Source organism: Salmo salar, chromosome 06, assembly GCF_965601325.2.
Source record: "Salmo salar chromosome 06, fSalSal1, whole genome shotgun sequence".
NCBI classification, from domain to species: Eukaryota; Metazoa; Chordata; class Actinopteri; order Salmoniformes; family Salmonidae; genus Salmo; species Salmo salar.
The window spans coordinates 54255369-54327457 of record NC_138296.1 but is presented as its reverse complement, the minus strand read 5'-3'; the positions used below and the strand labels follow the sequence as shown (position 1 = coordinate 54327457).

Below are 72089 nucleotides of genomic sequence, written 5' to 3'. Positions count from 1 at the left end.
CCTGGGATCATCTGGCAACACACTGATGGAGTCCTCTGCCTTCCCACACAGTCATCGTGTACTCCTGGAGTGGACAGAGGACCATGACGTTACCGTCAGGAGAGAAGTTACAAGGAATAGTCAATGCAGTTATGAGGTATTTACCATGGTAACACCCACCATGGACCAATATCATTATTTATAGTTGGGTCATTCCACCAATTTGGTGCCTTTGAGAAGTTTAACTTGGTTAAAAAAAAAAAAAAAGGACATTCACTTAATTTTAACATTCTTTCATAAAGACCACATGTTCAACTGAATAAAAAACACGTTTTCCCATCTCGATGTTACATTTTTAAAAACATACTATTGGGTAAATCTACTTGAATTCAATCACTTTTTGAAAGCACCCCTTTTCATTTGAACGAAACCTTCGATACATATTTGCCCTTTGTAGAAGTGCTCAGAAAGTGACTTTTTGGACCTGATTGCCAACACATTCAAGAGATAAAGAAAGGTGCTCAAAGTTGACCCATTTTGCATACCCCACCACAATTTTTTGATTTTTAATTAAATGTGCTTTTTTTTTTTACCTCAAACATCATTCTAAAAACGTTTTTTCATATTTGCATATGGTGACTCTGTTGTAGTCATGTTCAACCGGGTCATCAGGAGGGCCCAGCCAATCATGAAGAAGAAAATTGACTACTTAAATGGAGATTACATTTACATTTTAGTAATTTAGCAGACGCTCTTATCCAGAGCGACTTACAGTAGTGAATGCATACATTTCATACAATTTCATACATTTAAATTTTTTGTATTTTTTTTTTTCTGTGCTGGCCCCCCGTGGGAATCGAATCCACAACCCTGGCGTTGCAAACACCATGCTCTACCAACTGAGCTACAGGGAAGGCTATGATGTTTAACGCTCAACCTGCTCTGTTTTCCACCACAAAACACCAGAAAATGTCCAAAAAGAGTAGAACCAGCTCACCTGCGTTTACACTATGATGTTCAATGTTTCTTAGCCTTTTTATTTTTTTATTACAAGAATAAATAGTCACCATATTACAAAAGTTCAGTTCACGTAACAGGGTTGACCTTCAAATGAGGGACACAACTAAATGAATCACTAATCACATTAAATAAATAATCATCTTCAGAAATGACTCTGCCAAAGCAACAAAATAGCGAGGGCTTTACAATGATGGTGAAACTTGGAGAAATGTTTGGATTAAGTGGGCTAAAATCTTAGAACTGTCAGAGACGTGTCAGAGAGGTGACAGGGAAGGATATGTCAAAATGCTGAATTTTGGCACTTTAGCAAGCCTTTATTCATATTAAAAATCGGATTTATTGAATTCTCCATGTGGTCTATATAAAAGCGTACTTCATTTATTATATAACAGGCTTTTAAAATTCAATATTGGTGCACAATTTCTAGTTAAAATATTGTGGAATGAATGGTATGGAAGTCTTATACCCTTTTCACACCGTTGTGCCGACCCGAACCTTTCTGTGCTGGCAAGGATATATTCTCTATTCTTACATTGTTGTTTCCAGCACCGTTAGTTCTAGCAACTATGTTGGGTGCGTAACCAGGTCAGTGCAGTAGACCTACAGCTCAGCTTGGCTTGGCTCAGCTTTGCTCAGTGGTGTAAAGAGGATATTATTGTACTGTTATCTAGTGAGGATTTACCAACAAAAGACAAGGTCCATACCTGATAATTGTCCACCACAGAGAAGGTATACTTATGCCTGGCTACGACATGGTCCCAGTTTTTACACACATCTTCTAGGTAGTAAAGAAAGACCATTAGTAACATGAAAAACTGACTCCAGCACAGACACACCTTTTTCAGGGCCATGTTCATTAGACACAAAACAGAAGAACGTGGGGAAATACTCTCTGAAATTGTCTAATAAGAAATGCTTGTTTTTGTTTGCAGTTGGGTACAGTGTGCCCTATTGAACACGATTTAATTCATCAAAGGCGCGACATTGACTCACGATCATAGGTGACTATCTCCTCCTCATCCTCTGTGACCTTGTTGCTGATCAACACAAAGTCCCTCTGGTGACAGTTGGCACAGCCCAGGTAGTTCATTAGATAGGAGCCATTCTCCAAAAACAGTTGTTGCCCTGTCAATCAGATGTATTCATTATGTATTCGGATTCTGTAGCAAAACGTTTAGTCTGTTGCAAAACGCTTTGCAACGGACATTTTTTTACTCCAAATGGAAACCGTTTTGCAACTGAAACTATACTGCTCAAAAAAATAAAGTGAACACTAAAATAACACATCCTAGATCTGAATGAATGAAATAATCTTATTAAATACTTTTTCCTTTACATAGTTGAATGTGCTGACAACAAAATCACACAAAAATAATCAATGGAAATCCAATTTATCAACCCATGGAGGTCTGGATTTGGAGTCACACTCAAAATTAAAGTGGAAAACCACACTACAGGCTGATCCAACTTTGATGTAATGTCCTTAAAACAAGTCAAAATGAGGCTCAGTAGTGTGTGTGGCCTCCACGTGCCTGTATGATCTCCCTATAGCGCCTGGGCATGCTCCTGATGAGGTGGCGGATAGTCTCCTGAGGGATCTCCTCCCAGACCTGGACTAAAGCATCCGCCAACTCCTGGACAGTCTGTGGTGCAACGTGGCGTTGGTGGATGGAGTGAGACATGATGTCCCAGATGTGCTCAATTGGATTCAGGTCTGGGGAACGGCGGGCCAGTCCATAGCATCAATGCCTTCCTCTTGCAGGAACTGCTGACACACTCCAGCCACATGAGGTCTAGCATTGTCTTGCATTAGGAGGAACCCAGCATATGTTCTCACAAGGGGTCTGAGGATCTCATCTCGGTACCTAATGGCAGTCAGGCTACCTCTGGCGAGCACATGGAGGGCTGTGCGGCCCCCCAAAGAAATGCCACCCCACACCATGACTGACCCACCGCCAAACCGGTCATGCTGGAGGATGTTGCAGGCAGCAGAACGTTCTCCACGGCGTCTCCAGACTCTGTCACGTCTGTCACATGTGCTCAGTGTGAACCTGCTTCATCTGTGAAGAGCACAGGGTGCCAGTGGCGAATTTGCCAATCTTGGTGTTCTCTGGCAAATGCCAAACGTCCTGCACGGTGTTGGGCTGTAAGCACAACCCCCACCTGTGGACGTCGGGCCCTCATACCACCCTCATGGAGTCTGTTTCTGACCGTTTGAGCAGACACATGCACATTTGTGGCCTGCTGGAGGTCATTTTGCAGGGCTCTGGCAGTGCTCCTCCTGCTCCTCCTTGCACAAAGGCGGAGGTAGCGGTCCTGCTGCTGGCTTGTTGCCCTCCTACGGCCTCCTCCACATCTCCTGATGTACTGGCCTGTCTCCTGGTAGTGCCTCCATGCTCTGGACACTACGCTGACAGACACAGCAAAACTTCTTGCCACAGCTCGCATTGATGTGCCATCCTGGATGAGCTGCACTACCTGAGCCACTTGTGTGGGTTGTAGACTCCGTCCCATGCTACCACTAGAGTGAAAGCACCGCCAGGATTCAAAAGTGACCAAAACATCAGCCAGGAAGCATAAGAACTGAGAAGTGGTCTGTGGTCACCACCTGCCGAACCACTCCTTTATTGGGGGTGTCTTGCTAATTACCTATAATTTCCACCTGTTGTCTATTCCATTTGCACAACAGCATGTGAAATTTATTGTCAATCAGTGTTGCTTCCGAAGTGGACAGTTTGATTTCACAGAAGTGTGATTAACTTGGAGTTACATTGTGTTGTTTAAGTGTTCCCTTCATTTTTTTGAGCAGTGTAGTTTCTATTGGACAAATTCCGTTTGGTCACTATAGTAAACGGTTTCCGACAAATGAATCCAACGAATGAATACACCCCTGATAACCAGGGCCCAGTTTTTCAAAAGTTATTTGGCTTTCTCCAATCAAATAGGATAGAAATGGAATGAATAGAACGGACTTATCATAGACTTAAATGGGGACTCCAGTTTTATTCATTCCACTTCTTTGCATTTAATCCGATCCGATAGGCGAAAACCAGATAATTTTTGAACAACTGGGCCCTGGCCTGGGTATTTATTTACAGTTGAGATTCCATTTTGGGTTTGACAGAAAGAATATGCTATTTCTAGTAAAATGTATAAAAGCAATCATCAGAAAAGACATGTACCTGATTTATGTAATAGGTGATATGTATGCATGTAGCTACTACTGCAAATAAGTTTAGACTAGATTCTCAGTTTCTCAGATTTTCATAGCTGCTCACCCTGTCAGGTTACTCTTTCTGTACACAAGCAATACACATTTTGCTACTCTTGAAAAAGCCAGAAATAGACACAGTTAAAACTGTTAATATTTTTAACTCTACACTGTGATTCATTTGGTCAAATTACTTTCAATCCACAAAAGTTTTCTTCATTGAAGCTACTTCCACAATAGCGGACTCCTAAACTTCCGGGACTAGGACTGAAGCAGAGAAGCATGCATCCGATTGGCTCCTCTCATTAACTATGATGAAGTAGATCATTAGATGGAGGGCATTTTGTAAACCACTAACCTAATGTAGCAGTTTTTTATGTTTATGAAATGTTGCTAATTTAACAGGAACCTAACGTACTAGGTGTAAAAGAAACCACAAGCATGGCGACAAAATTGGCCATGTGAGATTTGCAGAATAAAATTAACAAAAATAACTCTAGTGGGTAAGTATGGTTTGTCCACTGCAATGGATGTACACAGGTCATAAGCTAACTATGTCTGTTGTCCTGCTAGCTTGAGAACGTTTAGAAAATGTGCTTGCCATAATTTGCTAATTTAGTTAACTAGCTACATCATAGTTGGCGAGAGGAGCCAAGGTGGTTGGCCAACAGCTAGCTAACCCTTGAGACAGTAGTGTGTGGTGGATGAATCAGAATTAGTTGGGTAACATAGATAATTAAGATGTTTTATTAGTATAATATGCTTATGTGAGATACTTGTCATTAGAAAGTGTCCTTTGGACTCTGGTGTCTTTCAGTTGCACGTTTCCCTTAGCTGGGGCTCAGTCACTTGGGGCCCAGAGAGGGGAGAAGTCAGAATGAAACATTGTCTTCATATGTGAATGTGTCTTTACCTATTCTTAAACCATGTGAAAGGATGGCGTGATTAATGGGGAACCAATTATTTGTCTCCACAATGTCTGTTCGCAAGTGACTCCCTTCAGTGAGCTTGTCCAGGAGTGGGAACAAGAGGTGTTTTACTGAGGATGGGCCTCTATGAGATAGCACTGACAGAGGAGATTTATGGTGTATTTTGATAAGAACGCCTAAAAAGCATTCCAGAGGACATGAGGTAATAGTTCTGTTCTATACCGTACCAAGGAGGGACGGTTCTAGGGAGACCAAATACCGGTTTATATAATGAACACTGTTGAGATAGCAGTTGCTGTCTGCTGTGTTTTATAGACATCTTTTCATACAAAACTTAACCTTTGTGAACTGTTCCTAAGATTTGTGGTTCGTCAATGTACGTTGAAGGGGTGGTTCTTGGGTATAAAATATCTCAGTAGCCATTGTGTTGGCACCCTTTTTCAATGGTTCATTCGAGAGAGTGCATGATTGAAGGTCAAAGTACTTTTGCAAAAGTATCTTAATTATTAAATATGTAGTTTAACTCAGACTGGTGTGTTTGTAACTCTCCTCATTTGGTAATGCAGAAATTAGGAACCACAAGTGACAACAACATTATGTATTTATCTGCCTGTTTGTTAATGAAAGAACAGTCTTGTGTGTATTGTATAGGTTAATTGTCATGACTCGCCATCACACAGACATTGTAAAATATTGTCTTAATGTGGTAAGCAATGGCAGGGTACAGTGTAGGTTCTTAATTTGAGCCAGTTTACTACAGCAGTAACATAATCCAGCAGGCTGCAGCAACAGGAAGTGTGAATTATGTGTATTATAATTAATGGACATTTTTGTAGGGGTTGATACATTTTTTGCAAGGGAAATTCAGTAGTAGCTAGTTTAGCTAGATTTCTCGACTCCACGATATGCTACCAGAACAGCTTCAATGCATCTTGGCATAGATTCTACAAGTGTCTGGAACTCTATTGGAGGGATACAACACCGGGATACGACACCATTCTTCCACTAGAAATTCCATAATTTGGTGTTTTGTTGATGGTCCTGGAAAACTGTCACAGGCGTCATCCCTGAATCTCCCATAAGTGTTCAATTGGGTTGAAATCTGGTAACTGAGACAGTCATATACACCCCCCTTTAAAACCCCTATGATCTCTTCTTATAGCCATGGTAGCCAAAGTAATGGGTATTGGGGCATTTTTATATCATATACCTTATATTGCACAGATGGCACAGCAGAGTTCTATGTTAAATGGGATGTTAATTGCTTAATTAACTCAGGAACCACATCTGTGTGGAAGCACCTGCTTTCGATATACTTTGTATCCCTCATTTACTCAGGTGTTTCCTTTATTTTGGCAGTTACCTGTACAATTTGAGTTGAGAAACTCTGGTATAGCTAGCTATGATTCATAATTAATGAATAATTCCAAAGATCAGGCTTTTTTACAAATTAGATTTTTTTTTATTCAAATTTGTAAAAAGCCTTGTTTTTAAGTTCTGAATCATAGCAAGGACCGGTAGCTAAGTAGCCTAGCTAATGGCAGTTGCAAACCTTGCCAGAAGACACTGACCGTACCGTTACGCTTGTTAACACTGAGTTGCACTGAGGTCGGAATGCAATCATGGTTGCATTTAGCCTCTACAAATCCGAGAGTGGAAGACTCCTCTCTCGTCACTAACACTTATCTCGTCTCTAACGCTCACTTTTTGTGAACAGTCCCATCACCAGTCAGACTGTTTAATAAACTTCATTTGAACATACTTTACCTGTTGTCTGCTAATTTTGTCAATATGTAGGAGGTAATCTGAGATGAAATATACTCAGAGTAGTGTTATTAACCCGACTTTCAGTATGCTGGTTTGTATTTCCAGGACGTGCACGAACACATGCAGATCATGCTACACCACCGAGAGCTTGAGAATGTCAAGGGCAGGTGAGGTACAATTCCTGGCCATACAGGTATTTTGTGAACTGAATACAGTAACTTTATTGCAGATATCTTCAATAATTTTTCTCCTATCCATTAAAGAGAGATTGTAAAGACTGACTCCCTACTACATGGTGGTGGTCAGTGCCACACACCATATAGGCTCCATCTCCAGACCTGATATATGCATTTTGAGTACAAACAAATATGCATTATCAGGACTAGAAGTAGAGCTTAGATAGTGTGTGGCACTGACCTTCTCTCCTCTTCCCCAGAGACTGTAGGCACTGTTGCAAAGTGGCCCCAATGGGTCTGACTGAATATGCCCAGCACATCTTCACCCAGTCGCACGGAGACAAGATCAAGAACACTCCACGGAAGACTAAGCCCATGTGTGGATAACAACGCCCTCGGTAAGGAGCTGCTGTCCGTGGTTAGGCAAAGGAACAAAGAACTGCAGAAGACGGAGTGAGTTCCATGTTTCCTGTAGCTTCATCAAGACCGAGTGTGGTTAATTGTGGTTATTTGTTCACGTCTTTTGTCCAGTCAAACAATTGTTGCTTTCATCGTGTTTTAGACAACAGGAGACGTGAAAGTACTTTTTAAAGCATTCATTGTTGTGCTAATTGAGAAAATGATTAGGTTGTTCTACATACAGCTTACTCGATATTAAGTAGATACATAAACTCATCTTGTGCTGGGTAGGACCCCCCTTTGCCTCCAGAACAGCCTGAATTCTTCAGGGCATGGATTCTACAAGGTGTGGCGTGCAAGCTTTGCTCAACAGGAAAATATTCCCCACACTCTTACACCACCACCAGCCTGCACAGTTGACACCAGGCAGGATGGGGCCATGGACTCATGCTGCTTACGCCAAATCCTGACTGCCATTTGTATTTGTATTTATTAGGGATCCCCATTAGCTGTTGCCAAGGCAGCAACCACTCTTCCTGGGTTCCAAACATATTAAAGCACTTACATAACTTATAAAACAAAAGAAAAAACAGTACATAATATAAGATTAGTGCACCACTACATATCTACAATACAAAATGTTTAATACAACAATATCACAATATATGCATGTGTCTGTACCGTTTGAGTGTGTCGTTTGAATGGGCAAAACGAGAAGCATGACGCAACAAGAACCGGGATTCGTTCGACCAGTCATTGTTTTTCTACTGTTCATGATCACGTGCCCATTGGAGCCGCTTCTTCTTGTTTTTAGCTGATGGGAGTGGGAACCTAGTGTGGTCGTCTGCTGCAATAGCCCATCCGTGATAAGGGCCGACGACTTGTGGGTTTCCAAGATGCCGTTCTACACAGCACTGTTATAATGCGCCGTTATTTGCCTGTTTGTGGCTCGCCTGTTAGCTTGCACGATTCTTGCCATTCTCCTTCGACCTTTCCACTGACTGGATGGTTTTTGTTTGTCGCACCATTCTCGGTAGACCCTACATACTGTCGTGCGTGAAAAGCACAGTAGGCCCGCCGTTTCTGAGATACTGGAACCTGCACGCCTGGCACTGTCGGTCATACCACGCTCAAAGTAGCTTAGTTCACTCGTTTTGCCCATTCAAACGTTCAATCGAACAGTAACCGAATGCTTGTCTGCCTACGTTATATAGCAAACCACGGCCACATGACTCACTGTCTGTAGGAACTAACCATTTTCATGAACTAGGTAAACTGGCCACTGAGTGTACACTATTGTCTTTGTCAAACAGGACAAATGCAACTAGAGTTTGCTTGGCAAAGAAGCTTGTCTTTATTTTCAATATCATTCTGTTTATCTTCCATCGTAGGAAAAAGAAAAAGATGAAGAAAAGGAAACAAAAGATAAAAACGGAAGCACAGCTAAACCTCGAAAGTGGAAAGTTCGCTAGCAGCCAAAGGAACAGGCACTGAATGTGATACCGCAAGTAGAAAAACTAAAAGCATGGAAACAAGCGAAACCGAAAACGCCAAAACAGGCCAAAGAGAAGTCACAGAAGCAACCCCAGCAGAAGACATTATCACAGCCACCAAGTGGTAAGATGGTAGAGAACAAGGCTTGCCAGGAGACAAGGATGGCTGCACCCCAGTCAGCAGAGTAGAACTCAGTCTCCCTGGTCAGAGTTTAGGCAAGCCCCAGGTAGAATGTGGATCTATAGTGAACAACACACATGGCCCCAGCAAGTTTGCAGTGACGACAATCCTCCAATGTCTGGCAATCCTAATTTCCAGAGCCTGGGCACTAGAGACAGAAGAAGGGGCTTCAAAGCTAGCAGGGTTAGTACATTGCATAAGAGGAGTTGGAGTAAAACCTGTGACACCACCACCAGGCCATCCGAGGTGGCCTAACACGAGTAATTTGGGTACAAGTTCTGTGGGCAGGGACCCAGTATGTCCACCTCCAAAGAGACCCAGGATATTTCACTAGTGATCACCTACCTCCTAAGGGAGCCATCATCTTCAGTCCATGGGAGGGTTATTCTGGTAATACTTATGCCCCAGTCTCTACCTTAAAGCTCAGGTCCCTTGGGTCACCGACACGGCCCGGATACGGGTCGTGGACGTCACGGTGACGCTGCGTCAGGTCCGTTGGGCCCTGGGGGTGCGGGAGCTCCCCAAAGCCACCTCCGGCATCCCGACTCTCACCCCAACTCAGGGCCACTGCAGGGGGTAGAGGCAGAGGCCAAGGAGGGCCTAACAGAGGACCGAGCGCGGAGAGGCGGCCACACTTCCACACTCCAGCTAGATCACCAGCCTCCCCTCCCTGCATTCCCCACAGGTTATCACTACCAGATTTGTAGCTTATGGTAAAACGTGACCTCTGCCTGGTAACTGAGCTTGGCAGGATCACAGAGGAAGGTGAACTGGAGGGATATGTACCAGGAGGCCAACTGGAAGAAGCAGGAGAAGGTCAAAGGCATGCCCAGGTGAGGGAGTTTCACTGTCGCTGAGAGAACCTTAGGACCTGTTTCCTATACTTAGGTTGAAGGGCAATTCCTTGTCTGCAACAAACCAGTGTCTGCATGTGAAAACAGCGCATTTTTATGATCTGTGGTTAAAAAGATAAGAAGAAAGATCCTAAAAAATGCTTCTGTGACATCACAGGGTAGGATTAAAAGTTTAAAAAAAAAACTGATTTTCAAAACCAGCAACGGGTTTCTAGCCAGAGGAAAGGGTAGTTTCTTACTTCCCACATCACCACAAATCTCAGTGTTTGAAAATCACTTAAAAAAAAAAAAAGATATTTAAACTTTTGATGATGTCATTGGGTAGAACTTTTGAACTTATTTTTGTAAAACTGTGCCGTTTTCTGATATGTAGACACTGGTCTTGTGCTAGAGATAATGAAAAGGAGGTTGAAAAGTGGTGGAATTGCCTGCCTGGCCTGGTGGAGCGAGCCTGATCACTGCATTCACCATTCTGTGTTACTTTACGTACGTGATCAGGCTGGTTACACCAGATTAAGTCTAGACCTCGACTAAAACACACTTTCAATGGAAATTCTTTATTGAGAATAGTTTTTAGTCCATGACTAGGGTTAATCTAGGTTCAGGAAACCAGCCCATATAGTCCTTCACATGCAATAATCAGATGAGTATTCTGGACCATTCTGTAACTATGCAGTTTAACAATAAAGATAAGATCTGAAAGAATGCATCCGATTTTTCCCGCTATGCTGTTATTGGAAGGTGATGGTTGAAGTTCTGCTATTGTTTTTCATGTTGCAGGTTTGGCATTGAGCTGGAAACCCCCTATCCAACCCCGAGGGCCTGGTCCTGGACGAAGATGAGGACCTTCCCCTAACAGAGGGCTTCCTATGGGAGTCTGCCTTCCCAGACAGTCCTGCAGCCATATCCACACTTGATGTCGTCAGAGAGCGACCACCAGCGGCTCGGACACGTGGCTCGGAGAAGCCTAGCATTGTATCGTGGGATAGCAGGTCCTCCTAGGCCCCTGTGTCTGTAATATATGAAGACTGAATCAGAGCACGAGCAGTACGGAAATGCAGGAGTGAACTGTGAACAGAGCGAGTTGAACACATAGAGGAAAAAGAATAAGCGAAAAGCAATAGGGGTATAGTAGTAGTAGAGTTATTGGACAATCAGGCTCCTGCTCCTCCGACTTTATATTAAAGTAGGAGCTGAAGACGAACACCCTAAAGTCTCTTTATTATTAACTGTGCCGGCTAGTGTTAACGTCACTGCACTCTTTTTCTCTTTTGATTTTCCTCTGTCAGGATAGTGAATTGCCTGATGCACTTAGTGTGGATCAGAGTTGGAAAAAGTCAAAAGGTCAAGTCAAACAAGTTTCCTCATCTAGTGGTGCCCTCCTTCCTGAAAAATGCCCAAATTGTTACTTCCCTGCTGTAACTCTTTGGTCTCTGTGGTTGCGTCTCAAAAGTCTCTAAATCGGCTTCCACCACTTTGTCTGTATGGTCAGTTGTATCCCGACCAATCCCATCCCCTGTTCTATAGAGAATGTCCAGGTTGACCAGTTGCTAGCCATTTCTCTGATGGAGGAGGAGCTGAGCAGCTCCCTACAGGCCCTGGACACCTCCCTCATTCCTTCCCCTCCCCCCCTCTACCCACTTCTGCGACGCTCTCTCTCCCCTTTCCTAACTGTCCCTGGCTTACCCCTCCACTTCCTCAGTCATGTCCATCCTAAACCCCACCCCCTCAGTGAACCTGCCCATCAAAGCCTCTCTCTCAACAGCCAATCTTGCCCTGCCCCTTCCCGCAGTCCTGTCATTCCCTACCCCCTTGTGAACCCTCCCTCCACTGTCCCTCTCCTCCTTCCCACACCTCTACCCATCCCCCTTTCACCAAAGTGAGCCTACCTGCACCTACCTGCACCTACCTCCCTACACCAACACCATTGCATTACAGTCCTTCTCTCTTGAATGCAATGTTTTTCCCCCTAATGCTACTGCGTGTGAAATACATGTGACTTGTTTTCCTAGCAAAAGCAAGTTACCCCCTGTTACTGTGAAAGAGCAGAATAGTCCTCCAAGTGAGTCACCTGCTTGATTTATTTTTTTTCACTTCCACCTCTTTTTCGCTGAAATGGAAGATGGGCAGTTATGCATAAACATGAATTTTCATGCCATACAGCATGATTGTTTTGTATGTCTGTTTGTTGTCAACACGGTGTACAGATTTCTGTCTGTTAGATAACCAGTGTTTGTGATATGTCTCCGCTTCCTGGTTTGACCCTCCATCTCTCCCCCCTCAGTCTACTGATGTGGCTGAGGAGCAGGAGCCGTCTCTACGGAGCTCTGAGGGCCTCACTGGCCCCGTCCATGACCTCCAGATCCACGGGGGAATCCTGTATACATATTCAGGGCACAACACGGCGCAAGCATATTGCCAGTGGTGCGTAATATAGCAGGTGTATACATGGAAGTATAGCACTGAAATGCTGTGTCGAGCGAGCCGCTCTCCTTCCCCAGGGTAAAACTAATGCTCTGATAGTATAACATTTAAATGCAATTGCGGGAAAAACACAGCTATCTTGCTGGCATAGTTGAAAAAAGGAGGTTCACATATTTCTGTTGGTATACTTATTATTTCTCAACTCACAATTTGAGCTCAATAGCAACTATTTTACAACTGAGATATTTGATATGACTTTGAGATACGGAGAGCACGAAATACTCATTGGCCATTGTGATTGTATAGGCTTCATTAGGCGGTAGGCTACAACTGCAACGTTTTTTGGGGACATTAAATATATTGGCAACTAGCAGTGGATATTGTATTTATAGTAAGCTAGCTAATGTGTTTTAAGTTTCCACTTACTCAGGTGGTGAATTAGCCCCAAATAAAAGTGCCTATAAGTGCACATGAAGATGCAGACATCTCTATTGAACAAAAAAAATTACCTTCAGAAAATTCTGGATCTGTATTTTATAACAATAGCCTAATTGTCAACCCCAAATGCATAAAAATCACTGGATTAGGTTGCACATAAAAATATTTTGAATCACAACATGAAAATATTATGAAACAACGTGTGAATACCATCTCAGTAGTCTAATAGACTTTTTAAGAAAGCACTGTGAATTACTTTTAAAGCTAATACAAATGTTTTTATATTGCTTGACCCTGCGGAAAAAAAGTGTGACTAAATGAATAACTGAAACATTTTGTCTGGAGCCCTGTGTGTAGGGAATGAAGTAAGAAGAGGGATGATTTAATGTGTGGAGACTGTTTTTGCCTTAATGCTGGGTCTCTTATAAATGTTGGGAGACAGTTGGGGTGTGTGAGCAGTATACAGACATGTCCCTTTTACACTGATAATGGCAGTGCCTACAGTATTTCACCCAAAAACATCTTACCGGGACACGTCACATCCTGACTATCACAGAAAAAGAAAAAGGAGCACTCGGATCTCTGCAGTAATCTTTCAGGTTTATGAGGGACAAACAGACGGTCTAACGTTTTCCCGGTGTGTGTTCAGAGCAAGGAGTGCCAGGCGGTGTTCGAAGGCCACACCAACAAGATCAACTGCCTGCTGGTGTCGTTTCTGTCTGGCCTGCCGGCGCCTCTACACCGTCTGCAGTGATCTCAGCATCCGCTGCTACATCATCAAGGTACCACACCCCCTCCATCACATATATGCCATGTAAATTGTCTCATCTTTTGATTAGCGAATTTTCATCTCATTAAATCCCTATTGTGCTCATCTTTCTCCTCTCCTTTCTCAGTCAAATAAGTGCCTTGAGGAGATCTTTGTCGGACCAGGTGCTGTGTCTGCACATTCACTGGAGCATTCTGTACGTAGGCCTGGCAAATGGATCCTTGGTCAGCTTTTAGCTCAAGGGATGAGTCTAGGTATTCATAAAGTGTCACAGCGCAAAAATATTGAACATGACAAAATGATCTACCGAGGTGCACTTTGAAGTTGATAGAACAGTCCACATATACTTTTCCTCTGCAAACAAAACAAGTGCTGAATATAAAATTCTGACAACCCCATAGATAGTTTATCTACTTCCCTAGGTGGCTTGTTGTTGTGTGTTCTTTGCGAGTAGAGTGCAGATCAGGTCCTCCCTATCCATATGATTGTATTCATTACGGTCGAAAAGGCACAACCAATCCAAGATCGGCAGTCCTTTTCTGAGACGCTTTGATGGGTCCAAGTCCTAACCTCTATTCAACATACAGTGAGGGAAAAAAGTATTTGATCCCCAGCTGATTTTGTATGTTTGCCCACTGACAAAGAAATGATCAGTCTATAATTTTAATGGTAGTTTTATTTGAACAGTGAGAGACAGAATAACAACAAAAAATTCCAGAAAAAACACATGTCAAAAATGTTATTAATTGATTTGCATTTTAATGGGGGAAATAAGTATTGCGTTCTGTGCAAGCAGAGTCAGGGTATGTGCAGCAGTTTGGGCCGCCTGGCTCGTTGCAAACTGTGTGAAGACCATTTCTTCCTAACAAAGACCGTAATTAATTTGCCAGAATTTTAAATAATTATGACATAACATTGAAGGTTGTGCAATGTAACAGCAGTATTTAGACTTATGGATGCCACCCGTTTGATAAAATACAGAACAGTTCCGTATTTCACTGAAAGAAGAAACGTTTTGTTTTCGAAATGATATTTTCCAGATTTCACCATATTAATGACCTAAGGCTCGTATTTCTGTGTGTTTATTATATTATATAATAAATTATAGTTATATTATCCATTTTATTTTCCAGTGATTGCATGTTAGCAAGTAGAATTTATGGCAATGGGGGTTTACTCGCTCACCTACGGATTCTCAAAAGGCAGCCTGATCTGCGTCCTCTTTTCCTTCGTCTTTTCTTTACGCAAATTACGTGGATCTGGGCCTGTTCCCGGGAAAGCAGTATATCTTTCTCGTCTGACTCATTAAAGGAAAAAGCTAGAGACAGACTGTCTCGCACACTAATTCATAGATATACTCCCTAACCCCACTCTCCCTCCCCTCACAGTTACTCTGAGGTGCTGTTCTTCTCCTTACTCGTGGGGGTCGAAGGTTGAAGGGATGATCACGTTCTCCTCGGGGGGCAGGCAGAAGCGCTCGCTCACCTCGTGCAGATTTTAATGTAGGATTTGCACTGGCCTTGGAGGTATTGTAGAGGAAGAAGTCTTTCTGCAGGTGCTGCCGGCTCCCAACCATCTAGGGAGAGGAGGATGGAGGGATCGAAATACAGGAGGGAGAGAGGGGTGATGCACAAAAAAGGAATAAAAAATCAAGGCAGACCTTCTGTTGAATATTTTCAAATACCAATGCTCTGCTTGATTTGTTTACCTGGTCCAATAGAACCTATGGATTAGTCTCAAAAATGCAAACAAAGCGCACCTCAAAATTGTCATGTATTGTACATACAGTTGAAGTCGGAAGTTTACATACACTTAAGTTGGAGTCATTAAAACTAGTTTTTCAACCACTCCACAAATGTCTTGTTAACAAACTATAGTTTTGGCAAGTCGGTTAGGACATCTACTTCGTGCATGACACAAGTAATTTTTCCAACAATTGTTTACAGACAGATTATTTCACTTATAACTCACTGTATCACAATTCCAGTGGGTCAGAAGTTTACATACACTAAGTTGACTGTGCCTTTAAACAGCTTGGAAAATACCAGAAAAGGATGTCATGGCTTTAGAAGCTTCTGATAGGCTAATTGACATAATTTGAGTCAATTGGATGTGTACCTGTGGTTGTATTTCAAGGCCTACCTTCAAACTCAGTGCCTCTTTCCTTGACATCATGACGCGCCAAGAGTGTGCAAAGCTGTCATCACGGCACAGGGTGGCTACTTTGAAGAATATCAAATATGTGTTTAACACTTTTTGGGTTACTACATGATTTCATATCTGTAGAAAATAGTAAAAAATAAAAACAATATAGAAAATAGTAAAAAGAAAGAAGAACCCTTGAATGAGTAGGTGTGTCCAAACTTTTGACTGGTACAGGGCCACAGTGTCTCCTGACCCCTCCTGTCTCAGCCTCCAGTATTTATGCTGCAGTAGTTTATGTGTCGGGGGGCTAGGGTCAGTCTGTCACATCTGGAGTATTTCTCTTGTCTTTTCCGGTGTCCTGTGTGAATTTAAGTATGCTCTCTCTAATTTTCTCTTTCTTTCTTTCTTTCTCTCTCTCGGAGGACCTGAGCCCTAGGACCATGCCTCAGGACTACCTGGCTTGATGACTCCTTGCTGTTCCCAGTTCACCTGGCCGTGCTGCTGCTCCAGTTCCAACTGTTCTGCCTGCAGCTATGGAACCCTGACCTGTTCACCGGACGTGCTACCTGTCCCAGACCTGCTGGAACCCTGACCTATTCACCGGACGTGCTACCTGTCCCAGACCTGCTGTTTTCAACTCTCTAGAGACAGCAGGAGCGGTAGAGATACTCTCAAAGATCGGCTATGAAAAAGCCAACTGACCCTTACTCTTGTGTTACTGACATGTTGCACCCTCGACAACTACTATGATTATTATTATTTGACCATGCTGGTCATTTATGAACATTTGAACATCTTGGCCATGTGCTGTTATAATCTCCACGCGGCACAGCCAGAAGAGGACTGGCCACCCCTCATAGCCTGGTTCCTCTCTAGGTTTCTTCCTAGGTTTTGGCCTTTCTAGGGAGTTTTTCCTAGCCACCGTGCTTCTACACCTGCATTGCTTGCTGTTTGGGGTTTTAGGCTGGGTTTCTGTACAGCACTTTGACATATCAGCTGATGTAAGAATATATATAAATAAATTTGATTTGAAAATTTGATTTGGTACTGTGTGTGTGTGTGTGTATATATATATATTATATATATGCCAAAATAACATGCAAAACAAGCAAAAAATTATAATATTCATATATATATATGTGAATATAATTATTTTTTTGCTTGTTATATATATATATATATATATATGTGAATATTATTATTTTTTGCTTGTTTTGCATGTTATTTTGGCATTAATACGTGTCACATAACAGTTTGCAAACCAATATAAAAAAATGTAAAAATCTTAAGAGTTAATAATGCCGCATACTGCACAAACATGGTCTCTTTTTTGATTTCTTGAGTAAGATGCTCCAAAATGCAGGCGTTTCAGCCTAGCTCTGTGCTTTCTGTGGTGGTGGGGCAGCCAGTGGAAAATACGGAGCGTAGGGGTTGGTAATGTTCTCTAGTTTCACCGTGATTGGCTCAGTGTTCTGTCACTTCGTCACCGCAAAATTTACGGGGAGAGCTCGACAATTCAAGCCCCTTGGGTGCTGCCATAGAGTCACATTAGAAGTCCCTATCCAAGAAGGCTCAGGGTCATTGGCCACAGATAAAATTACGTCAAATCACATTATATCTACCATATCTTGGATTGAACTGATTATGTCAACATCATACTTTAAAAATCTTAGCTAGCAAGCTAGCAGTCATCATCATGAATCAAGTCGACAATCTACTGGAAAATCCTTTTCAATCCTTGTCATATGAAGAGAAATTATAGATAAAACGTATCGGTGCTCATCGGCCATTGGACATACACATTACACAACAAGTTGGAAATCGCAAATTCAACAATGAGTAGTTTGGAAGGAATCAGTGGCTAACTGCAAACATTGCAAAGCAATCACTAGCCTGCTATTCAGTGGAGTGGGTGTGTGGTCCAAGTCTGGGTTTAATGATCTCTTTTCCAAGCTTCAAAGGATAAATATTCAACATTGGCCATGCTGTCAATCCAGCATGACTTCTGCAACTTTTAAAACAACTGGAAACTCGGAATTGGGAAATCTCAGACTTCAGTGAGTTCAAAACAACTGGGAACTTGGAAAAAAACGAGCTCCTACTGAATGGTCATCCAACTTGGAATTCCAAGTCGGGAACTCTGGTCTCTTTTTAGAGCTTCGACCTGAATATCACTGACGTCATGATTCGACCTTGTTTTTTCAGAGTTCTCAGTTATCTTGAAAGCACCACAAATCCAGAGAATGCCAGACTTTGATGACAAAATTTGCCCACGAAGGACTGCCACGCCACCTTCCTGTTCAAGTAAGCGCAGCACAACAAGGTGAGTCCAAACATTTATTTGCTGCTGCATAAATGATGTAATATGCCAGGGAGATATGTATACTGTAGCTAAGAAAGTAATATTAAGTGTATGTTGTGTAGTAAGCTGTTAGTAGCCCATGTGCCTCACCCTAATAATTTGTTGGGCAGACCGTACCACCCTCTAGAGAGCCCTGCGGTTGCGGGCGGTGCAGTTGCCGTACCAGGCGGTGATACAGCCCGACAAGATGCTCTCAATTGTGCATCTGTAAAAGTTTCTGGGGGTCTAAGGGGCCAAGCCAAATTTCTTCAGTCTCCTGACATTGAAAAGGCGCTGTTGCGCCTTCTTCACCCCAGTGTCTGTCTGGGTGGACCATTTCAGATTGTCAGTGATGTGTACGCCGAGGAACACCTTCTCTACTGCGGTCCCATCAATGTGGATCGGGGCTGTTTTCTGAAGTCCATGATCACCTCCTTTGTTTTGTTGATGTTAAGAGAGGTTATTTTTCCTGGCGCCACTCTGCCAGGGCTCTCACCTCCTCCCTGTTGGCTGTCTCGTCATTGTTGGTGATCAGGCCTTGTGTCGTCTGCAAACTTGATGATCGAGTTGGAGACGTGCGTGGCCACGCAGTCATGGGTGAACAGGGAGTACAGGAGGGGGCTGAGCACGCACCCTTGTGGGGCCCCTGTGTTGAGGATCAGCGAAGTGGAGGTGTTGTTTCCTACCTCCACCACCTGGGGTCGGCCCATCAGGAAGTCCAGAACTCATTTGCACAGGGCGGGGTTCAGACCCAGGGCCCCGACCTTAATGATGAGTTTGGAGGGTACTATGGTGTTGAAGGCTGAGCTATAGTCAATGAACAGCATTCTGACACAGGTATTCCTCTTGTCCAAATAGCATAGGGCAGTGTGCAGTGCAATGGCAATTGCATCGTTTGTGGATCTATTGGGGCGGTAAGCAAATTGAAGTGTGTCTAGGGTGTCAGGTAAGTTAGAGGTGATATGATCCTATACTAGCCTCTCAAAGCACTTCATGATGACAGAGGTGAGTGCTATGGGGCGATAGTCATTTAGTTCAGTTACCTTTGCTTTCTTGCGTACAGGAAAAATGGTGGACATCTTGAAGCAAGTGGAGACAGCAGACTGGGATAGGGAGATTGAATATGTCCGTAAACACTCCAGCGAGCTGGTCTGCGCATGCTCTGAGGACGCGGCTAGGGATGACGTATGGGCCAGAAGCTTTGCGAGCGTTAACACGCTTAAATATCTAACTCACGTCGGCCACGGCGAACGAGATCCCACAGTCCTTGGGAGCGGTTTGCGTCAGTGGCACTGTGTTATCCTCAAAGCGGGTGAAGAAGGTGTTTAGCTTGTCCTTGAGCAAGACGTTGGTGACTAATGTGTTCCATAAAAATGCAAACACACCCATGTATGAGGCTTCACAATGTCTTATTGTAAGGCTTATAACATGTTGTCTCTCTATGTAGGACATTTTTAACTGACTCAAAATGGCTGGTATGCATGCTTATGTGACAAGTCTTATGCATTATAACTGCCTTATAATGCATTTTACCCCTATCATTATTTTCATCTTGGAATGAGAACTGGCTGACAACAGCAATATAAGATTCCCATATGATTGGCTTACATGAATACAAAGACTGCAAAGTATACAATACACAGGTTTTGTAACAGCACACTACCTGACAAGGCTGATTATTGGTTGACAATAATACAATATACTTTATTGCCCATTTACATCGACAATTCATTTTGTGTCGTCAGAGGCAACGATAGACAGCTGCCTCCAATTGAAGGCCCCAATCCCCATTACCAAAACATAGAAATACAAACACCTAGACAGAACATAGAAATAAACTAACATAGAACGATAACCCAAAAACCCCGGAATACATAAATCAAATACCCCTCTACATAAACAACCACCCCGAACCATATAAACCAAATACCCCCTCTACATGAACACATACACAAACACACCCTGAACCACATAAAACAAATACCCCCTGCCACGTCCTGACCAAACTATAATAACAAATAACCCCTATTACTGGTCAGGACGTGACACTGCGGCCTACTGTCTGACCGTGTACTGGGCCTGCATCTTTTCTATGTTCCACTGTTCAGAAACCTGATGGCTGATGGAATGAAACTTGCCATGCTCCTATTCTTGCTGAACATTGGGAGCCTTTATCTCCTTCCGGAGGGCAGAAGCTCAAAACATTGAGCAATATTGTGTGTGGGGTCCTCGGGTCCTCTATGAAATGCTTGGCCTTGTCCCTTGCCTGTTTATCAGAGGCCCTGTAACCCCCTGCACTACAGCCTGCAGAGCTTGGACCCAAAGTTCACAGTCCACCTGAGGATACCCTTATTAGCCACTGACAGCCCACCGTACCAGGCCAGGAAGCAGAAAGTGAGTACACCCTCTATAGGGCAGTTGTAGTAGTTGGAGAGTATCCAGGTGTTGACATTCAGTAGTTTCAGTCTGCGCAGGCGGTACAGTCGTTGTTGGCATTTTTTATTGATCCTCTGAGTGTTAGCATTAAAAGAAAGTGTGCTGTCCATAATGGTTCGCAGATACTTAAAATTCCCCACTCTGTCTACCTCTTCACCACCTAGGACTAGGTGGCTCACTTGGTTTGTCTTCTTCCGGAAGTCAATGAGCAATTATTTTGTTTTGTTAAGTGTGAGGTAGTTGTTTGGGTAAAGTTGGAAAAACTTGTAATGCAGTTGCAAAAACAGCTGTACTGTAAGTTCCGTAGTGAATATTTTGTTTCCGCGAACAGGTATGAACAGCAGAGAAGTAGACGAATATCCCATACCCTTTTTTTTTACTTGTTGGGGTAGTGGTCAAAACGGCAGTTGTTTGCAAAAATGTTAGAGAAAATGTTGTTGTATCCGAATATAATTTTTGGTCCAAACGCCACATTTGAGTAGCAGAGAAGTAGACGAAGATGAGAACGCTTTAACTTTGTCTAAGTTGTTGCAAAGTGGAATATTTCGCTGATTTGGGTCAAAAGTTGCATGATTTCACTTACAGAGAATGACAGTTGGAAGTGATGATGTCACAATGGGGAGCCTTAGAATCTTGAGAAATCCCATGTTAGTGGATTTGGGATATAACAAATACGAAAAGTTTAACCCTTGTGTGGTGTTTTGGTCTGTGGGACCCATTTACAATGTTTACTAAAATAAAGATGATACAATTAATATTTTTTTTCAACCTGAGACTCATTGGCCTTGACTCATTTTCATTGAGTCTGTGCACTCTCCTACACATTTATATTACATATGTGGTGTTCGGGTCCATTGGATCCGAGGCTAATAAAAGTGTGGAAAAGTGTATGTGTGTAGGTGATGATGGGGGTCACCTTGGGGTCATGATGACCTTGGGGTCATGATGTATTATAATAATTGATTATGCTTATGTTGTATTAATGAAAGGGCTATAAGACCCTCCCCCACTACATGTATAGGGTCCTGGTCCACAGATTAGCAATATATTCATTATAAGGTTTAATACTGTTCCACAGTTCTTATCTAGTCTCTGCCTCTGATAAAAAAAATGGTCTGAGCAGATGTGTGAGCCATTGCAGTCAAAACAGGGTGTCTGTGAGAAAGCGCCTCTAGGCTAAAAAAGATACATAGACACAGACCCCATGCAGGGGAGTAAAATAGATAGAGACAAGTCAGACATACAACTGTAAGCCACACGTGAATGGAAAATTACTGCTGAGCCCTTAGAAAACACAGGACTATTGTTTTCTCCTGCAGTTTGTATAACTGTATATGCATGGGCTTGGTCTCATGAGTAGAAGGTGTTGACGTAGGCAGTTACATCACTAGGGGTTGACTGCAAGTATATTAAAGCAACTTTGACCTTTTTTATTTTGCAGAACTTACTCTGAAACATACGTGCTGTGTTTCCGTTGTCAACTTCTGTTTGCAATTGCATTAATAAAGGTTTGATTGATTTACTTAAAGAAGATATTGTCTGATTGCTGATTTCACCAATAAGCCAATGATTGACAAAAAAACAAGGAACCTACCCCAACTGTGAAAACAAGTAGATTTGCTGTGTGCTTTCTTTCTCCTCCCTGGGCCTGCTGTTTCAACATAGCACCAAGAACCTGTCTGTGTCCCTGCCTGTCTCCCGCTTTTCTTGCACCCTTTACCCTTTGTAGTGTGTGAAACTACACAATGTCTTGCGGGAACCTGCACAATGTTATTACAATACATTATTTTGATATTTTGTAAAAAAAAATCTGTATTTTCCCACACTATACCCCAGCCAGGTGCATATTGGGTGATGGACACAACAAATAAATTGCTTTGCATGTGTGGCTCCTTACCACAATCAATCCGTATGGCAAAAATAATCTCTGCTCAGAGGGCCTTAGAAGTACTTTTTGCAGAGAGAGAAACTAGTGTGGAAGGAGCCTCTTACACTTTGGAAGATAAAACATTTTCCCGAATATGAGGATCATGTCTCTGTCAATTCGGAGTCTGACAGTGAGTTTGAAGAGGAGGATGGGATTGACCCTCAGCCAGCCCCAGGACCAGCCCATCAGCAACCAGCTCATCAGCAGCCCTATAGGAGGAGAAATGTGGATGTCAAAAAATTGTGAAAGTGAATGGTCTTCTTGTCCAATGAATGAGCCACCCCGAATGGCTGCCAATATGATAAGGATGCAACCAAGGCCGACACGGATGGTGGTTACTCATGTGCAGGACATAAAGTCTTCCTTTGAACTGTTCATCCCAGACACCATCCAGAAAATCATTCTGGACTGCAGAGAGATGGAAGGAGATGGACCAAACTCATTTACATACTTTAGGGTTCTTATCCTTGCTGGTGTTTTCAGATCCAATGGGGAATCCACAGAAATATGCAGATAACTTTTCCATGCAACAATTATCCGCTTCGATAACCGAGACACCAGACCAGCTCGACAGCAGAGGGACAGTGTGGGACAAGTTGGTGGGCTGCCTTCCCATTTTACAACCTTGGGCCCAACTTTACTGTTGATGAGCAGCTTATGCCATTTAGGGGCTGCTGCCCCTTCAGGCAGTACATACCGTCTAAACCTGCAAAATATGGAATCAAGATCTGGGCTGCCTGTGATGTTGCTTCATCATATGCGTGGAACTTGCACGTGTAGATGGAGGAGCCCCTGAGAAGAACCAAGGGATGCGGGTTGTCCTGGATGCGACACAGACTCCGTGGCCACAACATCACATGCAATAACTTTTTTACTTCGCACAAGCTGGGACAGGAGCTCCTCAAGAGGAAGCTGACGATGGTAGGAATGCAATTTCAGAATGTTCCCAGGGAAAGTGGTGCTGCTGGTAGGACAATTAGGCATAGGCAACCAATCTTAATGATGAGGGTTATATTAAACAAGTGGTCATATAGGCTCACGTTCTGGGTTCCACTGTGCAAGAAGGGGCCTGTGGAGTTTTTTGAAAATCAAGGCAGACACACAGTGAATTTGGATCCTAGATCTCGTTGGTGTGATGATAAGGTTAATGCGGTGGATCAGTTTGTCTGCATACGCAATAGAGGTGGTGTGCGTTTTCTGTAAGCTAAGCACTCGGACAGTAGGGTGAGTTCAAGTGTGTCATACCTGAGCCCCAAGTCCATAACAAACTGGTTTGAGGACAGTGGCAGTTCTTATTGCGCCGGATTTGGCCTGCTCAAAGTGGTCAAGCCTCTGACCCTTGGGCCTCTGTACACACCTACAGTTAGTTGCTACCGCCAGAGAAAGCGAAGAGGGAAGGGTCTTCCCAGTGGCTCAGTTGGTAGAGCATGGTGTTTGCAACGCCAGCATGGTGTGTGCAACGCCAGGGTTGTGGGTTCGATTCCCACGGGGGTCCAGTACAAAAGAAGAAAAAATGTATGAAATGTATGCACTTCACTACTGTAAGTCGCTCTGGATAAGAGCGTCTGCTAAATGACTAAAATGTAAATGTAAAAATGGAAGGGAGGGAAGATGGTGCAGTACAGCTGCACCATCGAGAGCATCCTGACTGGTTGCATCACTGCCTGGTATGGCAACTGTTTGCAAGGCACTACAGAGGGTAGTGCGAATGGCCCAGTACAACACTGGGGCCAAGCTTCCTGCCATCCAGGACCTCTATACCAGACTGTGTCAGAGGAAGGCCCTAAAAATTGTCAAAGACTCCAGCCACCCTAGTCATAGACTGTTCTCTCTGCTACCGCATGGCAAGCAGTACCGGAGCGCCAAGTCAAGGTCCAAAAGACTTCTTAAAAGCTTCTACCCCCAAGCCATAAGACTCCTGAACAGCTAATCAAATGGCTACCAAGACTATATGCATTGCCCCCCCCCCCCCCCCCCCTTTTACACTGCTGCTACTCTCTGTTTATTATCTATGCGTAGTCACTTTAACTCTACCTATGTACATATTACCTCAATTACCTCCACTAACCAGTGCCCCCGGACATTGACTCTGTACCGGTATCCCCTGTATATAGCTATATCGCTATTGTTATTTTACTGCTACTCTTTAATTATTTGTTACTTTTATTTTTTTATTTAACACTTATTTTTCTTAAAACGGCATTGTTGGTTAAGGGCTTGTAAGTAAGCATTTCACTGTTAGGTCTACACCTGTTATATTCGGCGCATGTGACAAATACAATTTGATTTGATTTCAAACCACAATTTACCTACCTATAGGCTGTTATAGCCTACATATTTATTTAGTTTGTCATTCTATTGTTTTCATTGAATTATAGTGGTAATTAAATACAATTTATTTAGAATTTATCAATTTGAGAATACCAGCTCCATGTTTTTAGTTAAGACTAATTCTTATTTACAATGACCGCCAAACCCGGACTACGCTGGGCCAATTGTGTGCCGCCCTATTGGACTCCCAATCACAGCAAGATGTGATGCGGTCTGGATTCGAACCAGGTACTGCAGTGACGCCTCTTGCACTGAGATGCAGTGTCTTAAAGACCACTGTGCCACACGGGAGCCCAATGTATTCTGAAATGTAAAAAGAAATTAGGGAGTGCTACTCCCCTGAGCCACTGCAGGACATCATTGATTGGCCTTTTATCAATTAGATATTGCTCGCCTCCTTTTGAAAAAGGTCAAAGGTAATCGAGGAGGGTCGGCGATGAGAGTGAACCAAGGGACCAGGGTTCCGGTCGAGGAACACTGTTTTGACTGCTCCTACAGTTTTGAATTCAGAACTCTTCCACCGCAGGTTACACATGCGTGTCCTCGATGAAAGATGCCTGTCGAGGTGGGGAGGCCACTCTTCCGTTTGACTAATAACGTAATGTCACATACTTAAACCACTGGACCTCTTATCTGTTTCTGGCCTCACCCACAATGAGCACTACTCTGACCTCTCTTGGAGATGAAAAGGAATGCTTGTATGGCCAATATTTTGTTTCGTCTCCGAACGTAAGAGTGGTCTACTAGAACGACAACGTTATCTCTGGCCAATCAAGTAGCATATATTAATGATTGGTACCATGATTCGTCCTATGAAATGTCAACCTAGACTCTCATCGAATAAGACAACGTGCTAGGCAATACACGCCTACTGCCGTCTATTTTTGATTATTTTTGTAGTGGCTGCGTGTATGTTGTCATTATTTTATCAACCGTGTAGACGTCGGTTCATATTAACCTATTGCTGTATAATTGTGATGTAAAAAACGATTTCATGTGGATTATGTTTTTGTTCAATGTAGGACTTAATCCGTGTGATCCTGACAATAGCTAACCGGTGGCTACACAGCGGATATAACGTTAACTAAACGAGCCATCTAAACTAGCTGGGAGTGGGAGCCAGGGATGTGCGTCTGTTGAAGTGCAGTGCTTGCTAGCAACTCGTATTTCCACCAGGATTCAAAAGAAGTCTACTAAAACGGAGCTGGCAACATCACTCAAGTTAACTAGGTAGCGTTACCTAACTATAATAGCCATTTTAGATGGCAAACTAAACCAAAGATAGTGGATAAGTGATAATTAAATCAGGTATTTTACTATTGAAAAACAATGGTCAGTTCCGGTCTACTTAACAGGGCGTATAGACTAATGCAACAGCAGCGGGGTCTGGTCTACTTAGTTGACTTTCATTGAACCAGAAAAAAAACAGCGAGTGGGGTGTCTCGCTTCCTCTTCCTTCTTTGACTAAATTATAAACCAATGACTGGGCCTCGGTACACTAGCTCTGCCTGGAAAGGAGCACTAATTAGCTAGTTTATTCTGAATGAATGTCTAAAATAAGTGGTCATCTAGCAAGTCCTATCAAGTGTGTGAGCCATATCAGGTTCAGCCCTGTTGAAGCAACATAGCTAGCTAAATTCAACTTGATTTGAGAGAGAACCTCAGTCATTGAATGTATAAATATCCATGGTGGCAATGAAATACTGTGTTGTGTGTACAATACATTTTAGTCATCTGGCAATAATGCATGAAGCCTTTGAGTCTACAATTTGTCAGTCTTTGCAGCAGGCAGCCAAGTCTATGATGTCAGAGGAAGAGGGGAAGCAGGCATTGAACCCTGTCCAGGAGAGGAAACCAGAGTCTATGGTCTCTGCCTCCACTGAGCAGATTGTGTCCCCTCCAGTATCAACTGTGACACACCCCCCTGCCACAACGCCAACAGAGGATGAGGAAGAGGAGAGTGAAGATGAGTCTGAGATTCTGGAGGAGAGCACATGCGGACGCTGGCAGAAACGGAGAGAGGAGGTATGCAATGAACACGAGCTGGAGACAGGAAAATTGCTTACTGCCCCAAAAATATTTTACTTGTTGTTTTACATATCTAAGTATTTTGAATTCGATGGAGATTATTTGTTTAATTCAACGCTTTCTTTCTCGTTTTAGGTGAACCAGCGTAATGTCCCTGGAATTGACAACGCCTACTTGGCCATGGACACCGAGGAGGGCGTGGAGGTGGTGTGGAATGAGGTCATGTTCTCAGAGCGGAAGAACTTCAAACTGCAGGAGGTGGGTTGTGTTCTCAGCCAGGGCTGAGCTGCAACAGAACCTTAGATTTCATTAGTTAGACACCTTGACCCCTCACAATGGACACATTGACAGCTCACAATGGAAAGGATGCTGTTTGGGATTACATAATGATCGATCGTCACAGTTTAACAGCTCACAATGGAAATTATGGTCTTTGTGATGTCATAATGATCGGTCATCACAGTTTGACAGCTCACAATGGTAGGGCATTATTTGATGTATAATTGCAGGCCATTATGATAGTTTGCTATGTAAAAACTGACACACTGGCATTTTCCAGCCCTAACACCAGGTTTGGCAGTTTACCTTCCTATCATCAGCTCGCTTGCGCTAAGTTGAGAAGGGTGGCAATATTTGAGGCTTGTCCTTAAACACATGCGCAGAAGTGACTCATGCAGAGCTAATGGGATGTTTGGGACTCCCTGTGGCTCAGTTGGTAGAGCATGGTGTTCGCAACGCCAGCATGGTGTGTGCAACGCCAGGGTTGTGGGTTCAATTCCCACGGGGGGCCAGTACAAAATGCATGTATTCACTACTGTAAGTTGCTCTGGATAAGAGCGTCTGCAAAATGACTAAAATGTAGATGTAAATGTTAAGACTCACAAAAAGGTCTTAACGGTAACGCTGTTGATAATGGCATGGATTTTGAGTGCAGAAATGCAGCCTATCCAGCCATGACTAATAGTTCCCGTTGAATGAGAGATGTGCCTGTGAATCTTGTATTTAGATTCATAAAACAATATTGTGCTCCTGATTACCAGAGACCCGTTCTGCCAAACTATTAAATCATCCTATAATGCCATATCAACATATCAACAGCAGATTTATGGGAGAATTTGCCTCGCACCTAGGCAATGATACATTTAACGTATGTGAATGTTATGCGTAAACACAATTAAGCCTACGTATGTACACGGTGCCATGGAACGAGATAATCCATTTATAATACCGTGCTTCTGACTAGGGCTGTTACGGTGACTGTATTACAGTATTACTGGTCCCAAATAATCCATAGTTATATCCAAATAGCGGCGTTTTGTTCGTGCGTTCAAGACACTATCCGAAGGGTAAATAAGGGTCACGCGCCCGACGCGTTTCGTGACAAAAAAAATTGAAATATTCCAACGTACTTCGAAGCATGTCAACCGCTGTTTAAAATCAATTTTTATGCCATTTTTCTCGTAAAAAAGCGATAATATTCCGACCGGGAGTGGTGGTTTTCGTTCAAAGAGAGAGAAAGTAAACATGGAGTCGACTCGGGCACGCGCGCCCCGTCCGATTGTCCTCTGATCGACCACTATCAAAATGCGCTAATGTTTTTCAGCCATGGGCTGCAAAGCCACGATTCAGCTTTCTGGCGCCTTCTGAGAGCCTATGGGAGCGTTAGAAAATGTCACGTCATGCCAGAGATTCCCTGTTTTTGTTAGAGATGGTCAAGAAGGCCATGAAATGGTCAGAGAGAGCGCTTCCTGTTTGGAATCTTCTCAGGTTTTGGCCTGCCAAATGAGTTCTGTTATACTCACAGACACCATTCAAACAGTTTTAGAAACTTTAGGGTGTTTTCTATCCAAATCAAACAATTATATGCATATTCTAGTTACTGGGCAGGAGTAGTAACCAGATTAAATCGGGTACGTTTTTATCCGGCTGTGCAAATACTGCCCCCTATCCCCAACAGGTTTTAAGCCAACAGTCCAGGATAGGGACACATGTCTCTGCAAAACCCACGCCAACCTCCAGTTCATGGCGGACAAACTACAGTATCACAAAGTGATCAGCTGCAGCAACATTGTTTTTGAGTCTTTGTGCTGTGAGAACTTGAAGAAAGAGTGCATGTATAGAGAGTGCTCCCATTGCCAAGCAAAAGAGCTTAAAACATCTGACTTTGATGCTGGTGGGCAGACATGGTGGTTTGAGTGGAAAAACAAAGCTGAAGAGAGAGAGAAGAAAAACAGAGGGAAACATGGAGAAGTTCACTGTACATTTGATAGTAAAAGAAAAGGTATGTGGCACACTGCAGATTCTATTGGAGGACTTCTCCAAAGGATTGAAAGAGAAGTTGAGGAAACACGTGTTCAACATTCGACACCAATACTCCAAACTGAGAGAATTAAGAGATTCTGGGGAAAGAGGTCATTGTGCATATTGACTTTGCAGGGAACTACCTGTGTAAATATACCAGTGAAATCCATGCAGTTCACATTGGTGATTCTCACAAGCAGGTGACCCTCCACACATGTGTTGGATATACCACAAATGATACAGTTTCACTTTGCTCACTGAGCTCTTCTATGCGGCATGACCCCTCTGCTATCTGGGCCCATCTCTCAAAAACATTGGCCTACTTCCTTGAGCTCTGCCCATCGGCTACTGCTGTAACTGCTGTAATCTCACAAAAAGGTTGGGTGGAAATATCTTATTTTTCATGATAAATAAATGTTTTCAACTGTCACCAAGGCAAGTTTATACATTCAGGCATCGTGTTGAATTATTAATATTGGGAAAACCTTAAAGATAACTTTAATATTCAATACAAGTTCATGTACAAATGTATAAGAAATCCGTTATAAATCAATTGTATGATATTTCATTTTCAACTAAAATGGATGTTTAATGACATGATGGTAATGACATTTGTCTATGGCTGTCTGGGGAAAAATGACAAAAATATATAAATTCCTGAATAGTACGATCGCAGCCATTATCAGATATAGTTTCTAGACAAATCAAAGACAAGTACAATACTGGTAAAATGGTGTTTGAATACGTTTTAATTACTGAAAGTTTGCACGGCCAAAGTGCCCGACGTTGCATTATCACCCACTTAGTCATAGTCAATTACCAAGCACTCATTAGTGTCTAGGCTATCGTTCCTGCTGAGACAGTCTTCTGTCAACATTATTAGGCATACATTTTTTCTTTTTTTACTATTGCCTGTGATTTGAGCAGTGTGGGTGTCGCACGTGTGCTGTCATGGGGTCTGCGGGGACGGGGTACTGCCGCGCTGAAGTGGTACTCATAAAAAATTGGTCAAGGTTGGCAGGTCTGTAGTTGGAGCTTTGTGTTGTAGTGCTTTCCAACATAATATGTGAAAGAACATTCTTGGCATTCCTTAGAAAGTCAGGATTTTCATCAGTTGTCAGACACCTAGGCCCTAGTTATTAAACATCTCCTGAGCACCAGGTGATCACAAATATGGCCACAATCAAGTAAATCTATACCTGGTTAGCCAAAAACGTAACTAAAACCCATTGAAAAGAAACACTGAAGCAGATTACATTAACCTAGGCTAAGGGCTTTAGTTTGAAATAATGAGCTTAATTGGGGTTAATTGTTAAACTGCATCTGGTAATACCTCTCGATTACAAGAGGGAGAATGTCCAAATGTACAATGGTTGAACTCATTTACACACGTTATTAGTTGATGGTTGAGGTATGATTGATTGTAAAAATAAAATAGAAATACCGTATTTGCATTCTCACTCATGTCTGTCCATCAGGAGAAAGTCAAAGCGGTGTTTGACAACTTGATCCAGTTGGAGCACTTGAACATTGTCAAGTTTCAAGTACTGGGCTGACGTGAAGGAAAATAGGGCCAGAGTAAGAGATCTTCTCAATGCAGTAACATAACTACATATTAATAATAAGAAATAAACTGAATGTATTATTCAGGAAATGAATTATTTTTGTATTTTTTACCTTCGCAGGTCATTTTCATCACAGAATACATGTCTTCGGGAAACCTGAAGCAGTTTCTGAAAAAGACCAAAAAAAACCACAAGATGATGAACGAAAAAGTACGGGATGGATTGCTAGTCTGTTTTAGTATTGATATTAAAGGAGCAATCAGCGGTGCTACATACATTTTTAGACTAAAATTAATGATAAATACCCATTGATTCTTTAAGAATATAACGTATAAATGCCTAATGATCTTAGTTCAACTGTCATACCCCATCAGAACCCCAAATATAAGCTTGTTTTTACAACAGCCCCATCCCTCAGCTGTTTACCGAAACAGTGGCAGGATGTACGCTTTATTTGAACTGCAGATAGCCCCTTTTCAAGAACTGATTAAAAAAATGAAATTTACAATACAACCAGGACAGGCTGAAACTAGACCCACCCAAGTGAAGCTATAAGCAGAATGTCTGCCATCTGTATGTACTGCCTTGGTTTCCCATGGTTCAGTTAAAAAATACCCCTTTTCTGTTGGCTGAAGAGGGAGGAGGGGATTAATTGCAGCCTAATCTGGTCATTTAGAGCAGGGTTTCCCCAAACACGGTCCTGGGGCCTCCCTAGGTGCACCTTCTGTTTTCCCTAGAACTGCACAGCTGAGTCAAATAAATCCAAGCTTGATGATGAGTTGGATATTGGAATCAGCTGTGTAGTGCTAGGGCAAAAAAAACAAACCCAGGAGGGGCCCCAAGACCGGATTTGGGAAATGCTGATTTAGAGAATTAACACAGAACAGCATGCATACGATAATCACATTTCAAGTAGGTTTCAAAGTCAGACATTGTAGTCCGAAACTTTATTAATCTCTGTGCTGTCTGTTGTCCTTCACTTTTGTCAGGCCTGGAAGCGCTGGTGTACACAGATACTGTCTGCTCTCAGGTCAGTCACATGCACATATCCAGCAGGTTACTTTTATTGGATTTCTCTTTCCAGACTGAGGCCCCTGGAGTCAGTTCTGTGCTCTAAAAACTCACACACACTTCTCTTGAAGTGTCCTGTAACCTTTCTCTCCTCTACCCAATTACCTGCACTCCTGTGACCCTCCCATCATCCATGGCAACCTGACCTGTGACACAATCTTCATCCAGCACAATGGCCTCATCAAGATTGGCTCAGGTGGGCCTCCGATCCATCAATCACACTAAATGTCAACCTTCTCAGAAAAGGGACTTTATTGTATCTTCAAAACCAAGACCATGGTCTGTAGGGAAGAAACATTTAGAAACCGGGGGAAGTATTGGCTGAACACAGATTTGTGATTATCTGTTACAAAACGTTTTGTGACGATGGGCCCTACTGAATAGACCCCAGGCCTGTCCCACGCTGAAAGTTCCCCATTCCCTTTGGGCTAATTTGTCACTTGTCTATTTATGCTTGCAAAGCTACCAGTAAATTACTATAATTTGAGTAATTAACAGGTAATTTATAGCAGTCTATTGCAATTTTGGTAATTTATACTTGAACTTTAAAAAAAAGTTTTGGTATAGTATATATTTTTATATTGGTGTCCATGAGTTTCTAGTGGATAGACCATATGGATCAAGACAAAATAGCCTAATTAATGAAAAAAGCATCTAATCAACAATGGCTCTGCAACTCTTCCAACTATTTGCTTTTTTTTTAACAACTGCTACCAGTTTTGTGCCAAAGCATTTACAACAAAGACATATTGACATAGTAATAGGGCTGGCACATTTACGTATAACCGTGGAACTGACGGTTATGGATGGAGACATCATGAAAACAAAATAACCGTCATAACTGTAAAAAAAAACTAAGACGGGACGGCCAGGCATTTGTGTGGTTGAGTCCGTTTCTGCGGTAACGTGTACTCTTAACAACGTGATGAAAATGTTGCTCCTTGCTTAAACAAGCAAACTGTTGTAGCGAACGAACACTCATAAAGGCACAAGAAAGATGCAGCAGCACACCGAAATATAATCTTTGGCAGCACATGTAGTCAGAAGCAGAGGAGAGGAAAATGTTTTGTCTATTTGAACGGTTATTACAGAGACCGTGGTCATTTGGCTGGCCAATTAATGTCATCCAAAAGTCCATGACGATCACAGCCCTACATAGTAAAATAAATAAATGTGTAAAAACAATATAAATTATTTTTCATGCAGAACCCCTAAATTGATTTATATTTAGGGTCATGTTTTACAGCTTTGTCATTCTATTTCATATATTTAAATCCTCTTATTTGATTATTTTATATATTTTACACTTGATAATGCCACAGAGAGCCAGGGATAATGAGACACCTGTGATAATCTGAAGTACCCCAAAAAAAGCCACTAGAAACGTTTCCAGTAATATACCCTCCCTTTGCAAACCCTATGTCTATTACAGTGGCCCCAGACACTATCAACAACCACGTCAAAACCTGTCGGGAGGAGCAGAAGAGCCTGCACTTCTTTGCTCCCGAGTATGGAGGTAGGTAACCTTTTTGACCTTTTGAGAAACCATGTAATGGAGTTGTTTTTTTGTCTGTAGAAATGTCACTAACATTGATTGACATGGGTATTTTTCTTCTCACAGCTATTGCGGATGTCACCACTGCCGGGGATATTTATTCCTTTGGAATGTGCATCTTAGAGGTGAGTGAGGACCGTTTGAGGTTGACTAAATGATCATGTTCTGTAGTGGAAGTGGATGACTGTGGTCTTGCTCCATGGCAACTTGATGAAGTTTAGAGCCCAACACTGTTTTTTCTGGTCCTGTTTCTGATCTTCTATTCCCCACACATCCTCAGATGGCTGTCCTGGAGATACAGAGTAACAGTGAGTCATCGTATGTATCCCAAGAAGCCATCAACAGTGCCATTCAGTCCTTGGAGGACCCGCTGCAGAGGGTGAATCAGGGTCCTGGCCTAGCAGTACACATCCAACTGTTTTGTTTGTCTTGGTGATTCCTTAGACACTACATTATACACACTGCAACAAAGAGATGAGTTGCATGGAAATACAGAATTGTCCGGGGTTGTCCTGAAGGGCATAAACCAATCCCAGTCCAGCCTGAACATAACTATAGTCTATATCCCTCTAACTCAACTCTGGACCTCGAAACCAGTTCCACTGCATGTTTTCATTGTTCCCCGCTAATCAGGGACCGATTTAGATCTGGGACATCAGGTGTGTGCAATTAATTCAGGTAGAACAGAGAACCAGCAGGCTCTGGACCTCGTGGGGTAAGAGTTGAGTTTTATTTTTATTTAACTAGGTAAGTCAGTTAAGAACAAATTCTTATTTACAATGACGGCCTACCCCGGCCAAACCCTAACCCAGATGACGCTGGGTCAGTTGTGCGCCGCCCTATGTGACTCCCAATCACGGCCGGTTGTGATACAGCCTGGAATCGAACAAGGGTCTGTAGTGATGCACTGTGATGCTGTGCCTTAGACCGCAGCGCCACTCAGGAGTAACCCTGGACTATATAGTAACCCTGGACTATATAGTATCTTAAAGGGATAGTTCACTCAAATCCAACTCCCTCGAATGTTACTTGAAAATTTTAACTCTGAAAACATTTTGACAAACTTGGACTTAGGAGAGAACTATCCCTTTAAGAAAACTATAGTCCATAGTCCATAGTTTGACTCGACTACTGTTCAGAACAAAACACCAATTCATTTGTTTTGTGTAAACTACTTCTCTTAACAGCTGTATGTGTTTTTGCTTGTGGCATTAAATTGTATTTGTCACATACACCGAATATAACAGGTAGTGAAATGCTTACTTACAAGCCCTTAACCAACAATGCATTAAGAAGTTAAGAAAGAAAAAAAAGTGTTAAGTAAAAAATAGGTAATCGCAAATAAAAAGTAACAAATAATTAAACAGCAGCAGTAAAATAACAAGTGAGGCTACATGGGGTACCGGTACAGAGTCAATGTGCGGGAGAACCGGTTAGTTGAGGTAATGGAGATAATATGTACATGTAGGTAGAGTTAAAGTGACTATGCACTGATTATAACCAGAGAATAGCAGCAGTGTAGAAGACTGGGTCTGGGTGGCCCTTTCATTAGCTGTTCAGGAGTCTTATGGCTTGGGGGTAGAAGCTGTTAAGAAACCTTTTGGACCTCGATGTGGCGCTCCGGTACTGCTTGCCGTGCGGTAGCAGAGAGAACAGTCTATGACAAGGGTGGCTGGAGTCTTTGACAATTTTTAGGGCCTTCCTCTGACACCGCCTGTTACAGAGGTCCTGGATGGCAGGAAGCTTGGCCCCAGTGATGTACTTGGCCGTACACACTACCTTCTGTAGTGCCTTGCGGTCGGAGGCCGAGCAGTTGCCATACCAGGCAGTGATGCAACCAGTCAGGATGCTGTTGATGGTGCAGCTGTAAAACCTTTTGAGGATCTGAGGACCCATGCCAAAACTTTTCAGTCTCCTGAGTGGGGATAGGCTTTGTCATGCCCTCTTCACAACTGTCTTAGTGTGTTTGGACCATTCTAGTTTGTTGGTGATGTGGACACCAAGGAACTTGAAGCTCTCAACCTGTTCCACTAAAGCCCTGTCGATGAGAATGGGGGCGTGCTCGGTCCTCCTTTTCCTGTAGTCCACAATCATCTCCTTTCTCTTGATCACGTTGAGGGAGAGGTTGTCCTGGCACCACACAACCAGGTCTCTGACCTCCCTAGAGGCTGTCTCATCGTTGTTAGTGATCAGGCCTACCACTGTTGTCATTAGCAAACTTGATGATGGTGTTGGAGTCGTGCCTGGCCATGCAGTCATGAGTGAACAGGGAGTACAGGAGGGGACTGAGCACGCACCCCTGAGGGGCCCCTGTGTTGAGGATCAGTGTGGCGGATGTGTTGTTCCCTACCCTTACCACCTGGGGGCGGCCTGTCAGGAAGTCCAGGATCCAGTTGCAGAGGGAGGTGTTTAGTCCCAGGGTCCTTAGCTTAGTGATGAGCTTTGAGGGCACTATGGTGTTGAATGCTGAGCTGTAGTCAGTGAATAGCATTCTCACATAGGTGTTCCTTTTGTCCAGGTGGGAAAGGGCAGTGGAGTGCAATAGAGATTGCATCATCTGTTGCAAATTGGAGTGGGTCTAGGGTTTCTGGGATAATGGTGTTGATGTGAGCCATGGCCAGCCTTTCAAAGCACTTCATGGCTACAGACATGAGTGCTACGGATCGGTAGTCATTTAGGAAATGTACCTTAGTGTTTTTGGGCTCAGGGATTTTGATGGTCTGCTTGAAACATGTTTGTATTACACACTCAGTCACGGACAGGTTGAAAATGTCAGTGAAGACACTTGCCAGTTGGTCAGCGCATGTTCGGAGTACGCGTCCTACGTAATTCGTTTGACCCAGCGGCCTTGTGAATGTTGACCTGTTGATTTAAAGGTCTTTCTCATATCGGCTGTGGAATACCTGATCACGCAGTCATCCGGAACAGCTGGTTCTCTCATACATGTTTCAGTGTTACTTACTTCGAAACGCGCATAGACGTAATTTAGCTAGTCTGGTTGGTTTGTGTCACTAGGCAGCTCGTGACTGTGTTTCCCTTTGTAGTCTGTAATAGTTTGCAAGCCCTGCTTCATCCGATGCGCGTCGGAGCCGGTGTAATACGATTCAGTCTTAGTCCAGTATTGATGCTTTGCCTGTTTGATGGTTCGTCGTAGGGCATAGCAGGATTTCTTATAAGCTTCCGGGTTAGAGCCCCGCTCCTTGAAAGTGGAAGCTCTACCCTTAAGCTCTTTGCGGATGTTGCTTGTAATCCATGGCTTCTGGTTGGGGTATGTACGTACGGTTACTGTGGGGACGACGTCATCGATGCACTTATCGATGAAGTCAGTGACTGATGTGGTGTACTCAATGCCATCGGAAGAACCCCAGAACATATTCCGGTCTGTGCTAGCAAAACTTTTTAGCCAGAAGTTCTGAAAGTAGTGCTCACAAGCCAAAAGTGGGCCCCAAAAATAGCGTACTATGTCACGTGCACCATGTCATTACTCTCTCTCTCGCGCTGTGTGTGTACGTCTTGCTAGCTGTCACTCAAATGATGAGGCTGAAGTTCATTGGCTAGAGGTCGTATTGCTAGGGGGCTTAGCCCACGTGGGGGAAAATGGCGCAGCACATCTTCCAGAAAAACTTTCAAACTAGGGATTTCATGGCTAATTGAGGTAAGATTATGAACGTATGAACTACACATTGTTACATCCAGCCCAAAGTGGGAGGTTTTAAAAAATACTTAGTAGTTGCCAAAGTTCCCGGAGCATGTCTTTAATAGATGTTAACAGTCTCTTTTAATACCGGTGATGTTTGCCTGTGGCAGGAGTTCAACCAGAAGTGTTTAGAGCAGGACCCCAGTAAGCGCCCCACGGCCAAAGAGCTGCTGTTCCACCAGGCCCTGTTCGACGTGCCCTTACTGAAGTTGCTGTCAGCGCACAGCATCGTAAGCCACCAGCGTGAGTAACAAGACCCACACAAATTGACACTGACACAAAAAAACGAATGTGTGTGTGTGTGCTCTCATTGGGCTATCCCTGGGAAGGTCTCAATTACATACTCCTCGTGTCTTCTCGTCTCCTTCTCAAAATCCCTCCCCTCTAACCTTCTCCTCCAATGGGTTTTGAGAAGGAGAGAGGATGCGAGGGGTATGGAATTGAGATTCTCCCCGTCTGTCATGTAGACATGATTCCAGAAAATGCTCTCGAAGAGATGACGAAGAACATGGACCCAAACCCGGTGATTGTGGAGTTCAAGGATGGCGTTCAGATGAAGTGAGTCATAGATCTACCTCTCTATTTGATCTCTTGGAATCAAAAAAGGGTTGAAATTATCCTGTTAAAATCCTCTGATGTTAGCACATAACTGATGTTAGCACACTAGCACATAACTGAGAATGGAAGCAACTCATGCTCCCCAACTGCTGTTTAGTCTTTTGTTTAGACACTTGATGTTGAAGTGTTTTGACATTGTGTGAACAATCTGTTGATGTCCACAGGCTTTCCCAGTTCCCTGCTCTTGAGCTGGACAAGTTCCTGGAAGATGTGAGGTAAGGGAATGTGTATCTGGATGTGTGTAAGAGTGCCCACCAGCGTTTCCGTTAGCCCACGTGTCAATCTCATTCCACGGAGAGCCGAGTGTCTGCAGGTTTTTGCTCCTCCCTTGGACTTGATTGATTAAGTAAAGTCACTGATTAGTAAGGAACTCCCATCAACTGGTTGTCTAGGTCTTAATTCAACGTTTCCCATATTCAGTCCTCGGTACCCCAACGGGTGCACGTTTACGTTTTTCCCCCTAACACTACACAGCTGATTCAAATTATCAAAGCTTGGTGATTAGTTAATTATTTGAATCAGCTGTATATTACAAGGGCAAAAACCAAAACGTGCGCCCCTTGGGGTCCTGAGGACCGAGTTTGGAAAGCCCGGTCTTAATTGGAAGGAAAAACTATAAACCAGCAGACACTAGGCCCTCCGTGGAATGAGTTTGACAGCCAGCTTTTTTAAATTTAACCTCCCTGGGCGAGGTGGGACGTTTGCGTCCCACCTAGTCAACAGCCAGTGGAATCGCGTGACGCGAAATACAAATACCTCATAAATGCTATAACTTCAATTTCTCAAACATTTGACTATTTTACACCATTTTATAGATACACTTCTCCTGAATCGAACCACGTTGTCTGATTTCAAAAAGGCTTTACAGCGAAAGCAAAACATTAGATTATGTTAGAGTCCATCGACAAAAACAACCACACAGCCATTTTCCTAGCAACTAGCATGCATCACAAATACCCAAAACACAGCTAAATGCAGCACTAACCTTTGACGATCTTCATCAGATGACACTCCTAGGACATCATGTTACACAATACATGCATTTTTTGTTCGATAAAGTTCATATTTATATATAAAAACAGCATTTTACATCGGCGTGTGACGTTCAGAAAATATTTTCCCTCAAATACTGCCGGTGAATCAGCGCCACATTTTACAAAAATACTTGTCATAAACATTGATACAAAATTAAACTGTCATTCAAAGAATTATAGATGAACATCTCCTTTATGCAAATGCAATGAAAGATTTCAAAAAAGCTTCACGAGGAAAGCACTCTTTGCAATAATCTGAGTACTGAGCTCAGAAAAATACACTAGGCTATACAAATAGCCGCCATCTTGGGGACATCTAAAATCATACATTGCATTAGAAATATTCCCTTACCTTTTGATCATCTTCATCAGAAGGCACTTCCAGGGATCCCAGGTCCACAACAAATGTTGTTTTGTTAGATAAAGTCCATAATTTATGTCCAGATAACTCCTTGTTGTTCGTGCGTCCAGTAAGCTACTCCAAGTGTAGGAAGCGCGCGGACGATGTCGCGACGAAAAGTAAAAAACAGTTGTATTTACGTTCGTTCAAACATGTCAAACGTTGTAAAACATCAATATTTAGGGCCTTCAGAACGTGAGGATTCAATAATATTTCAACCGGACGGTTCCTGTGTCTTGATAAAGGTTTTGGAATGGGAGGATCCTCTCTCGTGAACGCGCCCCAAGAAGTGATGTCTCCTCCTGCCTCAACAACTTCCCCTCCTTGTCATTCAGGCTCTGTTCATCATAGAAGCTTCAAACAACTTTGTAAAGACTGTCGACATCTAGTGGAAGCCGTAGGAAGTGCACAATTATTACTACGTCACTGTGTATGCATCCAGATTTCCACTTCCTGGTAGGATTTCTCTCAGGTTTTTGCTTGCCATATGAGTTCTGTTATACTCACAGACACCATTCAAACGGTTTTAGAAACTTCAGAGTGTTTTCTATCCAAATCTACTAATAATATGCATATCCTAGCTTCTGAGTTTGAGTAGGAGGCAGTTTAATATGGGCACATATTTTTTCCGAAATTGTCAATACTGCCCCCTAGCCCCAACAAGTTTTAAACAGCTATAAAATTGGCGCCGGCCAATTGTCCAGTAGAAGAAAAATCCCATTGTGGAATAATGCATTTTAGCCTATTAATTGATTGAAATACCAGTGGATGTAGCACGAACGCTGCTCATACAGCTTTAACATCTGTTTGTTGATGCTGGAGTGAAACATGCTTTAATAAGCCCACTCATTGCACAACAATTCTAAAGGCAATCGTGTATTTAAAAAAACTAACAATGGCCACGATTTTAAAGAGTTATTATTTTTATTAACTGATAATTGAAGCGTGCTTCCCATTCACCATTTAAATGCATACTAGGCAGGCTTCAGCGTGTCACATACCACTGCAATGAATTGGAGGCAATATGCATTTTGAAAATAAATACAAATATATATATATATCTCTTTCTCTAAATATAAATAATTGTTTGAAACCTTAACATTTGACTACATATTGAGGCATGTCTTACTTGCTTCAAAGTAGTATAGCCAATATCCAACCAAACGTGCAGGCAATTATTTTAGAAAGACTTCCATATGCTATTGAAACCAGTAGCCTTTTTCTCTCATGTTCTATTGGTTTTCAAATCAACTTTCATTGTCCAGTAGTCAAAGGCACAATAGTCATATTAGCAACCCATGCTAGTCTTTAGATTTTCCCTCTTTCAAAATTTCTCTCACATGAAACTGCTCACAATGGTGTTTTCCCGCTATTTGCCTTATGGAACAAATATTTGCACGTAGCCTACTGCCTTGTGTGCATTGCTGCGCTTATATGAAGAAATAATAGTTTATCAACATTTTATAAATTAGCTTTTTGCGCGTATGGAACATTTCTGGGATATTATTTCTGTTCATGAAACATGGGACAAACACTTTACATGTTTTTGTTTATTTTTGTTCATTGCAGATTTACATAGGCTAGTGATTTTTCTGTTTGTTATTCTTGGCTGAGAAAGTAAATGTGGGCAGTAATTCTAACATAGGCACCGAGTGGGTTTTTCCAGTTTGGGGAAGCTAATCTTCACCCTAAAAATGCACCTTTATAATAAAGCATTCCATGCATCCTCGCATTTGCAGACTTACGTAAGAGAGTCTTCTGTTTCTAATATGATGATTAGATTGGATAGTCATAATTTGGGCTAATAATATAACTCAATCACTGTTTGCAAAAAATACTGTTCAGTGCAGCACGTAGTTGCTTACACCGTACTCAAACTCGTTGTGCGTGCGCCATCATGCACAAATTGATTTTGTCCCCCCACACCAAACGCGATAATGACACACAGGTTGAAATATAAAAACAAACTCTGAACCAATTATATTCATTTTGGGACAGGTCGAAAAGCATTAAACATTTATGGAAATTTAGCTAGCTAGCTTGTAGTTGATAGCTAATTTGTCCTGGGATATAAACGTTTAGTTATTTTACCTGAAATGCACAAGGTCCTCTACTCTGACAATTAATCCACACACAAAACGGTCAACCGAATCGTTTCTAGTCATCAAATTTTTTTCTTCTTAGAATTTATATGGTGATTGTCATCTAAACTTTCATAGTGTTACCACGATGACCAACAACACAGTTCGTATTTCAATCACCCACATAGGTATAACCAATGAGGAGATGACACGTGGGTACCTGCTTCTATAAACCAATGAGGAGATGGGAGAGGTAGGACTTGCAGCGCGATCTGTGTCACAAATAGAGCTGACCTCTGTTTTAGCCCTTGGTAACGTTGACGCAATAATTGATCAACATGTATGTTTAAATTTAATTGAATACTATAGATACTATCTTTTTAATACGCCAAAAATTACAGGGTAGTTTGCTTATTCTGCCGACACTGACATACAGATCAATAAAAATGAAAACGTCTGATCCATATATTAGGCCTACGAAAAAGGGAGACGTAAATACAATATGACGTCCATCTAACCTGGAGGAGGAAATTATTGTCCAAAAACAAACAAAAATGGCACTGACCCAGTGATAAAGACAGTGAATATGCACACTCACCGGGGATAAGGCCAACGTTCTCCGCTGGTGCCAATAAGAGAGGCTACTTTTCGCTCTTAAATTGAGAATTTGGATAACTAAAAGAGAGATTGGAGTCTTTTCATTGTCTTCTCTTTACAGAAATAGCCATTTGCTTTCCCAAACTGTTTTTGTGCAATTTGTATTTTTAAATATTGCCTTATCCATAGCTGGGTCTCTGCTTTTTACTAGCAGTAGCAACTCAACAATCATCTATTTGGAATTTGCCATGTGCTCTGCCAAAATTGCGGCCCATTCTGACTATAGGCTATGCTATTTTTAAAACAATCCACAGCTTTATAATTTTTAGAAGCTAATGATCCTCTGTGGCCAAATCATGCTTTCTGTTTTATTATAATTGTATTTCTGTCTAGACAGTACTAAGTGAATTAGGCTATTTAATATAATTTAGGGAATGTTTTCCCTAACCTTATGGAGGTGGCGCCTATGTATTCTATTCAAATTGCTCATTGGAATTTGGTAAGAATGATGCACACCATTGCATCCGAGTTGCATGTTCAATTAAGATGAATGACAAACTAAATGTGCTTTCTGTCTTTCTGAAAACTGTGTGTGGACGCCCTAATCAGGTTACGCAACCGGTGCATAAGTCTTAAGTCCTGTAAATTTAAAATGCTGCCGGTCAAATGTCCGGTGTCACATTTTCCTAAAGGAAACCCTGGTGCTCACGTAAGCAGTCAGTGCTCATTTGTGTGGGTGTATCTGTAGAGGTGTGTGTGTGTGTGTGTGTGTGTGTGAGAGAGAGAAGTCTAACTCAGCCCCCCTCTCTGATGTGTCAGGAATGGGATCTACCCTCTGACAGCATTTGGGGTGCCTGGCCCCAAGCAGCCCGAGCAGGAAGCAGTGAAGTCCCCCATTGTACCCCCCTCAGTCAAAACCCCCACCCCTGAGCCTGTGGAGCTGGAGATCAGGAAGGTAAGACCTAAAGGAGGAGGGCAGGAGATGGGTGGTAGGCGTAAAGGGATGGATTTTAAGGCACACTGGACAAGGAAAAAGAGGGAATAGATGGAGGAATTGAGGACAGGACTTGACATTAAAAAAAATTAGCCACTTATAGGACTATTTCATTATTATAATTTTTTATACATGTCCGAAAGCTCAAGTCACTTGTCCCCCCCCCAAAAAAATGGTCTGCAACACCATAGGCCTAAAAGGTGACTGAAAATTATGTTGTACGATACAAGGAACCACTACTGATCTTTGATCCCATGTACAGTCTCCTGCCGTTGTGCCCTTGAGCAAGGCACTTAACCCCCCCCCCCCCCACAAAGTAAAATGGTTGCACTGGTAGGCTACCTACTATATAAAACGCATGTGGTCAACACTCCATCTGGTGAGCTACTGCACACCCAATAGCTCCCCTGGAGGATGTAAAATATTGCAAGATTACAATGACCAGCCAAATACTCTGTCTTTACAAAATATATCCCTCATTCAATGTCTCAAGGATCAAATAGCTAAGGTAGTATACTTCAAAGCAAGGTAGCTACCTAAGACCTGTTCATCTTTGATCCTTGTATGGCTAAAATATTCAGGTTTCAGGTGAGACCTATTGACAGCAGAGCATTCAGGTACATTTTCCAGTGGCGCACCAGGATAGTACCATGTCAAAACTACTTGGCCGGGGCCAGTCATTTTCTCATTCGGGCCAGATTACAGGACAGCAAATTATGCACGCAGAATTTCAATCGTGGGTGATTTCACATTTCATTTGTACTCTGGGCAAGTACAATTTTTATGTTATAGCCAACCATAACCAGATTTTATTTGGAAAACCGTCCCCCCTCTCAATGATGTGTAGCCTAATTAACATATGAAAGTTTAAAATGTTATATACTCCTCCATAAATTAGCCCAATAACATTGATACATGGTCCATATTATCAGGCAGGTGTGCTATTTTAGCAATCAGTATTATCGCCTGATGCAGCATAGTGGCTACATGGCTGAAGCATGGGGTTGCGCATCTCTATTGTTTACCCCAATGGGCTAATCATTAGCTAGATCAGACTCTAAATATGAGCTTGTTTAATATTCTAAAAACTCCCACTGGCACTAATAAAATCATGTGGTTGTGTGTATTTATAAATAGTGTAATTTTTTACTTTTTTTAGTGAATATAGGTCTACTGTTTATGCACTGGAATGAATGACAAGTCTCACAAAGTCACAGCGGTTGGAACCAAATATCGCAAATTTGGACTCATCAGACCAAAGGACAGAGTTCCACCAGTCTAATGTCCATTGCTCGTGTTTCTTGGCCCAAGCAAGTCTCTTATTATTATTGGTGTCCTTTAGTAGTGGTTTCTTTGCAGAAATTCACAGTCTCCTCTGAACCGTTGACGTCTGTTACTTGAACTCTGTGAAGCATTTATTTAGGCTACAATCTAGGTGCAGTTAACTCTAATGAACGCATCCTCTGCAGCAGAGGTAACTCGGTCTTCCTTTCCTGTGGCGGTCCTCATGAGAGCCAGTTTCATCATAGCACTTGATTGTTTTTGCGACTGCACTTGAAGAAAGTTTCAAAGTTCTTGAAATTATGCAGATTAACTGACCTTCATGTCTTAAAGTAATGATGGACTGTCGTTTTTCTTTGCTTATTTGAGCTGTTCTTGCCATATGACTTGGTATTTTACCAAATAGGGCCATCTTCTGTATACCATCCCTACCTTGTCACAACACAACTGATTGGCTCAAATGCATTAAGAAGAAAAGAAATTCCACAAATTAACTTTTAACAAGGCATACCTGTTAATTGAAGACCCCTTTGAGATAAAATCCCGTTAACGGGATTGGTTGGACAACAACAGTGAGATAGCACGGCGCAAAATAAAAAAAATAATAATCTCAAAATTAAAATTCAAGTATTTTACGGCATTTTAAAGATACTCTACTCGTTAATCCAATCACATTGTCCGATTTCAAAAAGGCTTTACGGTGAAAGAAAACATTAGATTATTTTAGGATAGGACATTAGCAAAAAAAAAGCAATTTTCCAAGCACGGATAGCCGTCACAAAACCAGATATACAGCTAAAATTAAGCACTAACCTTTGACAATCTTCATCAGATGACACTCCTAGGACATCATGTTAGACAATACATGCATTTTTTGTTCGATCAAGTTCATATTTATATCCAAAAACCCAATTTTTACATTGGCGCGTGACTTTCAGAAAATGTTTTCTCTCCATAACTACTGGTGAATAGGCACATTCATTTACAGAAGAACTCATAAACGTTGACAAAATTTATAACAATTATTTAAAGAATTAGAAATAATCTACTCCTTTATGCAACCACTTTGTCAGATTTCAAAATAACTTTACGGAAAAAGCACATTGTTCAATATTCTGAGTACAGAACTTAGCCTTCAATGCTAAGCTATACAGTTAGCCTACAACCACGGCGTCGACAAATCTCTAAAAATATGGTAGAAATATTTTCTTACCTTTGCTGATCTTCGGCGGAATGCACTCGGAAGGGCACCCACTTCCACAAGAAATGTTCATTTGTTCTGCAAAGTCCATCATTTATGTCCAAATACGTCCGCTTTGTTGACCCATCCAGAACACTTTACAATGCCATGTGGCGTGGATGCAAATCCATAGACGAAATGTTCAAAAATTCCATTACCGTTTGTAGAAACACGTCAAACGATGTTTACAATCAATCCTTTAGGGTATTTTTTAACGTAAAATTGCGATAATTTTACAACCGGGCAATAGGTATTCATCCCAGAAGAAAAATAAAAAAACAACGAAGTCACGTGCGTGTGCGTCACGAGACACCTGTCCTCAGACTGGGCACTGATTGACTGAGCCACAATTTTCTGCCCGGTAACATGTGACGGATGAAACCAGTTCCTAAAGATTGTTGACAGCCAATGGAAGAGTTAGGATTTACGTTGCACCTCTTATGTCACTGTAGTTTTTCAAGGGATTCAAAAGAAAAACTACATTTCTAATTTCTCCCACTTCCTGATTCAATTTTTCTTAGGTGTTTGCCTGCCATATGAGTTCTGTTATACTCACAGACACCTCACAGAGTGTTTTCTATCCAAATAATATGTATATTCTATTTTCTGGGCCAGAGTAGTAACCTGTTTAAATTGGGTACGTTTTTCATCCGGCCGTGAAAATACTGCCCCCTAGCCCCAAGAGGATTTATTAATTGAAATGCATTCCATTCTCTCAAGAGAATTCCAGGAGTGCAAAGCTGTCATCAAGACAAAGGGTGGCTACTTTGAATAATCTGAAATATAAAATATATTTTGATTTGTTTAACACTTTTGGTTACTACATGATTCCATATGTTATTTAATGGTTTTATGTCTTCACTATTATTCTACAATGTAGAAAATAGTAACATGAAGAAGAACCCTGGAATGAGTGGGTGTCAACTTTTGACTGGTACTGTATGTAAATGTGATATTACAGTTTTTATAAATTAGCAAACATTTCTAAACCTGTTTTTGCTTCATCATTATGGGGTATTGTGTGTAGATTGAAGGGGGAAACTATTTAATACATTTTAGAATAAGTCTGTAACGTAACAAAATGTCAAAGAGTCTGAATACTTTACGAAGGCACTGTTCTTTCCACACAATTCAGCTGTATGAGTTGCAACCTCTTGCCACCCGACAGTTGATATTATGCTCAAAGTAGTGTGTGTGTGTGTGTGTGTGTGTGTGTGTGTGTGTGTGTGTGTGTGTGTGTGTGTGTGTTATGAATAAGGTAGCTTACATAGCTCAATAACAGCTTTGGGAATTAATCTGTTTTTTAAACAATTATATAGACTACATAATAACATTTCTTTCACTGACCAAAGCAGTGCCTGTCAATACAATACACATTTGTACTCCGATGCGCTGTGCAACGATTGTGCACAACACATCGCATGTAGGAGTCACTGATGCTTTGATACAACTTTGATCGGAGTAATTGTTTGAAATGGTTTTATCTATATTCTATTTGTCCTAAATAGTGTGTTTATTTTATTTATTTATTTTTACATGCGCTGGACAAGCGGACAAGGATTAATGTCAAGCCCTAGATGAGTTAAAGTATTATTGGTACCCACATAGCAGTCAATACAGGCTGAAATCCATAGTCATTACATGGGTATTTAATGAGAGAGATTTACAATATTCTATTTTTTATTGTAAGAGGTACAGTAAATACAACTTGGTACATTTTAAATAAATGGATCAATGGGTGAGGTGATAAAGGGCTAAATAAATATTTGTGTCCAAATACCGAGTATACCAAACATTAAGAACATGGTTCTAATATTGAGTTGCACCCCCACCACCACCTTTTTGGTCCTCAAAACAGCCTCAATTCGTCGTCGGGGCATGGTCTCTACAAGGTGTCGAAAGCGTTCCACAGGGATGCTGGCCCATGTTGACTCCTAATGCTGGGTGTCCTTTGGGTGGTGGACCATTTTTGATACACACAGGAAATTGTTGAGTGTGAAAAACCCATCGGCGTTGCAGTCCTTGACACAAACTGCTGCTACTATACTGTGTTAAAAGGCCCTTAAATATTTCCTTGCCCATTCAACCTCTGAATGGCACACATTACACAATCCATGTCTCAGTTGTCTCAAGGCGTAAAGGGATAGTGACCCCTGGATTCACCTGGTCAGTCTATGCCATGGAAAGAGCATGGAAATGTTTTGTGTACTCCGTGTATGTTGTCTACTGTTTTGAGTTTGCTAGCTTTGGACAATAAATCTCTCATTTCTGCTCAGGTCCTACAGATGCAGTGCAACATTGAGTCTGTTGATGAGGGGGCCAAACATCACGTAAGTCTCATGTTAAATGTGTTGCTGTCTGGGCAAGGACCTTATAGCCCACCATAAAATCTGATTGTTTTATACTGATTGTTTGGAAAACGTGACACTGCTCTCAATGGCCCTTATTCACAAAGCGTCTCAGAGTAGAAGGGTAATCTTATTCATTATAAGGCTAAACTGATTCTAGATCAGCCCTCCTCTTGAGATGCTTTGTGAATCCGACCAGGGGTAAGACATGAGGCCTGTCTTTGTTTGGTTAAGAGCGCTATTTTCTGACAAACATCCCAAACCTGTTTTAAAAATTCGTATTTTTCTCTTTCGTTTCTTTTTCCAGCTTACACTATTGCTGAAACTTGAGGACAAGTTGAATAGGCACTTAAGTTGTGATTTATTAGCAAGTAAGTATCCACACACTAAAGTTGATTTGGTGGTATACAGAGCTATATTTTGCATGCTGTGTTTATATAAATGTAGAGAGGGCTGTTGTATTTTTTTATTTTATTGAATGGGTAGAAGGAGAATGACAGTGGGGAAAGATGGAGGTTGTGTAGAAAGTAAGCTGGATTCAAACTTATGCCGACACTAGATGTGTGTGCCGGAGGCTGTGGCATTACCACTAGACCAGCCAGGTCACAGGGATGTTCTACTTTCTGTATGCTTTTTGACTGACCTGTGTGTTTTGTGTACAGATGAGAATGTGCAGGAGCTGGCTGTGGAGCTTGTTCAGCTGGGATTCATCAGCGAGGTAAGACAAGGGGTCACGACCCCTGTGACCTCATAGCACACCTGCAGCCCCAGGCTCAAAACACTCCAGCACCAGCAGGCTGAAGAGGGCAAAGCTACCATAAGTTTGACCAGTTCACATGCACAATGACTAGTTGGGATGTGCTATGTAGTGGATAGCAGTACATGAGGCATTCTGACGATTTGCTAATTGCTTGCCTTTCAAATGGGCTCCTGAATTCTTTTTTCTCGTCCAGGGTGACCAGCCACGACTCGCTTCGGTTCTGGAGGAGGCCTTCTCCAAGTTCTACAACTGGAATGGCTTCCTGAATCCAGTCACCGTCTCTTCATAACAGAGGAGCCTCACCCTCCCTCATCCTCTCCGACAGGACTTCACTGTCGCTCACCCCATAGTGTTATGGGAAAGCTTTGCAGGGACAGATAGGGGAAGCCTTTGCCTGCTCCCCCCCCAAAAAAAATTCTTCCCACAGCCTCTCTTCACACCTTATGGTGGAAATAGCTGCCACTAGGTGGTTTTGTCTTTTTGTACTTCTGTTCAATTTTGCTTATGTGTAGACATCTGCTTCTCTGTTTTAAAAGAAGAAAAAACGACTTGGTTCAGTGTATCACAAGCTGTATTTTGAAAGTTAACGCAAAGTCAGTCGGTATGCCATCAAAAATATCTTCTGGCTTACTCTGGTGTACATATACTGTACATGGTGCTGTATGTAGGGCGAATGTGGCGTCTTCCTCCGGATATCACTCTTTGATGCGTCAAAAGATGCAGTGTCAAGCGTTTTCTTCCCCCCTAGGCTTTCCTTTGTATCATCAGAATATGTAACTGTGGCTGTAGTTAAGACACCTTTACCCAATCCACTTGAGCTCAGATGGTGAGAGGGAGAGACGTTTGCGCTCCGAATGTTGTGACTATAATAAGTTTTATTTATTGGTACGGTCTATCATGAGTGTATATTTCACTTTCAGCACGAAACTGTTTGGTTCTTTTTAGTGAATATTTAGTTTATTAGAATGCTCATGAGCTGTTGCTTTACTCTTAACCTTTTAGGGACAGACGTTCCGCTAGCGGAACGCCTCACCAATATCCAATGGTAGAGCGTGGCGCGAAATACAAATACCTCAAAAATGCTATAACTTCAATTTCTCAAACATATGACTATTTTACACCATTTTAAAGACAAGACTCTCGTTAATCTAACCACATTGTCCGATTTCAAAAAGGCTTTACAGCGAAAGCAAAACATTAGATTATGTCAGGAGAGTACCTGCCAAAAATAATCACACAGCCATTTTCAAAGCAAGCATATATGTCACAAAAACCAAAACCACAGCTAAATGCAGCACTAACCTTTGATGATCTTCATCAGATGACACTCCTAGGACATTGTTATACAATACATGCATGTTTTGTTCAATCAAGTTCATATTTATATCAAAAACCAGCTTTTTACATTAGCATACCCACCGCAAACTTCTGGTGAATTTACTAAATTACTCATGATAAACATTCACAAAAAACATAACAATTTTTTAAAGAATTATAGATACAGAACTCCTTTATGCAATCGCGGTGTCAGATTTTAAAATAGCTTTTCGGCGAAAGCACATTTTGCAATATTCTGAGTAGATAGCTCGGCCGTCACAGGCTAGCTAATTTGACACCCACCAAGTTTGGTGCTCACTAAACTCAGAATTACTATTAGAAAAATTTGATTACCTTTGCTGTTCTTCGTCAGAATGCACTCCCAGGACTTCTACTTCAACAACAAATGTTGTTTTGGTTCCAAATAATCCATAGTTATATTCAAATAGTTCCGTTTTGTTTGTGCGTTCAGGTCACTATCCGAAGGGTGACGCGCGAGCGCATTTCGTGACAAAAAAATTCCAAATATTCCATTACCGTACTTCGAAGCATGTCAAACGCTGTTTAAAATACATTTTTATGCAATTTTTCTTGTAAAATAGCGATAATATTCCAACCGGGCGACGTTGTATTCATTCAAAGGCTGAAAGAAAAAAATTGAGAATTCTCGTGACCGCGCCTCTCAGTCTCACTGTTCCCAGGCTGACCACTAACAAATTCTCCTGCTGTTCTTCGCCCAGAGACAGCAGACACCCCATTACACTTTCTGGCGCCTTCTGAGAGCCAATGGAAGCCTTAGAAAATGTCACGTTACAGCACAGATGCTGTATTTTCGATAGAGATGCTACAGAAGGACAACAAATTGTCAGATAGGGCACTTCCTGTATGGAATATTCTCAGGTTTTGGCCTGCCATTTGAGTTCTGTTATACTCACAGACACCATTCAAACAGTTTTAGAAACTTTAGAGTGTTTTCTATCCAAATCTACGAATTATATGCATATTCTAGTTTCTGGGCAGGAGTAGTAACCAGATTAAATCGGGTACGTTTTTTATCCAGCCGTGTCAATACTGCCCCCTATCCCAAACAGGTTTTAACAGCTAGTCTTCGTGGGGTAAAACATTTGCAATTTTAGTTGCTTTATTACTTTCAATCATTCTAAGAAAATGAACTTTGTCACTTGACTGTGATCTGTTTCTTACTGTAATGTTTTATTTAGCAAATGTTGGGAAGTAGTGGTACATTTTGACCAATCATGTTTTGTTGCCATTTCACGTACAGTGGTTTACACTTTAAGACTGAGGTTTTTGTTTGATAAGCCTATAGTCTCTCTACATTCCTTAACAAATTTTATTGACTCATAACGTGAAGTGAAAACATGCATGCACTCTGTATACCTTAAACTAAACTGGCTGCAAAAGTTGAAAATTATATCACTCGCTAATTGACGATAGTGCATTCCTATCACATAAACCATCATACAGAAACTAAAACGACAGGTGGCGGAAGGCTAGTATGTTATCTTATTGTCATAACATATATCAGCGTTGGATTTACGGGACTTAGTCTCATTAATCCTCTGCTCTGCTGAAAGCACACATTCTGCTTGAAATCATAGGTGCCACCGAACAGGTTTAGAATACACCGAACGCGACCACTTTTTGTAGTATCTGTCCAGAAAGCCAACTTGCTGCTAGTTTACACTACTGTACTTTTTGTTGTTGTTTTAACTAAACTTTTAAATACTGTAGCTACCACGGCTTCTGTATGGTTTAGACCAGCAACGGACAGATTTGCGTGTGTTAGGGGAGGGGTGTGGTTCTGGTAAGCGGTCGTAGACTGTTCCAGTAAGTGGTGGGTTGTAGGAATCAGTCTATCTGTATTCCTTTACAGGAGTAAGGTTCTCTGATACGTGGGTTGGTATCCATCTTATATAGTGTATGTCATGCTGGACATAATGCTGTATCCACTTCTGCAAAACCTTTCTTGTTTTTTAATTCCCCTTCCTGAAATAAACACGACACCCAGCACTTCAATATTTCTGCTTTTTTGTCTCCCGTTTTGTTTCAGTAGACTTAGATTCTGTGTATTTCTGTAGTGTATGACTTGCGAACAGGCTTAGGGTCAATTCCAAATAAATCCAGTCAGTTTAGGAAGTAAACTGAAATTCCAAATTGTTCTCATAAAATTCGGTATTGAAATTGTAGGAGTACATCCTGAATTTAAATCGAATTGACCCCAACACTGCTCTCACAACTTTCCTATTAAAGTACATGAAACTAAACTGGTGATCATGATGGAATGCATCTTATAACTGTTTCAGTCTCAATAGGCCTTCATTCAGGTTTTTCTGCAAAGCTCAATTCATTCATGAGAACAACTTAAGTAAAAGCAAGTTCAGTGGTAACATTTTTTTTATTAGCCGTTTCATCAGAATTGTAAAACTAGTATTTATGTAATGTACATTGTGCCCAAATAAATAGTACTGTACTTTGACTTCCCAAATTAAAGCAGTCAACTTTCATGTAAAAAGTACGTCAAGCCTAAAAAATATTGTTTTGATAGAAAACACCATGTAAACACTAAATCGAACAAAAAGAGACCAAAAAACGGTAACATCTACTTCATTAGTGTTCATCATTTTGTGTTTTCAGTTCTTTACATTGTGTTGTAAAAAATACATAGCACTTAAATGTAAACACATTACCGTCTCACAAATAGTGTTTCCCCTATTTTGAACGCAATTCAATTTGTGGGTGTTTTTGCACATCCGCCCCACAATTTTTGGTCCACAAAATTCAATGTTATGCACAAGCTGCCCAACTTACAAGCTACAGTCATTTAATAGACAATATACATTTTCACTCTGAAAAACACTGAAAAATACCTCTTATAGATTACTCAACATGACTGGTAAATGGTTGTGGTTTCAACCAATATTTGACATTTTTGAAATTCTTCAGCGTTTCCTTTAGTCTGTCTGAAATGCTAGATGGTTCGGGTTTGAACTCTTGTGACTAGTATATTGGTTCCATTGTGCCAGGCAAGCTCAATCAAGCCCAGATAAAGTATTTGAAATTATTTCATAGTCTTTGATATATTGCCTGTCAACATAAGGAAAATGAATAGGGGAGAAACCGAAAACAACGACATAAGGAAAAGTGAGCTCAAACAGCCCCAGTCTCTTCCAACATAATCATGCTCGACCCAAGTCACGTTACATGGTCAAAAGTGTCCTAACAGTCAAGCACCTATGAAATGTCATATTTACTGTAGCAAAGGAAGCTCAATGTTACATCAACGGCGGCATCAGAAACCTCACAAGTCCTCTGAACTCAAATACTTCCAAGAGGAAAGAATAAGGAATATTTGCCTTGTGAATTTAGCACCTGCGAAGCATCCAAAGGCATTTTGTTTCTCATCTCGCCAATGATTTATGGAGGCTAAATGAGAGGGTAATTGTCAGACAGTTCATGTTTTTTGAGAACTACTGTATACAAAGCCTTGAGACTGAGAATGTCTTTGAACACTGACATCGCCACATCCAGGAAGCCTCTTGGCTGAACTCCGTCCCTCTTGGACACAAACGTATTTTACAAGTGTCCGCACAGACCGAGCACTGCTCAAGAGAAGGCCAAATATGGTCTACTGTATGTTTTTCGACAGGCTGTGATAAAGACTCATTTCTTAAGACACTGGTACATCGGCGCCCGTCGGTTGAGCACGTAGCGCTCCGAGTTGAGGAACTTGGTGAAGTAGTGGGCCGCAGCATCATGTAGGACATGCCGGGACTGACGGCCATGACCTCGGCAATCTTGTTTCATCTCGCTGATCTCCTTTTTCCTGCTTCATTTCTTTTCCTGCGGGACAGAGATAGATGCCGGGGTACGATAAGCAACAGATGAGTCATAGATATAAAAAAGAACCCAAATTATTTATGTAGTCACTGAATTATTGTGCCTGAACTCTCCCTACTGCACACAGTGCCGAATCCTCACATAAGAACCGGGCGCATAACTGGAACATTCACGCAAATCTCCCATTGATATTAATACACGATTTACGCGAAAGTTCAACTTACACGGACAGATCTCAAGTTGGCAAACGGCTAAATCAACGCTATATAGAGCTTTAACACAATGCTAGAGCTATAACACATTTCTATAGAGCTACAGTGAGCTCCAAAAGTATTGGGACAGTGACAGCACTTTGCACATAGTCACCCCATCTTAGTGGACCAAAAGTATTGGGACAAATTAACTTATGTGTATTAAAGTAGTCAAAAGTTTAGTAGTTGGTCCCATGTTCCTAGCACACAATGATTACATCAAGCTTGTGACGCTATAAACTTGTTGGATGCGTTTGTTTGTTTCAGATTATTTTGTGCCCAATAGAAATTAACGGTAAATAAACACAACACAAACAGCAAATGCACCCAACAAGTTTGTAGAATCACAAGCTTGATGTAATCCTTGTGTACTAGGAATATGGGACCAAATACTAAACTTTTGACCACTCTAATACACATATGGGGCAGCAGGTACCCTAGTGGTTAGAGCGTTGGGCCAGTAACCGAAAGGTTGCTACATCGAATCCCCGAGCTGACAAGGTAAAAATGTTGTTCTACCCCTGAACAAGACAGTTAACCCACTGTTCCTAGGCCGTCATAGTAAATAAGAATTTGTTCTTAACTGACTTACCTAGTTAAATAAAGGTTGAAAAAAAAAAAATCTAAGTGAATTTGTCCCAATAATTTTTGGTCCCCTACAATTGGGGGACTATGTACAAAAAGTGCTGTAATTTCTAAACAGTTCACCCGACATGATAGAAATACTATCAAATTAAAGCTGACAGTCTGCACTTTATCCTCATCATCATTGTGTCATATCATCCAAAGTGCAGGAGTACAGAGCCAAAACAACAACAAATTGTCACTGTCCCAGTAAACGGTGAGTGTCGGGAGGGGAAAGGGGACCTTGAGCTATCTCCAGCTGCCTGCGGGTGCCTCCCAGGGCTGAGAACAGGTCCAGTTTGATCCGCGTCTTGGCACTCAGGTTGTACTTCAGATACTGAGCCTTCTCCTGCAGGGTCGACAGGGCAGAGAGCAGCACGTCCTGCTCCTCATGCTCCACACATCGATACTTCCCCCAGGGACTGGGATGAGAGCAGGGAGAGAGACACTCGAAATAGACCCAGGGCCACACAGCCTGGCAGGCACCCAAATGGATTTTGCTACGTTTCACCGTTGTTTTGAAGTGGAATGATGGTGAAACGTAATGAATTCAGTGTGGATTCCAGGCTAATACAGGAGCATGGACTAGCTGTGTGGTGTTCAGTAGGCACTAAACAGGAGAAAAATGGTTTGGAACTGAGTGAAACAGTGGTTCTACCTGGAGTTTTCCAATAAAAATGTTTTTTTTTTTCTATTTTAAAACGTGTGCCCTACTGGTGGTGCAGTCATTCTGAGGTACTCCCCAAACATGCATTTTTTTGTTTTATAGTTATACTGCTTTTTGTGTGCTGAAGAATTGTAACGCCCTGATTAGAAACACAATTTCCCCAGTTAGAGAACCAATGCACCACAAAACAATGTTTTATGAAAGACTTGGCTTCTGCCTCTGCAATGTCTGCATGCTTCATGGAGTATGTCACCACAAGAAAACAATATCACAGATGACAAAGTATAAAATATATGTAAAATGAATACAATTAGCATACTATATCGATGAATGCAATGACAAAGTACCCACATTACAGTACGTTGAGTTCAGGCCAACACACAAAACAAACGAATGAGCCAAAAGTCCTCGAATCACTGGACCAAACAATTTCCTGCTATTTAAATCCACAAACACAATTAATTACACACATAATAGTCACACGCAACAAACCACACGTCTACAAAATGACATATCCAAAACAAGACAACGGAGTATCACTTCAACAAAGAGCACCGTACCCAAGTGCAAGAAGTGAAAACTTACAAACTCGACATGTACATTTGAATGGAACCCACTCATGTGAAAGATTAGTATTTCTTTCTTTTTTTACCTCCACTTGATTCTCTAGAGCTATTTCACACCCTTCTTTCCCTTGACTCTCCAGCTGCAGTTGTTTGTCTCTAGATCTTTTGCTTTTTTCCTTAACATTAGGGTTTCAGAGTGTTCCTGTCTAGTGTGTTGGGAGATACAGAGAATAGTACAGGCTTGTTTTGAGCAGGTGGTCAGAGAGGTGCCACTTATTTGGGGGGGTTGGGAGAGGTAGTCCACACAGTAAGAAACATGACACATCATCAACAGCAAGGGGGCATCTTGAAATCCATCTCTATTTTTGTTGGCTTGAACCAAATATTTTTGTTCACTAATTATTTTGTTTTTTTTACTTAAATAACTGTTGCTACAGGCTGCAATGAAAAGCAAGTTAATAGTACAGCAAATAAAGAAAACAAGTGTTGCTGAAATTAGGCATGATCTGGAGTATATACTCATATTTCGATGTATATATTGTGAAATACTTTTGACCAGAGTCCTATGAGCCCTGAGCAAGAGTAGTGAACTACATAGGGAATAGGGTGCCATTTCAGATGCAGCCTCAATAGACTCTGAGGGTAAAGGTTGTTATGTAACATACAAGTCATACATTTTAATACAAAATGGCTGAAGGTGAGAAAGTGAGTGCCATACCTGTTTGATAAACTACTACATGCTAAGATGTAGTAGTTCTCTAGTTTGTGAGCCTGGAGTTCGGCCAGCTTTATCTCTATAAAGAGCCTGGCCTCTGTCTCTGCTTTGGTCTTCTTCTCCAGCACAGCTCTAGTCTGCTTGTCTTTCTGCCTGGCACAAGATCCTGAAACAGAATCCAACCAAAATGTTCTAGACCAGTAGTTCCCAAACTTTTTATAGTCCCGTACCCCTTCAAACATTCAACCTCCAGCTGCGTACCCCCTCTAGCATCAGGGTCAGTGCACTCTCAAATGTTGTTTTTTTGCCATCATTAAACATAAGAATGAGTGTGAGTTTGTCACAACCCGGCTTGTGGGAAGTGACAAAGAGCTCCTATAGGACCAGAGCACACATAATAATATAATAATAATCAATCATTTTGCTCTTTATTTAGCCATCTTACATATAAAACTTTATTTGTTCATCGAAAATTGTGAATAACTCACCACAGGTTAATGAGAAGGGTGTGCTTGAAAGGATGAACATAACTCTGCAATGTTGGGTTGTATTGGAGAGAGTCTGTCTTAAATCATTTTCCACACACAGTCTGTGCCTGTATTTCGTTTTCATGCTAGTGAGGGCAGAGAATCTGCTCTCACATAGGTACGTGGTTGCAAAGTGTCTTAACAGCGCAATTTGCCAAGGCAGGATACTCTGAGCGCAGCCCAATCCAGAAATATTGCAGTGGCTTCTGATTAAATAACATTTTCACAGAACCGCTTGTTGCAATTTCGATGAGGCTCTCTTGTTCAGATATCGGTAAGTGGACTGGAGGCAGGGCATGAAAGGGATAACGAATCCAGTTGTTTGTGTCATCCGTTTCGGGAAAGTACCTGCGTAATTGTGCACCCAACTCACTCAGGTGCTTCACTATATCATATTTGACATTGTCCGTAAGCTGGAATTAATTTGCACACAAAAATTCATACAATGATGGAAAGACCTGTGTGTTGTCCTTGTTAATGCAGAGAAGAGCTCCAACTTCTTAATCATAGCCTCAATTTTGTCCTGCACATTGAATATAGTTGCAGAGAGTCCGTGTAATCCTAGATTCAGATCATTCAGGCGAGGAAAAAACATCACCCAAATAGGCCAGTCGTGTGAGAATCTCCTCATCATACAAGCGGTCAGACAAGTGAAAATGATGGTCAGTAAAGAAAACTTTAAGCTCGTCTCTCAATAAGAAAAACGTGTCAATACTTTGCCCCTTGATAACCAGCGCACTTCTGTATGTTGTAAAAGCGTTACATGGTCGCTGCCCATATCATTGCATAGTGCAGAAAATACAAGAGAGTTCAGGGGCCTTGCTTTAACAAAGTTAACAATTTGCACTGTAGTCTCCAAAACGTCTTTCAAGCTGTCAGGCATTCCTTTGGCAGCAAGAGCCTCTCGGTGGATGCTGCAGTGTACCCAAGTGGGTACATCTTGACCACCAAAGTCCATTTGATGTCACAAAGCTGTCCAGTACTTTAAAAATATCCTCTCCTGTTGTCCTGGTTTCCAGTGGTTTGCAGAAGAGGACATCTTCCTTAATTTACCCCCCATAAACGTAACGGACAGATGATAGCAGGAGCTGTGCAAGGCCCACCACATCTGTTCTCATCCAGCTGTAACGCATAGAATTCACTGGCTTGAATGCGAAGCAATAAGTGTTTCAAAACATCTCCTGCCATGTCACTGATGTGTCGTGAAACAGTGTTGTTTGATGAAGGCATTGTCTGTATCGTTTTTTGGGCCTTTTCCCCCAGCCATATACGCAGTAGCAGAAAGAATGAAGTCCTCCACAATAGTATGGGGCTTGCTTGTCCTAGCCACTCAGTAGCTCACCATATAAGACGCTTCTAGCCCCTTCTTATTAATGGTATCTGTTGCTTTTATACATGTCTTACTACTCGAAAGTCGTCTTAATTCTCACTCAAAAAACTATTGTGGCTTATTTTTCAAATTGGCATGTTTTGTTTCTAAATGTCTGCGCAAGAGTGAAGGTTTCACCGAGTTGTGAGATAGTAGTTTTGCTCATATAACACACTGGCTGAGGAAAGGCACTACTCCCAATATAAGTGAACCCCAAATCAATGAGGTTCTCATCATATTAGTGCCTCTTCGATGGTCCAACGTACCTGTCTGTTCTTCGGTGCTTTCCCGGGTAAGGGGGCAGTAGCCCTTCGGCTGCATCAGATTCACAACTGTCAGTGTCGATGCTAGCTGGGCTAACAACAAATGTAGAATTACTGATGCTAGCATTAGATGTGATGGTGGAAGCAGAACAACTTGTGTCATCGACAGGTGCAGGTCTGCTGGTAGTAGCAGTACTACCAGTAGAGCTGGTATGTGTCTCTATGGACGCGGGCCTTACTATTTTAACCATTTATACATTTTTGAGCAAACGGAATGAGCAGCAGCTACGTTTGGCTACATATGGGACCGTTAGTGGAATTCCCACGAGAGAGTAATGGTTAATGTGATTGGATGTTAATTATTTGACTAGGCTACCTGTATTTGATGTTGTGTTGTTATTTCGCTGAACACGAGATGGTTTAATTTTATTTTTGGCAGTGAAACGAGGCTACTCAGGCGAGAAAAAAACATCACCCAAATGTATAACCCCGGTGGAAAATATAAATGGACTGTTTGAAAATGTGAAGAACTATATATATATATATATATATATATATATATATATATATTAGTTCTTTTTTTGTTCTTGAAAAAAAAATGTGAATCACTGTCACATAAGGAGAGGACCAAAACGCAGAACAAACACTTATACAAAACACAACGACGAATAACAGGCCGGTAAGGCACAAAGCTATACACAGCACAATCTCCCACAAACTAGCAGGTGAAAACAGGCGACCTAAGTATGACTCTCAATCAGCAACAACAATGTACAGCTGTTCTTGATTGAGAGCCACACCAGGCCAACACAGAAATACACAATATAGAAACCCTAGAATACAAAACAAGAACAAAAACCAAAAACCCCGGAACACATAAATCCAACACCCCTCTACATACACACACACACACCCCGAACCACATAAAACAAATACCCCCTGCCACGTCCTGACCAAACTACAATAACCAATCACCCCTTATACTGGTCAGGACGTGACAGGGGGTATTTGTTTTATATGGTTCGGGGTGTGTGTGTATATGTAGAGGGGTGTTGGATTTATGTGTTCCGGGGTTTTTGGTTTATGTTCTTGTTTTGTATTCTAGGGTTTCTATATTGTGTATTTCTGTGTTGGCCTGGTGTGGCTCTCAACATCACGAAAATGATGTGCACGCATTGATGTGGCCGGAAGCAGTGCTAGTTTGTGATTCTGAACAGTCAGATAGCTAGCAACAATGACAAGTGGGGAATAATAGGTGGATCGTTTAAGATAGTTTTATCTTGTTCTTGATACCATGTCCTGTTGTGAGGCATTTTGACTGATTTCATGTGATTGCTAATATGGCTCAAATTCACTAGCTAGCAAACCAACAACAGTAGCAATGTATTTGAGAGACAAGTGCTCATTGTGCAAATGTATTTATGTTTTCAATAAACATTTGCAGACAAAATATAGTTTACATGTTGTCAACAATCTAAGCCAACCCTGTCTGTTTTGCCCCATAGTTGCAAAAGCGTCAGTTTTGTTGCTAAACAACCAACCTATTGGATTCAAAGTGAGATGTAATATTTCTCTGCTTCCTGCATGCATAGGGATATTAAAGTGGAGCATAAACTAATTATATCCTCTTTTGGCACTATCTGCGTCCCAAATAACACCATGTTCCATATGTAGTGCACAAATTTTGACCAGGGCCAGTAGGGTTTGTGAATTCGGGCCCTGGGGTTCTCCATTTACCTATATCTAAAGGGTCTAACCTAAAACCAACTGCCTTACCCATTCAATCAACCCAACAAAGTACTACTATCGATCGGGAATCATCTCATAACAGTTAGTGTAAAAGAGTGCGGAAGTGAATAAGTAGTAGGCACAACCTTCCCTGTACTTACTGCAGTTGCCGTCTGTGATGCTCTTGGGGTAAAGCTGCAGGCCCGGAAGTAGGGACAATTGCAGGAGGTGCATCTGGAAGTCGTTCTCGCTCTGCACGGATTTCTGCGTGCGCAGCTTGAAGATGCTGGTGAAGTAGCAGGTGGCATCGAACCCCAGATAGACAATAGGGTAGCCAATGCTGAGGGGGTGAACGAGAGAGAGGGGAGGGGCAGAGGAAGAGAGAGATATAGGAAGGGAGATAGGAGGAGAGAGATATAGGAAGGGGGAGAGGAGGAGAGAGATATAGGAAGGGAGATAGAGAGGGGGGGGTGAGCGGAGAGAGAGAATCAAGTGTGAGAGATGTGGGCTAAATATTCACAATGCATGTGCATGATTCCCTAGTCTCCAATCAATCAAACAAACGTGTAATACAGCATCTCTTTAGCAGTTTCCCATTTAAACGATTATTGTTATAAATAACGACCTACATTTATTTCAAAATGCTTTGTGAGTAGTGTGTCATGACAAACACTGGCACGACCAAAGTACACAACGAGATTTATGATTTGTGATTCAATTCAACACGAGACACTCTCTTAAACCCACTCAATTCAAGTGGTGTGAAGATCCTTGCATCGTGAGAAGGCATTTAGAAGGGATCTACAGTGTATAAACCGGGTGTGTTTGGAAGATTCTGCTCGAGGGAGACTATTCGGTGAGAAGTGTTTGTGTTCAATCGACCTACCAGTGCGCGGCGAAGAGATGAGACAGGTTGGTGTGGGAGTTCTTCAGGTCTCTGAGCCTGAGCGAAACCTCTGTGTACACCAGCAGCACCCACATGGACACCTTCGACATACTGATGCCTTGGAAGAAATTATTTATTATTCCCAGAAAATATTGTATTACCAAGAGAAAATACAAAGCATATGATTATACTGTAGCTACCACCAAAACAGTGCTTTTACAAGCTAACAGCCTAATATGCTTACATTCCTCTGTAACTGGTTAAAACCTTCAATTAGGTCAATTTTCATAATTTATTTCACCACCATTACCGGAATGTTTCACCACCATTACCGGAATGGTTTGTTTCAATCTGTTACAGAAAATGTGACTTGCTAGACAACAATTAAATAACATGCCACATTCTCCTTATCTAAGGAATTCCACAACTAGGCAATACAATTTTACTGTGAAACAGGATTGACACACCTACCTGTGTGCCAAATGCAATTGAATAATACATAGGTGCTGGCTGCGAAGAACAACCAGTGGAGGGGAACAAAAATGAAACAAAAGATGTCCAGGGTGAACGCCGCACACACAAGCAGCACACAAATCATCTGCAACAGAGAGACAGTGAATTACGTTGGTGCTATATTGGAAAGCTACATTTTATTCTGTCTGGTTTCATTGATTGATTTTCGAACAAGAAAACAATTATCTGTGGTATATAACAGGTTTATAACACTTATAACAGGTTGCAAGGCCTATCACTATTTTCAACAATATCTTGATCTCAGTACCTTATTGTTATTGACTCTTGTCTAGAAGACCATTAAAGAGTAGGTCTGTGTCCCAAATGGCACCTTATTCCATATAGTATAGTGCACTGCATATGACCAGAGCCCTATGGTCGACAGTAGGGTTCTGGTCAAACATAGTGCACTATATTATTGGGAATAGGGTGACATTTGGACACAGACGGACTGATAAAGTCCTCACCAGCCCATGGCAGTGGAAAGTGCTGTAGATGCTCCTGAAGAATAGCCAACAGGGCCACAGGTACTCCAATCAAAACTCCAGTGTAAAATCTGCTAGGAGCACCAGAGTCCACACAATCATAAACTTCAGAAAGGTGTAAGCGCTGCAAAACAGGCATTAGAGGAGGATAATTCAAATGTGTGTGTTATAATTGTATTGAAATAATGGTCAAAATGTCATGCTGGTGATCTGTGATTGAATGAAAGTGAGAGGAAAAAAAATCTTGATTTACTGGGAAGAGCTAAATTTAACTTATTTCTCATGATACTGTATAATAGGCCTAAGCCCGTTATTAAAATGCATTTGGCAGGAATAGTTGCAAACTGTCAAAGTTTATCTTGCTAACAGAAAACCACACAATTGTGAGACAAATAAGTTATGTGAAAGATGTGCACAACAATGAAGTCTTGCTTTAATATATTAAACAGGCTTATGCAATGATCACTCAATCATATTGTGATTCCTCTGAAATAGGCAAATATTGTAATAACTAAATCGAGAGACATTATTTTACATTTAGGAACATAGCCTAGTTCTATCGTCTTGGGAAAAAGAATAGACACTTCAAAATGGATAAGATAATGGCTGCTCCATTCTCTCGTTGTCGGCTACACTGATGTCTTGTTTTCAACAACTGATTTGTTTGTGCGTTCTCCACATCCATAAACTAATATTACATCGACCCCTTTTTGGTTGGTAACCATGACAACGTTTCATCCGCGATACTGAGTACCAAAAGCTAAACGTCCATTAATTGTTACACTATTACATTTACATTTACATTACATTTACATTACGGGCATTTACATTTAAGTCATTTAGCAGACGCTCTTATCCAGAGCGACTTACAAAATGGTGCATTCACCTTATGATATCCAGTGGAACAACCACTTTACAATAGTGCATCTAAATATTTTAAGGGGGGGGGTTAGAAGGATTACTTTATCCTATCCTAGGTATTCCTTAAAGAGGTGGGATTTCAGGTGTCTCCGGAAGGTGGTGATTGACTCCGCTGTCCTGGCGTCGTGAGGGAGCTTGTTACACCATTGGGGTGCCAGAGCAGCGAACAGTTTTGACTGGGCTGAGCGGGAACTGTGCTTCCTCAGAGGTAGGGGGGCCAGCAGGCCAGTGGTGGATGAACGCAGTGCCCTTGTTTGGGTGTAGGGCCTGATCAGAGCCTGAAGGTATGGAGGTGCCGTTCCCTTCACAGCTCCGTAGGCAATCACCATGGTCTTGTAGCGGATGCGAGCTTCAACTGGAAGCCAGTGGAGAGAGCGGAGGAGCGGGGTGACGTGAGAGAACTTGGGAAGGTTGAACACCAGACGGGCTGCGGCGTTCTGGATGAGTTGTAGGGGTTTAATGGCACAGGCAGGGAGCCCAGCCAACAGCGAGTTGCAGTAATCCAGACGGGAGATGACAAGTGCCTGGATTAGGACCTGCGCCACTTCCTGTGTGAGGCAGGGTCGTACTCTGCGAATGTTGTAGAGCATGAACCAACAGGATCGGGTCACCGCCTTGATGTTAGTGGAGAACGACAGGGTGTTGTCCAGGATCACGCCAAGGTTCTTAGCACTCTGGGAGGAGGACACAAGGGAGTTGTCAACCGTGATGGCGAGATCATGGAACGGGCAGTCCTTCCCCGGGAGGAAGAGCAGCTCCGTCTTGCCGAGGTTCAGCTTGAGCTGGTGATCCGTCATCCACACTGATATGTCTGACAGACATGCAGAGATGCGATTCGCCGCCTGGTTATCAGAAGGGGGAAAGGAGAAGATTAATTGTGTGTCGTCTGCATAGCAATGATAGGAGAGACCATGTGAGGATATGACAGAGCCAAGTGACTTGGTGTATAGCGAGAATAGGAGAGGGCCTAGAACAGAGCCCTGGGGGACACCAGTGGTGAGAGCGCATGGTGCGGAGACAGATTCTCGCCACGCCACCTGGTAGGAGCGACCTGTCAGGTAGGACGCAATCCAAGCGTGGGCCGCGCCGGAGATGCCCAACTCGGAGAGGGTGGAGAGGAGGATCTGATGGTTCACAGTATCAAAGGCAGCAGATAGGTCTAGAAGTATGAGAGCAGAGGAGAAAGAGTTAGCTTTAGCAGTGCGGAGAGCCTCCGTGACACAGAGAAGAGCAGTCTCAGTTGAATGCCCAGTCTTGAAACCTGACTGATTAGGATCAAGAAGGTCATTCTGAGAGAGATAGCAGGAGAGCTGGCCAAGGACGGCACGTTCAAGAGTTTTGGAGAGAAAAGAAAGAAGGGATACTGGTCTGTAGTTGTTGACATCGGAGGGATCGAGTGTAGGTTTTTTCAGAAGGGGTGCAACTCTCGCTCTCTTGAAGACGGAAGGGACGTAGCCAGCGGTCAAGGATGAGTTGATGAGCGAGGTGAGGAAGGGGAGAAGGTCTCCGGAAATGGTCTGGAGAAGAGAGGAGGGGATAGGGTCAAGTGGGCAGGTTGTTGGGCGGCCGGCCGTCACAAGACGCGAAATTTCATCTGGAGAGAGAGGGGGAGAAAGAGGTCAAAGCACAGGGTAGGGCAGTGTGAGCAGGACTAGCGGTGTCGTTTGACTTAGCAAACGAGGATCGGATATCGTCAACCTTCTTTTCAAAATGGTTGACGAAGTCATCCGCAGAGAGGGAGGAGGGGGGGGGAGGGGGAGGAGGATTCAGGAGGGAGGAGAAGGTAGCAAAGAGCTTCCTAGGGTTAGAGGCAGATGCTTGGAATTTAGAGTGGTAGAAAGTGGCGTTAGCAGCAGAGACAGAAGAGGAGAATGTAGAGAGGAGTGAGTGAAAGGATGCCAGGTCCGCAGGGAGGCGAGTTTTCCTCCATTTCCGCTCGGCTGCCCGGAGCCCTGTTCTGTGAGCTCGTAGTGAGTCGTCGAGCCACGGAGCAGGAGGGGAGGACCGAGCCGGCCTGGAGGATAGGGGACAGAGAAAATCAAAGGATGCAGAAAGGGAGGAGAGGAGGGTTGAGGAGGCAGAATCAGGAGATAGGTTGGAGACGGTTTGAGCAGAGGGAAGAGATGATAGGATGGAAGAGGAGAGAGTAGCGGGAGAGAGAGAGCGAAGGTTGGGACGGCGCAATACCATCCGAGTAGGGGCAGAGTGAGAAGTGTTGGATGAGAGCAAGAGGGAAAAGGATACAAGGTAGTGGTCGGAGATTTGGAGGGGAGTTGCAATGAGATTAGTGGAAGAACAGCATCTAGTAAAGATGAGGTCAAGCGTATTGCCTGCCTTGTGAGTAGGGGGGGAAGGTGAGAGGGTGAGGTCAAAAGAGGAGAGGAGTGGAAAGAAGGAGGCAGAGAGGAATGAGTCGAAGGTAGACGTGGGGAGGTTAAAGTCACCCAGAACTGTGAGAGGTGAGCCATCCTCAGGAAAGGAACTTATCAAGGCGTCAAGCTCATTGATGAACTCTCCAAGGGAACCTGGAGGGCGATAAATGATAAGGATGTTAAGCTTGAAAGGGCTGGTAACTGTGACAGCATGGAATTCAAATGAGGAGATAGACAGATGGGTCAGGGGAGAAAGAGAGAATGTCCACTTGGGAGAGATGAGGATTCCAGTGCCACCACCCCGCTGGCTCGATGCTCTAGGGGTATGCGAGAACACGTGGGCAGACGAAGAGAGAGCAGTAGGAGTAGCAGTGTTATCTGTGGTAATCCATGTTTCCGTCAGCGCCAGGAAGTCTAGGGACTGGAGGGTAGCATAGGCTGAGATGAACTCAGCCTTGTTGGCTGCAGACCGGCAGTTCCAGAGGCTGCCGGAGACCTGGAACTCCACGTGGGTCGTGCGCGCTGGGACCACCAGGTTGGAGTGGCAGCGGCCACGCGGTGTGAAGCATTTGTATGGCCTGTGCAGAGAGGAGAGAACAGGGATAGACAGACACATAGTTGACAAGCTATTAATAGGCATAGTAATTATTTACTATAAATAATGCAAAATTCTCTAACATTCCTGAGCGTTTTGTCTCATCACACAATGTGGACATCGAATTCTCTATTGGTTTAGAGACATGCGGTCTATAAGTGCTTCAAATGGCTATAGCTACCTAATTTAGCTAGTCTAGGCTAATCCAATATTGTACGTATAGGCTAGGTTGCACAGATGACGTTAGGCTTGTCTATTAAAGTGAGAGCATATAAAAAAATAACAATAATTGCCTACACAATTTCGATTTTCATTAATTTAATGGTTTCAATTCTGAGAAAATAGCCTAAATCATGTAGGTTATTGTTCGCACAAGCTGCAAAAATGGATCCAATGGTAGGCCTAGGTGATAAAATAATCCACAATCGATTAGCTAGTTTATGGTAGCCTAGTCTATTGTAAGATTCTTAAGAACTATCCACATTAAGTAACGCTAGCCTGGGCTTCTGTTTCAAATTGACTCTGCTATAATGTTTATAGGTGTCAGTAAATGCTAGGAGTGGTGGTAGGAGTCAGGCGCAGAGAGCAGTGGTAAGGAAATAATGTGTTTGTTCCGTAAAACACAAAAACGGTCGACGCCAACACAACCGGCGTGAAATGCGAAGTGCCCAGAACAACAGGTACACAGCACGCACATAAAATAACACTAGTCGATCGCCAGCACATCCAATAACAAAATACACTCTGACACAAATGGTGGGTGGTGGGTGGTCGAGTGGCCCTCTGGTGGGTGGTCGAACACGGCCCGGAAACACCGGGTGAACTCGGGGTAGTGATCCCTTGCCGAGTCTGGGCCATACCACACTGCGTTGGCCCACTCCAGGGCACGTCCCGTTAAGCAGGAGACGAGGACGCTGACACTCTCCTCTCCCGAGGGAGTCGGACGAACGGTAACCAGGTACATTTCCAACTGTAGCAGGAACCCCTGGCACCCAGCCGCCGCTCCATCGTACTCCCTGGGGAGAGCCAGGCGTAGGGCTCCGGGTCCGGACGCTGGCGGAGGGGTAGCTGGTGGAGGGGGAGTTGGTGCTGCGGATGCGGTAGGAAGGCCACTCCTCTCCCATCGGTCCATCCTCTCCATCATCTGATCCATCGCTGAGCCGATTCGGTGGAGAATGGTGGTATGATGGAGGACCCTTTCCTCCATCGATGGGAGAGGAGGGGATGCTGCTCCTGCTGACTCCATAGCTGGTGCTATGGCAACTGCTCTGCATCTGACCTATAAGGCGCTACAGAGGGTAGTGCATAAGGCCCAGTACATCACTGGGGCCAAGCTTCCTGCCATCCAAGACCTATATAATAGGCGGTCAGAGGAAAGCCCAAAAAATTGTCAGAATCCAGTCACCCAAGTCATAGACTGTTTTCTCTGCTATCGCACGGCAAGCGGTACCGGAGCGCCAAGTCCCGGACCAAAAGCCTCCTTAACAGCTTCTACCCCCAAGCCATAAAACTGCTGAACAATTAATATCAAATGGCCACCAGACTATTTACCCCTACCCATTTGTTTTGTACACTGCTGCTACATGCTGTTTATTATCTATGCGTAGTCACTTCCCCCCCCTACCTACATGTACACATTTCCTCAACTAACCTGTAACCTTATTATGTTACTTTTTATTATTTTTTACTTTTGTTTATATGGTAAATATTTTCTTAACTCTTCTTGAACTTTTTGTTAAGGGCTTGTAAGTAAGCATTTCTTGGTAAGGTCTACACTTGTTGTATTCAGCGCATGTGACAAATAAAGTTTGATTCGATTTTTGATTTGATTTGACATGGCATGATACCAATGCCTTACTAACCTCTGCGTGACGCCTGCGTGTAACTAACATGTCGTCATAACAACGCTTTACTAACATCTGCGTGACGTCTGCGTGTTAAGATAATCAGAAATTCTATGAAACATCCCAACTTTTAGCACACATTTGCAAGCTGGTGTGACAAAGTGAAAATGTAGAGTTTCCATCGACCTCGCACGCAATGTACAGTCGTGGCCAAAAGTTTTGAGATTTACATTTACATTTACGTCATTTAGCAGACGCTGTTATCCAGAGCGACTTAGTTTGCATGATGGCAATTTGCATATACTCCAGAATGTTATGAAGAGTGATCAGATGAATTGCAATTAATTGCAAAGTCCCTCTTTGCCATGCAAATGAACTGAATCCCCCAAAAACATTTCCACTGCATTTCAGCCCTGCCACAAAAGGACCAGCTGACATCATGTCAAGGATTCTCTCATTAACACAGGTGTGAGTGTTGACGAGGACAATGCTGTAGATCACTCTGTTATGCTGATTGAGTTCGAATAACAGACTGGAAACTTCAAAAGGAGGGCGGTGCTTGGAATCATTGTTCTTCCTCTGTCAATCATGGTTACCTGCAAGGAAACATGTGCCGTCATCATTGCTTTGCACAAAAAGGGCTTCACAGGCAAGGATATTGCTGCCAGTAAGATTGCACCTAAATCAACCATTTATCGGATCATCAAGAACTTCAAGGAGAGCGGTTCAATTGTTGTGAGAAGTCTTCAGGGCGCCCAAGAAAGTCCAGCAAGTGCCAGGACCATCTCCTAAAGTTGATTAAGCTGCGGGATCGGGTCACCACCAGTACTGAGCTTGCTCAGGAATGGCAGCAGGCAGGTGTGAGTGCATCTGCACGCACAGTGAGGCAAAGACTTTTGGAGGATGGCCTGGTGTCAAGAAGTGCAGCAAAGAAGCCACTTCTCTCCAGGAAAAACATAAGGGACAGACTGATATTCTGCAAAAGGTACAGAGATTGGACTGCGGTCAAGTAATTTTCTCTGATGAATCCCCTTTCCAATTTTACCTTTATTTAACTAGGCAAGTCAGTTAAGAACAAATTCTTATTTTCAATGACAGCCTAGGAACAGTGGGTTAACTGCCTTGTTCAGGGGCAGAACGACAGATTTGTACCTTGTCAGCTCAGGGATTTGAACTTGCAACCTTTCGGTTACTAGCCCAATGCTCTAACCACTAGGCTACCCAGCCGCCCCAGGGCACTTGGGGCATCCGGAAAAAAGCTTGTCCGGAGAAGACAAGGTGAGCGCTACCATCAGTCCTGTGTCATGCCAACAGTAAAGCATCCTGAGACCATTCATGTGTGGGGTTGCTTCTCAGCCAAGGGAGTGGGCTCACTCACAAATATATGATTACTGCCGCTTGGGGGAAGCTGTGAGATCTTGGAGGTTTCTTCTTCAATCTTGGAGAATGACTTCTACTAAAAACTAACATCTCATAATTTTACCCTATTCATTCAGGTATGTAATGTGCAAAAGTGCAATATGACTCTCAGAGTTTGGTGATATTTGAAGGGAGTTTTAACCGAGTGAAAAACTGGTTGGTATTTTCCCCATTGTAAGTAATGGACTTTGGCTAGGTTGCTAATGGTTTACATGTAAGAGAAGGGATTTAGAGGCGTCCAAACTTTCTGTACTTCTTTTCAACAATGTTTTAGATCCAATTTTGTTTTATTTTAGATGAACAAAGGCTCAGTTTACTTTAGGTAATATATGTTAATATGTGATGTCACGATATAATGTGTTAGTGTTAATATTTGTACAAAAATAGCATTTAACAGTTTGCTAGCTTGATGCTAACCAAATTTAGCTTGGCTAAGTGTTAGTTAGCGCTGGGCTAGTTGATTTCAGTCAATGTTAGCTTACATGTTAGTGGTTAGTAATGTAATGGTTGTAGCATTGTTTCGCATAGGCCTCCAGTCATTTTTATTTTATTTTTGACACTGATAGTACAGTGAGTTATATATAATGTGTAGATGTATGGTGACTCCAGGTTTGGATGATCGGACCAACAGGACTGCCATGGGCAAGTCCCTTGACAAGTACCAGGAATGGTGGGAGGACAATCTGAAGGTAATTATCTTTGCACACAACAGCAGCGTCCAGACCTCCAGAGTACTCACCCTATAGCCTGCTGTACGGACAGGAGCCACAGCTGGACTTTGCAGTCTCCATCTTCGAGTCCCCCTTGCGTGACTTGCTTTCAACAGGCAGTCAGTGACAGGCAGAACCGCCCATACACACAGTACTCTCTATTCCACACACCAGAATCCAGAATTTCAGTGTACAAAAAATTCGGTGAAAGTAAATTGACACACATGTACCAAAGAAAATCTACATTTATACAGTACCAGTCAAAACTTTGGACACACCTACTCATTCAAGGGTTTTTCTTTAGTTTTACTATTTTCTACATTGTAGAATAATTGTGAAGACATCAAAACTATGAAATAACACACATAGAATCATGTAGTAACCAAAAAAGTGTTAAACAAATCCAAAAATATTTTATATTTGAGTTTCTTCAAAGTAGCCACTCTGCCTTGATGACAGAGTTGCACTCGCTTCGCATTCTCTCAACCGGCTTCATGAGGTAGTCACCTGGAATGCGTTTCAATTAACAGGTGTGCCTTGTTAAGTTCATTTGTGAAATATCTTTCCTTCTTAATGTGTTTGAGCCAATCAGTTGTGTTGTGACTGGGTAGGGTTGGTATACAGAATATAGCCCTATTTGGTAAAAGACCAAGTCCATATTATGCCAAAAACAGCTCAAATAACAAAGAAAAACGACAGTCCATCATTACTTTAAGACATGAAGGTCAGTCAATCTGGAAAATTTCAAGAACTTTGAACATTTCTTCAAATGCAGTCGCAACAACCATCAAGCACTATGATGAAACTGGCTCTCATGAGGACCGCCACAGGAAAGTAAGACCCAGAGTTACCTCTGCTGCAGAGGATAAGTTCATTAGAGTTAACTGCACCTCAGATTGCAGCCCAAATACATTTTTCACAGAGTTCAAGTAACAGACACATCTCAACAACTGTTTAGAGGAGGCTGCGTGAAATCAGGCCTTCATAGTCGAATTGCTGCAAAGAAACCACTACTAAAGGACACCAAGAAGAAGAAGAGACTTGCTTGGGCCAAGAAACAGGAACAATGGACTTTAGACTGGTGGAAATCTGTCCTTTGGTCCGATGAGTCCAAATTTGAGATTTTAGTTTCCAATCACCATGTCTTTGTGAGACACAGAGTAGGTGAACGGATGACCTCCGCGTGCGTGGTTCCAACCGTGAAGCATGGAGGTGTGGGGGTGCTTTGCTGGTGACAGTGTCATGATTTATTTAGAATTCAAGGCACACTTAATAAGCATGGCTACCACAGCATTCTGCTGCGATATGCCATCCCATCTGGTTTGGGCTTAGTAGGACGATCATTTGATTTTCAACAGGACAAGGACCCAACACACCTCCAGGCTGTGTAAGGGCTATTTGAGCAAGAAGGAGAGTGCTACATCAGATGACCTAGCCTCCACAATCACCTGACCTTAACCCAATTGAGATGGTTTGGGATGAGTTGGACCGCGGAGTGAAGGAAAAGCAGCCAAAAAGTGCTCTGCAGGAACTCCTTCAAGAGTGTTGTAAAAGCATTCCAGGTGAAGCTGGTTGAGAGAATGCCAGGAGTGTGCAAAGCTGACATAAAGGCAAAAGGTGGCTACTTTGAAGAATCTCAAATAGAAAATATATTTTGATGTGCATGACACTTTTTTGGTTACTACATGATTCCATATGTGTTATTTCATAGTTTTGATGTCTTCACAATTATTCTACAATGTAGAAAATAGTAAAAATAAAGAAAAACCCTTGAATGAGTAGGTGTGTCAAAACATTTGACTGGTACTGTACGTGGTAGTGGTGCGTTGTTGGTTTACATTGTTGATATTTAAATAAGCAGATTTCTGGATCACTGGTAGAAGCGTGGAATAATGTGTTCTCTAGATCGTCCTTTACTAAAGCCTTCTTTCTGTTTAGATGAAGCAGGTGGATAGGGCAAAGTTCCATAAATGGCTATGGCTGCCAAGAAGGTGATTATTGAAGTAGAGGGCATGCCATGTGGATTGGAGTAAAAAAGAAATCCCACTATGGCATGGACCAACTATCTG

At 42.4% G+C, this 72089-nt stretch overlaps 1 protein-coding gene, 1 non-coding gene and 1 pseudogene across 2 annotated transcripts; 2 read left to right on the top strand and 1 right to left on the bottom strand.

Moving 5' to 3' along the window:
- The window catches only part of LOC123743458 (protein Churchill-like), a 4334-nt pseudogene extending 18 nt beyond the window's left edge, over nucleotides 1-4316 (bottom strand).
- Nucleotides 4317-27543: 23227 nt separating this feature from the next.
- trnaa-cgc (transfer RNA alanine (anticodon CGC)) lies at nucleotides 27544-27639 on the top strand. Its single transcript has 2 exons — nucleotides 27544-27582; nucleotides 27603-27639. It is a non-coding gene; the product is annotated as a tRNA-Ala (tRNA).
- A 2986-nt stretch (nucleotides 27640-30625) lies between these two features.
- LOC106607571 (nuclear receptor-binding protein) lies at nucleotides 30626-51746 on the top strand. Its single transcript, XM_082976725.1, has 14 exons — nucleotides 30626-30727; nucleotides 30835-30924; nucleotides 31704-31981; nucleotides 33218-33301; nucleotides 33407-33465; nucleotides 33621-33719; nucleotides 37148-37280; nucleotides 37505-37595; nucleotides 37820-37870; nucleotides 42587-42722; nucleotides 47559-47612; nucleotides 47938-48001; nucleotides 48293-48348; nucleotides 48584-51746. The coding sequence occupies exons 5-14, from the start codon at nucleotides 33451-33453 to the stop codon at nucleotides 48677-48679; spliced, it is 795 nt and encodes a 264-aa protein (XP_082832851.1). The 5' UTR covers nucleotides 30626-30727; nucleotides 30835-30924; nucleotides 31704-31981; nucleotides 33218-33301; nucleotides 33407-33450; the 3' UTR covers nucleotides 48680-51746.
- The last annotated feature ends 20343 nt before the right edge of the window (nucleotides 51747-72089 follow it).

Coding starts and splice junctions, on each gene's coding strand:
- LOC106607571 (XM_082976725.1), top strand. Junction 47,613..47,937: donor ATGAGGGGGCCAAACATCAC/GTAAGTCTCATG, acceptor TTCTTTTTCCAG/CTTACACTATTGCTGAAACT. Junction 48,002..48,292: donor AAGTTGTGATTTATTAGCAA/GTAAGTATCCAC, acceptor TTTTGTGTACAG/ATGAGAATGTGCAGGAGCTG.